A 72,089-nucleotide genomic window follows, 5' to 3' on the forward strand; every position below is an offset into this window, starting at 1 on the left:
ACAGACTGACTTCAGTAAGAGGCTTCTCCAGATCTGTTGCAAGACAGACCTCTATAGAAGATCCCTCCTGCCTACAGCTATTAACACCTATAACACCTCCCTGAAAAACGGCCCATGAAGTATTTTAAATTTCCTTTTTGCAATAATAGCATTATTTTAAAGTATTTTAAGACAGTCTTCATGATTTTCAACCGTTTCTTATCAAGAAATGGTGGTGGGAGAACATTCACTGAGAGCAAAGCAAGCAAACCTCTATTAGGTTTCACCTAAAATGAGAACTTGACAGATTTACCTGTATAATCAAAGACTAAAGGAATACCAAATAGTAATAGTTTTATGTATGCAATCGATAATCTGGTTCTGGATCCTCATAGGACTTGACAGAGCAACAGCCTTTTCAAAGAAATAGGCATGAAAAGGGTTTTATAAGCTATTTGAAGGTAAAATATGTACCCTGTCCTATTCCACTCATGCCCATGATCTCAGCTTCATCCCCAGAGAGGATAATGACTGTGATACCTGTGGAAGGTGGTCTGCTTTTAAACCTGCCAGGGAGGACATGTGGGAGTGGGCAGGAAGACAGAGTACAACAGGCCATTTAAACCAATTCCAAGCCCGTCAATTAGGCAGGTGATTTGTGTTGGACAGAAATCTCATTGGCACTACACCGTCCTCCAGTGTGCACATACACACACTCTATGTCCCACCTCTATCTTGCAATCCTCGGTTGACTTGAAGAGCCATTGATTGTTTGAGCTGTTCACCCTTCAGACAGATCGATAATCGCTGTGTTCCTGGTGCTGGAGGAAAAGGCAGGCTAGTCGCTCATTTACCAGTTCCCATGGGAACTACTCGGCATCTCCGGGGGACGCCGACCACCTTAAAAACATAGATATAAGTTATACTAGATCAATAAGATAGGGAGATTTGACTTTTACTAAATTATGTGATTAAGGTTAAATGTGTAAACCAAAAATCTCTGGACTCTATTTTAGAGTGTCTTGTAATTTTTTCCAGCTTTGGACTCATTTTTTTTTGAAGAGATGAAGTCTGTGTGTATGGAAGAGCAAAGTAATGAATTTCTCTTGATTAAAAAATGATTGCAGTGAGCGAATGCTGAAACTCTATCGATTTCCATTAAAAGTAATCAAACTTTTCGTAGTGTTCGATGGGCATGGACTTTTCTTATGGTGAAGAACTATTTGACTGCTGCTTTTAAAATGACCAATCTACACAGAAATGTTTGAGTCCTTGCATTCATCAAACACCTCTCTGATCTTTAATGTCAGTTGAAGCTGCTCTAATCTGAACTCTAAAAGAATTGGCAGGCTGTTTTCAGGACCCAAAAATGCCTACAAAATTCAGGGTTGTGGCTTCAGATTCATAAGCCTCTAAACCAATAGCTTTGAGTTATCTCGAGCATGAATTTCACAGTTCTACCAGCCTTGAATTGCTTGAAGCATCAATCTCACTTCTATTAGACCTGCACTGTCTGCTTCATGGCCATGTTTTTTTGTTAGAGTTAGGTGAATATTGGACTGTAGATGGATGACGGAGACATGCGAAGCAGGAACGTGAGCAGTGGTTAGATGTGGCTGAAATATGCACAATCTTTAAGCGTTGATACATGATGAAAAATGGTTGCATCTAGCACAACCTTCCTCCTTTATCTACATTGCTCTGTCCATCGGTGCCAATGGCTCATAAAAAGTCATGTGTGGCCCAATGTTCGGACCGTAAAGCAGAATTAAAATATTAAATCTGTCAGGGCCTGTCCTCGTAAATAAAGCCATATATCACCCCTCCATCTATAAAAGTGAAAAAGGGTCTAGTCATTTTATGAGGCAGATCGGAGCAGACCTATTTCAGGGCAGATCGCAATGAGCTACTGCATCACTGCTCCCACCTGTGGATAGAGCTAATTATTCACCATGTAGTGATGGAGAGGAGAACAAGATCGATTGAAAGCAAAAGGCTAAGAAACTAAAAGTCAATGTTACAGTAAAAGGTACCTGCACTTTAACTGGATCATATTCTTTATTATATGGTAAAGGCTTGCAGAATCTGAATGTGTTCCATGTTTAATCCTCTGTTTTATCATGTCGATTTTTTATTTTATTTAATTTTACATCTGACTAAAGGGTATTTCATTGTTGTGATTATCTTTGCGACAAAGGAGGCACCAAGCAATGTCAGACAATAAAGAGACTCTCTGAGCATGTAAAGATGTTTCAACCATGAAGAATAGTAATAGTAGAATAACAATAATATATAATATATGCAGGCAATCTTTTACTCTTACCTCAAATCAACAAAAAAAAAAATTTTAGATTAACTTTGTTTTATACTGACTCGTCATCCTTACCTTAACTGACTTCACCTTACTATGTATAAATGATCTTCGGAGCCATAATTGCTCTAGCTTATATTATTGTAAAACCTTACCTTACCTTACCTTACCTTACCTTACCTTACCTTACCTTACCTTACCTTACCTTACCTTACCTTACCTTACCTTACCTTACCTTACCTTACTGTACTTTTTCTTACTACTGTATGTATAAAGGGTTTTTCATGCAACAACTACTTACTATACTCTCTTCTCTTCTCATCAAAATGTTCAATCTCATGAAGAAGATCTGAAGAGTCTGCGCTTGCTGGCTAACCAGACTACATTCTACCTATGTTTCAGAGAGAACTGAGCGTAATGCTTTCTTCCTGTGGCTCAAACTAAGTTGAAGGCAATGTTTTTCATCGCAAAGCTGCCTTCTGAAGCAACAAAACTATTCAGTTTTTCACCTGGTCGACTCTCGTTTGCGGAAACAGCCCGGGCCTGACTGCTGTTTGCCATAGCCGGACATCCAGTCGTGCGAGAATTTTTTCAATCGGGCCAAGTTCAGCCTGGTCTTGCATCATGTAGTGTATGCAGAGGAAATGAGGGGAGATCAGACTCTCATGGCCGTGTCCCGATCAGGAATCGTAAGGTCGGGAGAAAATCAAACTTTGAAGTCTGAAGTTCAGTCGGCCATTCTGAGGTGTTCGACCAGTGCCATCTCTCGGCGCTGAGTCCAGTGTGAGTTTTTTGGACGTGCAGTGTGAGCAGGTAGATTGCATCAGAGCATCAGATTGCACAGTATGAGAACATGCATTGTGAACTGCAAACTTTTAAATCCTGCAGTTTCGTCATACAGTTTGAGTTGTAGCTGCGTGCAATAATTGAAAATATCGCAGAGTGCATGCCCTGCTTAAGGTGCCAATGCAAAGCACTAAGCCATGACCCAGGGGTTCAGCCGCTGTTTTGAAGCTGTCAGCCGACGCTCTGAGGAGACGTTATTTCAAAGATGCTGTAAGTGATCAAATTAAGCCTTGCAGAATTGCTTCTGTTGTTTTGGATCAGAATAAGTAAAGACTCCCTGAGAGCTGCCTGTTGGAGTGGACTGTGTTCCTGAACCAAACCGATCCAAACATTGTCTCCAACTTTCCTGGACAGGTGGAGTGGGTCTCTGAACTGAACCGAGCCGAGCATCTTCCACTCCTTTCCACCGAGCCAACTCACAGCAACTTTCTCCTTTTCTCTTTTTTATTTAGTTATTTATTTTTATGCTTAGTGGGTGCTCTCCGATGTGGCAAGGTTTGAATAGGTATAGGCTTTGAAAGACATCTCCCATAATTAGTCCAGATAGGGGAATGTCGGTCTAGTGATCAGAGAAGCTCTGAGAAGGTTGCAAGTACCCAGTTAGGTGCCCACAGCCTGCACTCTGGGTTCCTTAGCAAACCCCTTTACCCCACATTGCTAAACAATGGCAGCCCACTGCTCCCCGAGGGGATGGGTTAAATGCAGAGAGTGAATTTCCCCATTGTGGGACAATAAAGGGATTTACATTAATCAGACCCATCAAGGCTTCCACATGTGGAAAAAGACACACATATTTAAATGTGTAGAATGACATGAGATTCTACATGACAGTTTCTGCATTTACACATGAATGTGTAGCACTATGAAAGTAGAGTGTGTATTGAAATTGATTTATGAAGTTGTTTTTGCAAAAGTTGTTTTCATTCTGCTAATGCTTTTTAATCTTTGGTTATAGATGCCAGAAGACTTGATGTCCCACCCTCTCCTTTCTGGCTGAGACACACTTGCTTCTTCCAGGCCACCTGCCAGCCAATTAGCTGTGCAGGCAGAAGCAGCTGTCCAGTAGCAGGTGGATGTCCATCCTAACATCCCTACCACCTGTAAATGCTAATGGCTATGATCTCAGGGACCACTGGACTAGACCGCCAGGGGAGGGAGGTCAACTGTGAAAAGAAATTAAGATGGGCAGACATGGAGCTCAACAGACGTACTGTAGAAGCATAAAAGGAGCATGTCAGGGAAGCAGTAAGAGTTGTAAATATAAATAAACTCTCTTATGAGACAAAAAAATGTCTGTAGGGTTTCCAGATCATTAAATTCGATCTTGTTATTTAACCAGCACAAATTTGCAACATATATGCTATTTCAATGCACTTTAGAGTAACTTATCATCCAGATCAGATCGGTTAAAAAGTTTTCTATCTCGTATAATATATATTTCTATGCCTCATATATATATATACAGATCTGCATTCAAAACCAGAATGTTAAAAGTCTCAAATGGTAAGTCTTCTAACTGGTCCTTAGGCAAGACCCTTTATGCTAATACCTGCTTTGGGGAGTGGCAGTCTAATGGTTAGTGCTTGTGCTTAGAATCCTGAGGTTCGGAGTTCAAGCCCGACACTGCTCCCCGGGATTCCGACAATGGCAGCCCACTTCTCCACTGTGAAGAGTTAAAAGATTTGCTCTTATCGTCAGTGTAATGACAATAAAATGCTGGAAAAATAAAGAAAAAGTCATCCAGGTTTGTTTTATTCCAGAAACAAAATTTTAAACCTAAAAACACATTTTACTGTATGTTGTGACTACAAACTTTCTAATCAATCAATCCATGGATGTTTTACTACTTAGACAAAAGCTCAATTTATGGGTTATCATAAAAATATTAAATATGCAGTAAGAAAGGTGAACTTTTCTAAATTCTTCACAATGCCATTTGCATATCTCAGTTTAAAATCACATTAGGCAAAGTGTAATGCATTTGGCCACTAAAACAATGTTTTATTCATCAGCTCTTTAATTTGGAAACGTTTCCAATCCACCTCCCCAACACACACACATATACAGAATCACGTTTTTCTATACTTGTGGGGACTTTCCATTGACTTACATTCATTTCTAACCCATTTCTCCAGCCTAACTGTGGATCTTACCCTAAACTAAACCCTTAAGGTTTCATACACAACACTCACCTAAATTAAAAGCTAACCCTAAAACAGCATTTGCTCCCATGGGGACCAGGGTTTGGTCCCCTTGAAAGCAGTCAATCCCCCACAATGTTCTATGATTTATGAGAAATGGTCCCAACAACATAAGAAATACTCACCCACACACGCAAATATTTGGTACTTCTATCTTAACAAATATTGCTAATCCTAAGACAGCGTTTTCTTAATGGGGACCAGTGAGTAGGGGGTATATATGTTGCAAAAATGGTTCCTACACTGTAACAAATGTTATACCACAGAAAGACACATTTGTTTATTTACAATAAGGTTAAGTAAATTATACTGTAAAAGAAACATAAACCAAGACAGTAACCAGCATCACGGTGGGCAGAAACAAATCGGTGCTCTCTTTAGGCCACACCTAAAACCTGTAGCAATTTATGCTAATTAGAAGAATATAGTCCATTCAGCAGACAGAAAGTATAACGTCCTGCTATGTGCTGTGGGATTTTGTGTCATAGGCATTTGTTTTTTATTGTGTGACCTTTATGTTCTGAATGTCTCATCGGTGGTGTTCCTTTGCAGGGTTTTTTGTTTCACACCTGGTAGTGGTTTATGATTAACAGTACTGTAACTATAAATCAATTACTTCTATAGGCCCAGTGAAAGCAGAAATTGGGCATAATGATGTTGGGTTGCCTGAAGTGGGTGGTGGGGAGTTAAAGCCTCTAGTGACATGACTGAATGAAACTTCAAAATGTTTTTTTTGCAAAACTTTTATTCATCATGTTCACAGCTTAGATAACAACTGTACTGTAGTCATTATCTGATGGGACAGTTTGCAGCCTGGCTGAGACCATTTTATTTTTTTATGCTTACCTGCACCCTCTTGCTCTTCCTCTCCACTTTCACTCCTTGTCCAACCTCCTCTTTTATGTCAGCTTCTGTACTTGTCTAATGTAATTCAGAAGTATTTGATTTGTTTCAATAGCCAATATCACGTTAATCAGGTACATTTCTTTTGCATGCCAATGGAGGAAGTGTTTTTAAAATTAACTTAGCTTTGTGTACTTATAGTGAATTACTAAATACCTAGAAATATGAGTAAAATAACTAATAACTGTTTTTTCCCAAGACACCAGAGAAAACAGTAGAAACAGTACTATCAAAACAAACTTTCGAATGTCTGTTTTATACTTTCTTGGAAGTGTTTTTATTGTCAAAGCAGCACATTTCACAGCATGACATGCAGTGCTTAACTTTTGGCAAAGCGCCAGTGTGATTCACAACTCATACGTCTGTAACACACATATAATGTTTAAGTATGGAAAATAAAATTTGCCCTAAATTATGATAAAACACAATTTTCTTGGTCTTTAGGTGGGGAAAAGTAGAGAAAAGGCACATTTCAGTGAGCACTCAACTCACATAAATTTAGTAATTTCTTCTGAAAAAATCCGGAAGCACATACGTGCTATGTGCTATTCCTGAAGGCTTTGAATAAAACGTACAGAAAAAACCTCCTGTCCTAACAATGCAGGAGACTGCATTGTCCAGGTCTGAGACAAAGGCGAAAATGTTATGGGGTAAATCTTTCATTAGCACTTGAGGTTCTATCAGAATTCATAGAAGCTGACCTCTGTCCTGATGTTGGTAGGTGAGCATCAGGTTGAAGTGTCTGGTAGTCACATCAGTCTAGAGAAAAAAAGAAAGGCCCAGGATAAACGACACCTATTGGAATTGTCCATTTTTACACTTTATCCAGCAAAAGTAAACAACGGGCCCTAGCAGAAGTTCTTAGTTCGTAAGCAGCACATGGGCAAAGGCAAAGAGAGAAGACTGTAGATTATAGGTAACCAAAAGCAAGCTGTACCGGCTGCTTGAGGAGTAACCCTTAGGTAAGAATTACCATTTGTAAATTAAAGTCATGGAGCAGCTGCATGACTCAGAGATGGGGAGATTCAGGCTGCATATTGCCCTGTGTCTACAAAGCTACAAAGACTAATGTCTTCACCAGTGGCGGTTCCAGGAATTTTTCATCGGTATGGCGAAGCAGGGGCCAATGTGTGCTGGGGGGTGGCAGAAGCGTAAAACATCTTATGGTTAATCTATACTGATCACAATAAAACTAATAGGTAAATGAACAAGCTTAGCGTCTATATTTGTCTTTTTAATGTCATCACTTTCGGCATGTGGTGTAAAAAAGGTTCAAATTGTGTGACTGTCACACTCCCAGCGTGAAGCTTGGCAGCTCAACCCATTGCCCACCAAGCACCTTTTACAGGGTGATTACAAAAGGGTTTTAAATCAATGAAATACAACTGAAACAAACATATCTAAAAACATACATAATAATGCAAGCTTTAGGTTATACCTTCAGCCCCACACACATTTAATGACACTTAGTATACTGCAGAAGTTTAAGCTATCACAGTCAGATGTAAACAATTTCATGGTGCCCCTTACCTGTTCAAAACGGAAAAAGGTAAGTGTGAGAGACCCCTTTTATTTTGGGGGGAGAGCAGGTTTAAGCAGGCTTAAGCAAGCTTGTGCTGTCTTTGTTTTGCTCCCTCAAAATTAAGTCACTAAATGGCATTTGATGCTTGGTGTGACACCTGTTAAAGGAGTTCTGGCAGGAAGAAGTTTCTTACCAATGAAACAACTGTCATGATTTTATCTAAAGATATGACCCACATGCAGAAAACCAAACAGAGAGACCAGGGGAAGGTTTAACAGAGTTATTGTGAGTTGGTAGAGAGGAGTCCAGTGCTGCTCTGAACACTGGCGAACCGGGACTGAAAAGTGAAGGGGAAGATTCTGTGGTTAGTTCGGGCTCAGTGGGAATTTTGTGTCTCTGATTTGAAAAAGGGAATAAGGGCAACAGGACTCAGGTTTCCTGAAAAGGTGTATTTCTTTGAATCCAGTCGGTGTAGGTTGTTCCAGTAATAGGCTTGCTCGTTGGAGGGCGGACAGGGTTTAACCAGGTTAAGGTGTTTCCTTGAGGAACGGAGGAGCTGACTGCCACTTAGATTTCCTGTGCTACTTGAACGGTTTCTTGTGGAGATGAATCCCCTGCTCAGAGAGAAGCCCAAACAATCTTTTGGGGAAAAGTTGATCCAAACCACCAGTTTGAATCCTCAGCTCAGTTTGACGCTCAGAGAATTCTTCCAGGGGGGAGAAGGTCCAAAACATCCAGTTTGCAGGAAGACTTCATGCCGAGAGGCAAAGACAAAAAACAACAAGGTTAAGACTCAGGTGACAAAAACTCAGTTGGACTCAGCCAAACTCAGCTTGGCTAGAGTGCCCAAAACTGGCAAACACTCTGGCAACACTCTGAGGTAGTGGCAGTCAGCAGTTTAAAAGTCCTCTGGTAATGAGGCAACCATCCGCAGCTGCGTGAGAAGGCCAACGAGAACCAGGCGCCACCTGGTGGTGGAGGAAAACAAACAAAAAACACAACCCACACAAACTGGAATCCTAACAACAACAGCTTTTCAGTCTTAGTTGTACTGTAGTTACCTAAAGTACACTGAGTTGCTGCTGATCCCAGACCTGATGCCACTTGGTACATGCCTATAAAACAAGGCGGCTGGGCTAAAGGGCAGATGCTCTATATGCACTGCATAAAAACACTACACTCTGTTTTAGGGGTAAAGAAATGGACTGCAAATTTGATCTTTTTTTTTTTTTTATCTTAGACCCTGTACATGATGATTAAAACTTGCAGATAGGTTTGGTCTTAAAGTGTGTAGTGTGCGGCCACACAAACAGCACAACACCGAACACAAAAACAAATTTCACGCAGGAATGTTTAGATAACAGACAGGAAACATCCCAACCCTCCAAAACTGAAACATGAGTTCACAGTACATAAACATAGCAGAAGAGAAAGAATCAATTATGATAGTTTGTAGAATAACTTGGAAACAAAACACTACTCTACATCTCCTAAACTTATCCTAAACTGCTATTGAATTCAAAAAACTGCTACTGCTTTGACTCATTAGCTAATGGGGAATCTAAATAAATAAACATATCTCCAGTTCAAAGGGATGCACCCTTGCTTTTTCTTGGAAAACATTCAACACCATAGGAAATTCGGACAAGATAATCGGAATTGTTCCATATCCCTTAATTGTAGTCGATATTGTAGTGATCCTGACGATCTTCCTAGCAGATTACATCACTCTTAAGGACTAGTTTCACTCTCGCAGCAGTGTGTCACAGTGAGCTTGTCGCAGGTATGACGCAAATATTTTTGATTTATGCCCAATTTTGAAGCGTGGTCTGCACTATGTTATTCCACGCCACAATGCAAGAGGGACAATCACAAACTAGCTGTCTAGATACGACCAAAGCAGCGAGAGAGTGGAAAAATGCAAGGGGCAAGTTTGTGCAACAACAGAGGGACATGAGGGCAAAAAAGATTGGGGATTCAGATGCAAAAAGGGTCCCAGCATTCTCGCGCACCTCGCTCTTCTACCTGGTCCATCTTCACGAGTCATTGTCCACAATGGTGGTCATACAAACAAAACAAGACGGTAAGGTATCAAACAGGAAATACGCATAGAGTAGAGCAGATGTAGATTTGACCAATCAGAGGCCTCCTGTCTGCTGCACCCACAATTTCAAGAGGTGCATCAGAGTGTCTGCAGAAGGGGCAGGGGTATATCTGTGTTTGCTGCAAAACACGCAGACGGCCTGGTTTCTGAGTAAATCAGCCTTTAACATGCAACAACCACGTCCCCATCTGGAGCTAAATGAGGCTGTATAAACATTTCCTACAAACCGCACTTATCACAACAAAACTGCCATGTTTTTGTAAGAGCCTTTTTAAAACTAGTTGCACTATAGTTTTAACATTCCCTCACGTTGTGAGTGTTTCACCAAATCAGATCTAATAACAAGACACATAAATGCATTCATATTTGAAAAGATCACTGACATTCTACAGGAATAACAAGAATTCAGAATGTGATGAATCTTAAAGCTTTTTCTTATATTATTCATGGCTCATCTTCTCCTGCTCTAAATCTTAAAGCATCCTATTTCTCCCATTTTCAGGCTTTCTTTCTGAAAATCAAAGTCTTCTTAGATATCGGTGATGTAAAAGTCCACCTGCCTCTGTAGTTTCAATAGGAAAATGGCATTTAATATCTTAAAGTGACCTCTCAGGACAGCTATGTTCCAGCTGTTTCAAAAGCCGTTCACATTAGAAGTTTAACTGGGTAGAAATTTAGCTATATTTTGAATATTGCAATGGGAGTAATGTAATTTATATTTTCTAATACGAAATTGAATAGAACCAATAATTTTTATTTATGCTATTCACTAGTTTTTGAACACAACAACCAATTATTATTTTCTCCAAATGTCAACAGATTTTAAAAGTGAAGTCCTTTGAACAAGTAAGACAAAGATTCAGACTCATATTACCAGTATAACAGAAAATAAATAGCAATGCCATTTTCTGGGTTAAGCAGTTTTCTCTATTCAATTAAAGTTTCGGTTGTTCCTCCTTACCAATGCAAACGTTCCCTAATGATGTAAGCTTGGAGTTATTTTGATCATATTTCTCAAGGTTATGTAAACCCAACCGTGTTGTTGAGTTTTTCAGAGTAACCTTGGGACCAGCATGGTTCCAGCTTCACCATTCTGGTGGATAGATAGTTCTGGGTAAAGCTTTTCATTATGCTCACCAGCATTCTGTAAAAACTGGCCTTGAATTACAGATTTCTCCCAATTCTCTTTTTAACATTGGATATGAGCTTCCAGTTTCCTCTTGTGTACTGCTTCTCTCCCTTTTCTCCATTCTTAGTGAGCATTTTTTATCCTTATACAGTAAGTTGTTTTCAAATTGTTTTTTTGCCAATTTATCTGCTCTCCTCCTTTTCTGGCTTAATTAAGATGTGGGGGAGCTGGGTGTCGGTTGGGTAAGCTCCATATCAGATGATTAATTGCTAGAAGGGGGGGGTGCAGTAGCTATGAGACAGCGTAGTTGGGGGGGCAAGGTTACAGAGAGGTACATACCTTTCCCCATATAACATTTTTCTTTTTGTCTGCAACTTTGACTTATCTGTCCTCTCTTCATCTCTGTCTCATTTACCTTAGTGTCCTCACCTTCTCCCTTGTTTATTTGCTGTAAAACAAATTCCTCACATTTCCTCATCTGACCCATTCAGAACCAAAAAGTGCAGGCCAGGGCTGCCTCAAAGTGGGGGCTAGCTGCACATATGTGTGTCGTTAATTAAGATAAAGGGCCGACGGCAGATGAACGGTAGCACAAACCAGCTGTTCATCAGCGCAATGATCATTAACTGCATGTTTTCATTAGAAAGCCTGTTTTTTTTTTCAGATTTCATGTGGTCAACATGGTCAGCCTAAAGCTGTCTCCTGCTGTAGTTTTTAGCAAATCTCCCTCGGTTGGCTGACCTTGGCTGCCAGCAGGTTGAATGTGTCAGACTGTGGCTATGATTAGTTTGCAGATAGTGGACCTTGTCTTTGGGCGGCCAGAGGGCAGAAAATCTATTATGTGATTGGTTTAGTGGCACTGGGCTTTGCAGTGAAAACAACACACCAGAGCTTAGTTTGGCCTCTAAATTTAGATTAATTGAAGTGTAGCTGGCTAACTCTGCATTTATGGCAGCTAGTTGTAGGGGCTATTTGCATTAATAAGCTCTAATTGAGGCTGGGTAACCCTTTGACCCACATTTAAGTATATTTCAAGAAATTGGTTAATTAAAAGGTATTTTATTCAAGTCTGTTTTTTATAATTTCAAATGGATATGTACACAAATTTCAAACAGAGATATATTTCAAGTGTTGAATGATTAAGTTATATCTAGGGTGACCAGATGTCCTGATATATGTGCAACAGTCCCATATTTTTCATTTCTTTCCTGCCGCCCCACAAATCGAAGCAATGACCCACTTTTGGCTTGGTCAACTTAGAAAGGAATATCTAATAATATATTATACTTAAATTCATAGAGAATCGAGGTGCAGTCATTGTCACAGAGCTGCGCCAGTGGCTCACATCATGATTTAGCTGCAGACGATGCTTCAACGATGATAAGAGGGAAGCACAATGTAAAGCAACACTGTAAAACTGAGTCACAAGAAAAAATACAGCTAAAAAAATAGCAAATTGCTTTGACTTTAAAAAAAATCCCCAAACGTATTTATTAGATTTTTTTTTTTATATATAGATCTAGTGACTCTTCTTAGATCTAATAAAAGGTAAATACATTTTTGTAAAGAATTTAAGTATTGTATTGCATTTAAGTAGCGCTGTTTTTTTTTAGAAAAGAAGTAAGCGACAGAATGTCAAAACTTTACATTGGAAAAATTATCTAGAAATATGTAAAAATTTCTTAAATGAAGTGTATTTACCCTTGATTTTAGTAGGTAAATGAGATACTTTGCCAATAGAATGAGTATTTTTACTCTTAAAATAAGATAATTTGATAATATGCCCTGGAAATAAGACAATGCAATAGTGTTTTCTTATTTTAAATCTAAATTGTCTTGTTCCATTGGCAAAATGTCTCTTTCATCTCCTCAATTTAAGAACAAATGCACTTGTTTTAAGAAAAAAATGACTTATCTAGATTTGCGATTTTTTCCAGTGTAGAACTGTATCCAGATTGTTGTAATGTTGAGTTAATGTTGAGATCCAAAAACAGGATGTAGAGAGTGGCACAAAGTACAGCTTAAAGGAGCAGCAAGTAAAAAGATTATCTATAAAATTAACCATTATCATTCTCATTTGTCATCTGCAATGGCAGTGACATTCCCTATAAACAATTGATCCTCTTCGTCAATGTCTTAGTCAAGTTTTTAAAACACTTACAGTAGGTGCCGTTTTTACTTATTACTCCTATAATACACTGGAAAGATGTAGTATAGGATGACTGCAAATGAAGTTGTATTTGTAAAGTACTATGCTTTATAAAGAGTAAAACACATCTTTATTGTATACAGAGCACAATATGTCACAGTGATTTAGATCACATCTATATTTACAAGTACTCTAGTATTTAGTAATTTTATTCCCCTTGCTAAATGGCAAAAACTGTTGGGTAGACAATGTGTGCTTGGGTTAATCCGTAGAGTCACTTTGTTCTTGTATGTATTTGGGGCCGGCAACTATCCTTGAACAAAGCCTTATCTGCAACAAAATGCTACTTCAGCTTTTTACATTGAGCACAACTGTGACCATTTTGTTTCTTCCCCAAAGCCTTTTTTTGCAACCTCCATATTCTGGGTGAGGATGCAGTTTTTACCTGCTCTAGAATTTCCTGACCTCTTTCCCCCCTCATTGTCTTCTTCTTTTACATCTTAATATTTTTGCCTTTCTCCCCTTCAGCCGGCTGATGCTGTTTTCCCTCGCTCCATCATATCGAGCTGTCCGTCAGTGTGGGGCCTCATGTCTCTCTGTCTTTGATGGATGGGGAACACGTAGGAGGAGCAGCCGTCCTTAATAGACACGGCGGATTGAAACGCTGGGGAAGTAAATGTTAAGGGCCTCATAAAACATCCACTTCCCTGCCTGTGTCCTGCTATGCCCTCCCCCATATCACCCACACACCTCCCTCCCTCAATCACGCTCCCTTTTTTATTCTGTGAAGCTTCACCCACACACCAATAGTGTCTTATCAGTGTGCTGCAATTTTGTTACGGACTATCTGTCTGAGGACTCATAAACCTGGATTTTGAGATGTCTCAGCATTTGTAGATCCTATTTTCTTACCAGAATCATTTGTGACCACTGATGGATGATAGAAGACACCTGAAGCTGAACACCTTCCAATTAAATAAGAGGTTTAGATCTGTACATTACTCATTATTCAGTTTCAATTCAATTTAATTTTAGTTTATTTATAACAAACACATCAAAACACATCATCTCGAGCCAATTTACAGAAAGAATTCAGTCAGATTATACACTTATAGTGGTTCAAAGTTTTCTATAAGGACAACATGCTGATTGCATAGTATCAATGACCAACCCAGTCTCATGGGAAAATGTACCTCCCTACGTTGGTCCACACTGCAAAACATAGTGGAGGTACATCAATGGCCATTTTTTTTGTGGTACTGTTACATTTCTTCTGCCTATACGCTTTCTATTGTTTTACAACCCAGTCACGTAGTGGAGGTACATTTTCCCATGAGACTGGGTTGCAATGACTCTACAGCAATACCTCACATATAGCATGCATGCAGCGACAGTGGTGAGGAAAAACCCCCTTCAAAAGGAAGAAACCTCCAGCAAATCACATCAGTGTGGGTGGCCTTTTGCTGAGGCTGACTTACATTAATTACTTCCAAATTTATCAGTTTAGCTCACCTTTAACTAAAAAATATGAATATATTTATTGAACACTGTTCTTTGAACACATTCATGCACAACACTGCTGTTAGGAACATATGGAATGATCAGATCTCTGATATAAGATGGAGGTTGGTTATTTATAGCTTTATACATGAGAAGGAGAAAGGTGGCCCAACAATCAGGCTGCAAATTTATCTCCTAAAATTATTCTTTTTCAAATTGTGTTCACACCCAAAAGAATTGTTCACACCCAAATGTTCAAAGTGTTCACACGCAAAATAATTTACTCTACAGTTACTTTTAAAACAAATAATTGTTTTCCATTCAATACTCATGTTGTTCATACCAACTCAGTTGTAGCCACACATTCCTCCCAACACACATGCACACAAACAATCACATATGTAGTCACTATATCCCCTCTGCTACCACTCAAAATGACCCTCGCCTCATTTTATATAATGGACTAACACTAGCTGACCTTTATGTACACGTTACATTTCTATCTGCACTCTTCTCTTTTAAGGTTTTTTTTTATTGTCTTCAAATGTTTATTTTTTTATTATTTTGTCAGTGTGCCTTCTGAGCCAAGTGTTGCCAAAATGATACTTGAAAAGCATTTGGGTCGGTGTTGTATAGAAAGTTCAAACTCGAACCCTTGGATATTAGACCACTGTTCTCGGTGGCTTTCAAGATCATTTGAATGTGGGTTTTCAGACATTGATCTACCGGCCAAAGGACAACCCTCAAGTGTTTTGAAAGGAAAAAATTCATTAAAAAAAAAGGTCTAATTGTGTGTTTTGGGTCCCTGTTCACTTGTTGTATCCAAGTTTTATCTGTCCAGGTATGGATTTGAATAGGCAATACTTGAGTTGAGGGAGGATGAGCGGGGGTGGCTTCCCCCTTCTTAAGAAAATATTAAAAATCATCCCCCTTCTTAAATGACCATCCCCCCCATACCATCCCCTGTGACATTTTATGACTGATGTGTAAAATGTCTACGATATAGTAACATTAATGGCAATGATATTGCCCTTTCAACATGACTATAAAGCTGATTCCAGTGGGAAATGTGTCCTCTGCATTTTTCCCTAACTATGTAGGGACAGTGATAACAATGCTAGTCCAGAGACTGACTGCAGTTCTACTGTAAGGTGCCTTAGTTAAGGTCAGTGACCGATGTACCTGACATGTAACAACCATACCATGCATATTGCTTTAGGTTAACAGACTATATTAAGTGGACTACGTAAATAAAAATCCACCATCCCCCTTGTCTAGTCTACAACCAGACTACTGTGAATAGGCAATGATTATTTGTTGCAATAAGATGGCAACCTATCCAGGGTGTATCCCCCCATTTGCCCATAGACTGCTGGGGATAGGCACCAGGAAGATGATGGATGGATGGATGGATGGATGGATGGATGGATGGATGGATGGATGGATGGATGGATGGATGGATTATGAATTTGGAGAAAGCCCTCACACCTGATTATTCCACTCAGTCCAATGTATTGTAACAATATCATCACTATGCATGAACGTTGGTATAATGCTGGTCTATTTGGAGGCCTGCCTTGTCACTTTAAATACTTCTCCTCATTGTTGTTAAATAATCTAAAGTTTATTTTATTTGACCGTACAACTTTTCCTACCTAAACATTTCAGTTGTCTAAGCAAGTAGTGGCTCATTTCTTGAACATCAATGTCTATATGAAGATGTTTTTACATTATCTGTGGATATGGTGTGCAGTTCTTGAGCTAATTAGTTTTTTTTTTTCAAATATAGAAAATGGCTCCTCTATGAGATAGATGATATTTAAAGGGTAATCAAACCCCCGGTTATTTTTATTTATCTATTTATTTATCTCATTTATCTATATCGAAAAATTAGAAAAAAAATGAGACTAAACAAATTCAAACTTTTACACGTGTGCACCTCTTGTTAAACATTAGAATATACTTTACATGACACATATTTTAGATAATTTGTAAACACTTTAAATTATTGATACCTTTTGCAAGAACAGGTTTTCTCTGGAATTGTATAATCTTTCTTAAGGTGAGGTGTTAGTGTGTACACAGAACACACATGCAAACCTCTGACCTCAGATAACCGTCAGTGTCAATTGGATTGTAGAAATCTACAAAGACACAAAGGTAAAGTAGATTTATTTCTCAATGCCACAGGCGGGGACAAGAGAACAGTGTTAAATAGCCTCCATCAATAAGCCTGCGCTCTGGCTACCATGTTTGCAAGAGCTGTTAAGGTTGGATTCTGAAGTTATGGCTGTGGGGTGAGAGCTGCTGCACTGAATAACTCAATTCCCCTCAAGGTTTTCAGGTCAAGAGGAGTCAAGGACGGCGCCTGGCCAGGGATAGGTGGAAAGTGAATTAACAGGAGAGAGGACGATGGCTGTTTCATCTGGAGCACTGACCCTGGTCATAATTCCAATTGCCTGACTTGTTTGATGCAGAAAGAAATCCTTCAGACTGAAAGAAATCGCCTTTCTGTAACGTCTAAATCAAAGGTGGGTGTGTGTATATGTGGGAAAAGAAAAGGCTCTCATCATGATAGCAGTCTTTGAAAACTGAATCCCGAATTAGAGACCTCACAGAAGATTGTTCATACAATGTTATATGTATGACAGCCAAAGACAAGAAATGAGAGGGCTCTGCTGAATCTGTCGTTAATCATCATAAATTGGGGGCCATGCAGCAATAAATTAGGCCCATGCTGCCTCAATAATCCAGTTATTTAAAAATCCAGAGCAGAAGTAATAGTTAAGTGTTTTAAATCTGAAGCTCAACAGAAAGTAATGCACCGCTGCAAGGTTTTTAGTTATTCTCTGATTGTGATGTTTAATATTTTTTATGTCAGAAAGGAGTTTTAATGTTCAACTAAAGAAATTCATTTCAGTAAAAAAGGGTTACGGAGCACATTAGTTCAGGATTACATTTTTGCTTTAGGCGAAGGTCTGCTTAGCCTCAAATCTTAGAGCACACATTATTCCACAGGTAATGAGCAGGAAAATATTTGCTGAATAGAGATATCTATCATTGAAATGAGAAGTCAGCACAAATTGTCTGCAGTTCTCTTTGAGACCACAGACAATTGTATCTCTAAGAGATTTTTTTTAAGCAATTAGTGTTACAGTGAAGGCTGCATGCTGAGATTCTCATCGCGGACTGGATTCTAGGAATTTTGCCCTAGTTTGAATTTATTATGGAACTGCTTTATGCTTAGTGTTGCTGTATGTCTTTTTGAAAAACAAGCTTTCGAAGTATATTGTAAAGGGAGCCTTCCTTTTTTTCATGTTTTCTTTTAAATCTTAGTTGTGTTATGACCATTATGAAACAGTTTTCAGAATAAAATTTGGAGTAATCCTTATTTTAACATAAAACAAAATTTTTCTTTGCTTTTGCTCAGTATTTAAACTGCCTTATGCTTTAAAGAAGTATCCAGTATTTATATTTGTAGGGGAATTAGGGAAGCCATACAAAGTAAATTAAGTACAAGCCCCTAAGGTATGAGAATACTCTAAGTTTGAAGTAGACACAAGTAGATATAGCCATGTTGTGGCCGACCACTGTATCCATGGCAAAGCACCTCAGTTTATCTGGTCAATCTGAAATAGTTGAGCAGCTGTGTTATGGTAGCATGATGCAATCTTCTAGAGCAGGGGTCTTCAACGTTTTCCAGGCCAAGGACCCCCAAACTGATGGCGAGATGTAGCGGGGACCACCTAATAATATTGTATGAAACTGTGTTATATCAAACTGGTCCTATAGTCACTCTATGTATGAAATCATGTAAAGAAAGTGATGTTTTCCTGGGATTATTAAAGTATTTCTGAGTCTGATTCCTCATGGATGGGACAGGTGTTGTGAATGAAACGGTGCCCAGCTTGAAAGAGCTCCTATGTGTCGCCTAATGTGTGCATTGATGACTAAAAGACATCTTCTGCCTCCATTTATCTGTTTACTATAGCGTGTTGAATTAATGCTAATGTGTATTTAAAGACATTTCAAGTAGTGGAAAAAACTGTAGGGGGGAATATAAAAAAAAGTCTAATCAACCAAAACACAACCCCCCTGCAGTACCTCTGTGGACCCCCTAGGGGTTGCGGGCCCCCTGTTGAAGACCTCCGTTCTAGAACATTGATTTATCCTGACATTGTCCTAGTGAGTTTATTTATATAATGGCTTGAAAATGTTTCACTAAGACTGAAGAGATATCAGGTGTGACATTATAAGCAGGGTTGTACGATGGGCAAGTGGGTAGCACTATTTCTTGGCTGCAAAATGGTTCTGGATTTGATTCTTGGCCCGGGGTCTTTCTGCATGGAGTTTACATGTTCTCCCAGTTCATGTGTTGGTTCTCTCCAGGTACACCGGTTTCCTCCAGCCCGAAAACATGACTGTTAGGTTAATTGGATTCTCTAAAATTGTTCCTAGGTGTGAGTGTGTGTGTGCATGGTTGAATGTCTTTGTTTTTCTCTGTGTTGCCCTGCGATAGACTGGCAACCTGTCCAGGGTATACCCCGCCTCTCACCCATTGAATGTTGGAGATAGGCACTGGTCCCACCGCAACCCTGAGAAGGACTAAGCAGGAGAAAATGGAGAGGAAATATTTGTTCATCATGACAACTAGTTGTATGAATGACTGAAATTCTACCTTCCTTTGTTGATTTTCCAAATTTCTGGTTTGCCTTAATCATACCATGCCTTTTAAGCTGCATTAGTTGTGGGTTTGTTTAACAGTCCTACTATTTTGAGCAAAATGCAGGATACTGTGCCCAAGGAGAGGGACAAGAAACATTGCCCAAATGTGTTTTGTTTGGTGTAAGCATAAAACACAACTTTTCTCCTGTATTTTCTATCTGGAAACTCCTTGTGTTTGGGTGAGAGTGAGCAGGGCTTGACCCACGATACATGGAATGTGGGATGGACCGGGGTGCCAACTTCTAGCAGTCCACACATAATGGAAGATCCTTAGCATAACTGTCCCATCTGATGCTGAGATGCCGGAATATGGTGGTGATTACTAGCTTTAGAATGCATCTTGAGCATCTGCTTTATCACCTTTTTGGCTTTCCTCCAAGCATGTCGGCATCTCATGGCTGTGGAGTGAGCTAAGTGAACTTCTGCTTCTCTTTCCTGGTTAATGAACACTGGTGGCTGGAATCCATGAACTATATAAAAGGGAGAAAGACCAATCGTGCTAGAGAGAAGGGAGTCAGTGGGATGTTTCACCCATGGCAGGTTGTTAGACCTTTAAGTAGAGTCAGATTTACTGATGGTGTGTAGTTTGGTTTCCACTATTCCATTTAGAACCTTAGGTAGGAAATAATGAGGGCTCCAGCTTGAATTGTACCTGGAAAGTCCGGCTCTGACCGGGATCACCTTTAAACAGGTGGGAGAGGGGGAGATAATCATGGCTACCGGACGGTGACAGATGGTACTACAGGTACAGCAGCTAAAACAGAGGGCTGTTGTTACATAACCTGGAGAAAATTTAATCAATTCCAGAATCAAACCGAGTGATAGATTGTTCCACACCTGGACGCTACTGTTGTGCTTCCAATTGATCAATTGTTTGGCAAGATTAATATGTAACTAGTTTAGAAGACCACACATTCAGCCAGGCACAACAACAGAGAGGTTATTGAGATTTTATTAAAAGTAAAACTGTAGCAAGTTAGCAGTAAACCTCTCTGGTGACTTCGACACTGGGATTTTGCAGATGAGATTGGCAAAGGAATCCAGTAAGGAAATCCAAAAATAAAGGAAAATGCTAAACCTCAATCTCTGATTTTCAATGACTTTATAAATGAGACTGTGGGAAATGCAATGGACTGAATAAACAATTGAATAAAACATACATTATATAAATTAAAACACTTTGTTGATAACCTATCTGCCTGGCATTAAGGGTAATAGGGGATATCAAATTAATTAATAATTATATTTGTTTTAAGAAAAAATCTTTTTGATAATCAGTATTGATACCATGGAGGGAAGTAATCAGGATTGCTCTTTTTCTTAAAACCTTCTGCTGTAGGTCCGTCACCTTACAATAATCCTTTATGGCAGCTTTGGCGTCCCATACTCATGTGGATATAGCTGCTAGCACCACTTTAGCAATAAAGAATTGTCTGAGATTTTTCTTCTCCCTTGATTAAGGTCTGAAAACACCTTAATATCATGTGCAGAGTTATGCTGTATAGTGGCCTACATGCTGTTTGGATAACAGCCTCAACAACTTTTTGAAAAAAACTAATTCCAACTGTGATGAGACTTCCATGATAATGCAGAAATAAATAACAAACTTCTCTACCACCATCATAGTTGTTGCTAATCACATAGGATGCAGAAGAAAAGCAGGGTAGCATAGCATATGTAGAAAAAGGGAATAAATATCAGGAAATGGCAGGGAGCATATAGTTGGCTGACTCGCAAACATTGCACAGCTAAGTGGTAGCATGCTTTTAGAATTTTCAACATATCTAATTTTCAATTCAAAGGGTTCCTCTGCAATTATAGCCATATCATTTTTATGAAAGTTCAAGTCTTTTTTAAGTTTTTTTATGAAATTATGAAGTGGTGTCTTAAAGCTGCATTGGGGTGTTTTGAGAGAACTGTTGACTTACCCTCAACATTGGAACCAGATCTTAATTCTTGTGCATGTTACAGAGAAGGAGTGTTTATCAGTTGGAAAAATGGCTGCGGGAGATGGTTACAGCTCATCCTGTTAAGGATCATGCAAAGCACCTTTGAGATGCACTTTCAATAGAGCAAAACATTACTTGATTAAACTTTTATATACCTTGACTTACACTGACAATGCACAAAAGTTTCTAAAGGAAAATTATTAGATTTTACTTAGATTTATGCTCTTAAGACTTGAGATTCAAATTGCCTCAAGGTGCAGGACTGAAGTCTCCTTAACATCCATTGTTTATTGCTGATCATTTAACTAAGTAATACATTTTATCCCTTCCAAGTTGTAAGTTGTCATTTAACTGATTGGTTTTCATGACACTGTAGCATTACTTATGGTGCACATGGTTTATCTTAGATGTGTCTGCCAGTAAAAGGAGCTAACTGCAGCTTCTAAAAGTGCCTGTTCCTATTTAATTCTACTATCAACCACCATTTATGGTAAATAAACCCTGACTGCACCTCTGGCAGGGAGGAGCATATTTTCCAGTGCAAGAGTGCTTTTTATTCATTAGCAAGGGACGTTCATGGACCTTGGGCAATTAATGGTTTATACCAAGCTGTTCATGCTCAATGTAGCATCCCAATAATGGCCACAGAGATATCTTTTAAATTGAAGCCACTGTAGAATGACTTTGAGTCTTTTCTGAAGAAAAAAAAAAACTGCTTATGAACAAATAACACATTCTACGTTAGTAAGTGCTTGGAATGTTAATTCAGAAATTCAATATTCTTTCTCAATAACTTACTAAAGGGATATTTTACGCTCCTTTTAAATATGGAATTGATACATTGTTTTCATCATCAATAAATCCTGACAGTAAGGAGTATTAAAGCCATTATGCGCTGTTCTATTGTGAATAAATTAACTGTTTGAATCTTTTTGAAATTTAAACTCTTTTCCTCATACAGCAATGCAAATTTTATCATGATTCAACATTTTTGCTTTAAACATGAAAGCATATTTATATTTGATGCATTTGCCTTTCTTTACACATCAAAATACAGGTTCCCAAGCAGACAAATATGCATAATAGTAATCTAAAACTAGGGATTAGAACCACTTCCTTTCACTTCATTTTTTACCGTCTTGTTATAAAGAGGACTTTCGTTTATCAAAAGTATGAATTGGATTTTTCCCACAGAGAAGAAGATGTAAGTTCAAAACCTAATTCAATTCTGAGTTCATAATACCTGTGCATTTTTAGGTAATACGAAGCAACAACAGATCTTTGCTTCTGAAGAGTAAAAACCTGCAGTCTTGATTTATTCCACAACAGGAAGATAGAAATAGGAAAATATTGAAACACCCTCATCTAGTTTCTTTACTGCAATGATGTCTTTGAAGTATTCATAGATGACAATTAACAAAAAGAGGTGGCAACAACTTTATGTTTCTTATTGTTTAATATTTGTCAGTGATACTGACATTCAGATTAAAATACCATCAAATTAAGAAAAGTATTTTCTAAATAATATACTCTTTATTATGAATGTTTTAATGAGCCTCTATAAAGCCAAATAAATACTATTTTTCACTTTTATTTTATGGAGGCAGTCGCAGCAAACCCTTTCAATTTTCCCTTAAATTCAACTCCCACTTCATTTGTTGCTGTGTCTGTGAGGAATTCCTGAGGTCAACTGTTTGCACATTGGTAGCAAGTTAGTGTGATGTAAGCAAACTTTACTTATAGAGCATATTTGCTTGTGCCAGCTTCAGTGAGCATCTGTAGGTGGATATTTTGCTGTCGGTTAGCAATTTTCTCCCACTGCCCGCAGCTCAGGTTTGTCCTAAACTAGATACAGGTCTCAGACATGTTTTGTGACTTTATTTAAAAAAAATAAATAAAAACAGGTACGAAAAGAAGAATGAATTAACATATGAAAAAGACAATTGTTTTCCTACATATGATAAGGGCTAATGAACAGTATTAAAAGGAAAAAAGCCCTAATGAGGACTGAATATAGTGTTCTGTATTGTCTGCAGCTGAGTTGGCACATCCTAACGGTGAGCAACCCAATGCTCTTCCATTAAATAGGCAGGGGTGGGTTGTGTGTGTGTTTGTGTGTTAGCAGATGAGAAAAAAAGCCCAAATGATAACGAAAGCACTGGAGTCCTAGCCGTGCGTCTGACTTCTCAAGCTCAAGGCCTGCAGTACTAAAGACTGGTCTGTCAGCAGAAACAAACCTGCAGAAATGTGTGAGGTAAGGCTAGAAAGAGGTGGAGAGAGGTGCAGTACAGGAGCAAATTAAAGCAAAACTAGCACCAAAAAAGGAAGAAAAAAAAATCAAACCAGCTGTGTTTTTGAAAGACAGTTTTTCATCATCCAATCAGTCCTCTGGTTGAGCCTCAGGAGGGAGCTTCTCTTTGAAAGAAATCCCAGCCTCTGATTGAAGGTTATAAACAGTAAAAATTAAACTGATGTGAGGAGACAAGCTGAGACAGTGATGGAGCGGTGGAAGCCTAACCTTTCCCATCTTTTATTTTCTATCAGTTTGGTCGTCAGCAGAACATCCTTGCTCTTCTCTCTAGACTTTTCATATACACTCCTCTCAGTAACAGAGGAAAAAAAAACTGTAGCATTTCGCACCTCCCTCATTGCCTCCTGGTTCATTTTCACACACACACACATGAGCAGATGCTGATGCAGTCCTGGCTAACGAGCTGGTGCATGACCACACGTCTGCACCTGATTGTCTTCTGATGCAGTGAATAATTACTTTGCCAAAGGGCACAACTGTGATCCCTAGCTGGTATTTAAAGCCTTGTCAAAGAGTTTAAATCACCCCTCCTTTCCATCACTTCACATTGATAAGGCCAATACAGAGATTGCAGCCCTAATGTCTTCATAATCTTCATCATACCCTTCAGCTAAAACCACTGCATTGCTTGAAATTCCACGTTGACCTTATTAGTAATATCTGACCCTTTTCCCTGTCGCCTCTCCAGTCTTACCTCGCTTCTTTCTACTGTGGGTGGTGAGGCATAAAACCCTTAACCTTAGCGCTACTATTAGCATCTTAAAGCACTGCATTCTCTACAAAATGATGGTTTATATGTTTCAGAGGATATGTTGGTTTGATGGCACTGAAATGTTTCCTGTTTTATTAGTTTATTCAGCTATTCTTTCACTCCCCAACATGTTGTAGCCTAAGGCCATCTGTGCTTTTTCCCTGCAAGAACTCCTCCCAGATTGTTCCCTGATCCTCTCCAGTGCACAGCAATTTTCCAGCATCTTTCTTGGTGTCTGTCAGTGATGTGTGTCTGCTTTGCATTGTGAATCCCAGTTGCAGGTTGTAGTGCTCCATCATAAAAGAATCAGGGGGGTGTTGAAAGGCTGATCCTGTATTTGTCCTTGTCTGATGTACCACATCTCATATAATGCGCAGACCTGGTCCACCTGCTTGTCCACTCAACTTGAGGGGCTGCTCAGTTATAAACGTGGCACAGAACAGAGACTATTAAGATGCTGGAGCATGAAAGCGCTTCAGGTGAAAGTGTGTTTCTTTTCATGTGTAGGCAGCAGGAGCATCTGTGCATTTGCATTTATATTTGTGAAACCATGACCATGACCACCCAACTCACAACACCCAATAACTAAGAACACCGCTTGAATGCACTGGCATAAAAAAATAGAATAAACTGCAACAGGGTGAAAGTAGCATAAAAGTAACAAAAGCCCTAATCAGTGTCTATAACAGCTGCATTGTCCAAAATGGTGTGAGACACTAATGGTGTTTGTCACACAAAACACTGAAAGAGGCCCTTTATAAAACTGAAAATACATTTTGTTCAACCAGTGTAGACAGTCACTTCTCTTTCAATGCAATAAGCAGTGAGAAAAGCCAAAACGGAGAAGCTGTATGTTAAAAAACAAAGATGCCATGGAATTTCAAAGGGACAGTCGTGTCCAGGTAATGCTAATTAAATGCAATAATTGATTATAGACCACCTCTCTTATAATTTCTAGTAGCTTGAAGCTCTGGGATATAGATATGCACTGAAATAAAGCAATATTAACTTAAAATAAATTAGCAGCGAATACTGCTTAACTGTCTGGGAAGAACTAGAAATTTCTAAACTTTTAAGGGTATGTAAAAATTAAAAATTAATTGATAGAAAGTTGCCTTTCTAGCATAATTATCACATGACAGTTAACTGCTATAACACAATGTCAAACACCCAAATCTTCATCTTAAACTCTCCATGCCTTAATTTGTGCTTTGAATGCATTGGTGCATGACAACACAATTATAAAAGTAACAAAAAACTAATTTTCAAAGTAATGGGAAATCTAAATTTCAAACCAGTTTTTGCAAAGGGATTTGCAGGGAAATTTTGCATTGTTCACTTTATAAAATTATAATTTAGGGCATGTTATTCTATAAAAAACATGATACTAGGAAGATTAACCTAGTTCTGCTGCTTTAGGTTAAGCTTTGAGAAGGAGAGACCTATTTCTTATCAGGTAATGAAATCAGACTTTTAATGGAACCTCAGTTGTGTACTAACAAACTAATCCACCAGTCTTATCCCCACTGATGAGTTCAAAGTGTGAAGAAATGAGAGCATCCTGGTTTTTGCTTTGTCTTTGTCAACAGCCAGTGTGAGAGGTTGCTGAAGAGTGCAAGCATCATCTACTGGCAAAGAAAACATTCCGCTTTATGGCGTAGCATGTCATAAAGGAAAACAACTGATCATTCCCTGCAGGATACAACCTGATAATCCTGATATCCAAAACAAAGCAGTGACAAGGGTTTGATTTTTTTTTTTACACCCCTGTGTTTCTCATCATAGATACATGACACCAGATATTTACCTACACAGTATAGAAAAACACATTATATTCGTTTCTCACTATGTGATATTGAATCAGGCTAGATGTTTCCTGTTATTGGACATTTTACCCAACGTATTTTCATGTGGTAAATGTCAGAGTAATAAGGGAGAAAACATTTTAAGAAACATTTAATTTCTTTAAACTCAGAGGTTTGCAGACAGCAATATTACTGGGGGGGACTCTTACAGAAAAGATAAAGCAGCTTTCAAACTAAAACATGAAAAAATTTAAATGTTTAGCCCATTTGTTTAAAACCAATTTGCAAAAAATTCAGTGCAGCTACAAGAACTGCTCTAAACCCTCGTTCCCAAACGTAATATATATACAATGTAGTAAAAAGTAACCAGAAGGCACTCACTATGGGACATTTGAGTTTGAACTAAAAAAACTCAAGAAATTATATATAAAAACAGAATCAGATCTTAACTCTAAATCTCTATGTTTTTCTCACCTGTAAAGACTGTTTTCTGAGGAGCATCCATCTAAAGCGACACCTCAATGAGAATAAAACATCACATCAGAAGATTCATTCCTAACAATACCAGCCTGAATTCTGCTGAACAAATGGTCAACCATTTGGTTAAAGAGTCCATTCAAATGCTTAAGCAAACATTCAAAACAAACACAATCTGAATATGGACGTACTGAAAGGCAACATTTTAGTTTCCAAATCTTGATTGTTTTTACAAACATATATTTCTAAACAGCTGAATTTCTCCTTCTTATAAGCAAGGGAGAAATACAGCATGTTTCATTTATACTGTAAAGAATGCTGAATTGTTATACAAATCAACGGTTAGCAGACAGGCTGTACTGCATCACGCTATGTTTCATGCAGCTAAAAGAGCAGCAGAAATTGTGCACTTTATTTGGAATTTCACAAAAAAAAAGATTTTTAACCGTAAAACAGTACATATTAAAATTCTATTCCTTAAATGTGTATACAGCCTTTTAAACTTTGCAAAGCTTCAGTCGCTATAAGTTGCAGTTTTCTCTGTTTAGTATCATGGTTTTCTATAACCGATGTTATCACTCTTTAAATATGAAAGACGTTTGACTGTTTTTCTTTTTTTTTTACTTTCTATCTTTCTGTGTGACCCAGCATGCTGCTCCTATGTTTTGTTTTAACCTCAATTCTCCTTTATCCCAAATAAAGTTGCTCTTCTTTCTCCATTTTGACTCATTTGCTTCCCTTTCATCATCCCATGCAAGGTTATCCTGAGGCAGGCACTGCTTTTATGGGAACAAAGGAATGGTGGAGGTGATGGGGTAGAGGCCCTGGCTTTGCCGCTAGCCATGCCTTAATCGATCGTGTTTAAAGGCAATGTTTCGAACTGAATGTTTGAACTCATCGCCCCAACTAAACAGTTGTCGGGAATTTAATTAAAACATAAAATTAATTTATTGCCAGTTGCACTTTAAAAAGAAAAGACACTGAGAAGCAACAAAACAAAGGCACAACAAAGAGTGAGGGGAGGGAAGAAAAAGGAGGCTAATTGGCATCACTCTACTTAAAACATTTCCTTTTTCTTTTTTAACCCCATTTTCTCCTCCCCCCTGTTTCCTCTTTCTTTCCCAGCACGTATATCTGCAACGGCCCAGAGCTAAATTTCCATCACATCTTTTCTTTGCCACCGGCGCCTGGCACACACAGTAAAGGTATGCAAATACAAGAAAACAGAGACTGCAGTGTTGTTGACACACTTCACCTTGACACGGATTAGAGCCAGATAGAAGACTGGAGCTTGTTTCTCTGTTGTTTAGGTGGCATAAGTACCGCTGTGTACTTTATTGGTTCTTAGGATGTTGGAAATCACAGTAAAAGCAATCATGTCATCCATACAGTTTACCATTCACAGGACACTGAGAAACAAAACCATAGGGAACAAAAGGGTAAAACAGACAACCTTCACAGCATGAACCACATTTAAATACAACTTTATTCAGATCTCAGGACTTTTAGCTTTAATATATATATTTATATATATTATTTATATATGTATATTTATTTTCAAACAGTCTTTTTTGTAATCATTCTGTTCTGAGTGGATCATTGCTGTCTTCCAGCCTTTAAGGCCAAATGTTTATGTGTCTTTTGGCACCAGATGGGTAAATAGTGAGGATGCTGCTGTAACAGCACCTTGTGTTCCAAAGCAACATGTCTGGTAATCACAGTTCAGCAGCCTTTTTTTTTATTTCGCCCAGAGGGGCACGGAGGGTGGTGTCTCACTGAGAGTATTGCTGTTTACTTGAGAGGATCAGTAAAGAGAAGAGGATGGAGCGTCTTATCAGTCTGTAGCCCAACATGTGTCCTTTCTCCTTTATTTTCTCCATTGTCAAAGTTGCCCAGGGCTTATGTTTCTGAGCTTTGATTTCATACTGTTTGAGTTTCCAGAGGCCCTGCGGGATGAGAATCGGTTGGATGGGTGGGGGTACTGAGGTTAGCAGGGCGTATTAATGTTCAGCACTCTGTTAGCATGCTCTTCAGGACGCTGCACCTCCTGCCAATCCAGGAGCTTATGTAAGATGCTTTGAACAGGAATGGGGAAGTACATAAACCCATATGTATTAAAACTGTGTGCACACATATTTTTACGAGATACAGATGTAAAAGGGAATTGTGGCAAGTTCTCACTGCTGATGTTGAGTTATCTTGATGTTAAGCTCATAGAGATTAGCCGGCTCAAATCGTGTGCTGAGAAGGGAGCAAGGCAGCAGCGAGGAACTACCCACAGCAGGGCTCAGTTCCAGGAAAAAGGAGGTAGAAAGGGTCAAATTCAATCAGACAAAGATGTGAAGACAGCATTCGAACATGCAAACATTTGATGCTGAAAGAGGCAGAGTAAGCTGGACGGTGAGGATACTGAAATAAAGAGGAAAGCTGTGGCTTTTTCATGCTGGTTGATGCATTTGAGACACATGGAACTTTGTATTCAGGCCAGCAGTTCAGAAAAAGGACCTTCAAGCAGACGTCAGGCATTCGGTTTGAGCTGCTGCCTAACCTATAACGTATGCGGCACAGATGCTCTGCATTTATTTATTCTTTCTGAGAATTGAAACCAGCCACTCTTGCATTTCCTGATACATGCCACTGATATTAGCTTGATGAAAGTATGAAGACAGATACACTTATAAACAAATGGATGGGACATTGGTTTGTAAAATCAATGCTAATACAAAGCAAACATAAACAATAGAAGACAGAAGAACAGAAGGCATGAGACAGAATAACAACATTCATGATGGCCACAGGTGAATTTGCTGCCTGTTCCCTGTTGATATTTTTGTCGACGACTAGAGTTTGCACTGCAAACACAAATTTAACAGAGATGAGCTATCTCCTGCTGAAAAGTGTAAAAAAAACTAAGAACTTTGCAGATATGAAGAACTTTGTTTTTGAAAATATTTACACCTTTTGAAAATGTACACGGTTTGTAATGTTAGAACCTCATTTTAATTTAAAGAAATGCATAAATATGTGAAGAAGAAGAAAAACTATAGAATTTAAAAAAAAATTTTCTTCCAAATACAAATCTGTGTCAGGCAATTGGATTTGGTTCCCTGAGTCAATACATAATGGAGCCACCTTGTGCTGCAACCAGCAGCAAGTCATTTCTTGTGTATCTCTACCAGCTTTGCGAATTTAAAATCTCTAATTTATGCCCATTCTAATCAGCAAAATAGCCCAAACTGAGTCTGGTTGTGAAGAGGACATATCAACAGCATTTCTCAGATCTTTCATCAGATTCTAAACAGATTTTATTTCAAGACGATTTAAATGGTTCTATGATTATGCTCCAATCTAATTCATTCCAAATTAGCCGTGAATGTGTGATGATTAACCAGTGTTTCAGTTTAAAACTTATTGAATCTCCAACAGGATTTTCTCAGTAGTTTTTTCCTGAGCGCTCCACAGCAAGATACTGCCATCACCATGTTTCATTTATTACTATGTCTTTCTTTCCGGTTATGCCGTATTCCTTTCCTTTTCAGATAATGGACCTCATTATGCTCTGAGTGATTGTCTATCATTTTATGACATCATCCTGCTTTTTAAATTTCTCCACATCTTTATCTTTGACCGGTCTGCTGTGTTCCTTGCTATTGATACTTTCTATCACAAATATGGTCTCCAATAAACCTCTTAGGTTATAACATATATATTGTATACATATTTATATTAAATTGAACACAAGGTGCTTTAAAAGCTGACTTCTAAAGGCAAATATCTGCACCAGACTGTATTTGGAGGGATCCAATTAAAGTAGGTTCATAAACATTTGAAAAATAAAGTAAAAAATCATTCCACATTATAATTATGCAATACTTAATACTACTCTATTAGGAGTTCTAAAAATATATGAAACCATAAATGTCATTACAATTTGTGAGATATTGCAAACCCTAAGGACTGTTTGACGCTTAGGTTAAACTATTTCAAGAATGATGCATTTACGCTCTGCAGCCTAATAACTGCCACCTGTAGGGACTCCCTGCTACTGTATGTCAATTCTGTTTGACAGGCTGGAAAAAAGAGACGCATGAGGAGGATGTACCTCTGTTGCATCAGTATCATCATTGCAATATTCAACAATATAGAATATTAAATCTTACATTTCATTTACGTCTCATAAAATTATAAGATAGAATGAGGTTTGTAATTTCAATGTGGCAAAATGTGTAAAGGTTTTAAGGGTGACAAATGTTTTTCAAGGTAATTGTCGTAATGCTAGTTTTTGTGCTAACGCTAAGTAAGCAAAGTGACACGCTGGTACAGGCCTTATGTGACTGCCCCCACAGACAGGCTTTACATTGGCCATTCACTGCCATTTGGGTCCACATGGGACAGCAGCATGCTGTTTCAGCTCCTTCCTGTGGACCTATCTGTTCTTTATCACCAATGTCACAGTACATTGGCACCAAAATGGATATCTGATACCTCAGTTTAATGGTTCCTCACACCTGTCTTGTGAATGTTAATTCTAATTAACCAAAAAGACATTGTGTCCTCATAAATAGCACACTAATAACCTTTCAGCATGAAAACATGTTAAGCGGCTGATTTATTTTGTTGCTGTCCGCTGGTGTCCCTGATATTGTTTGTGTGAGTAACATGAGACGGGTCAGCCAGTGGTCATTTATCTCAATGAGAGCAGTTAACTCAGGAGCTAAACTGGCCACTCGCCCGATGGGAAATTATCAAAACAATCCTCCTGAAAGACTTCTTATCCTTCTTCCCAGCGACTTGTTTTTAGGAACAAATTTGGTGCTCTTGTTGAAACCTTAATCACATCTAAAAGAGATTAAATTATATGTAATTATTATGATAAAATTTTCATTCATTCAAGATAAGTGGGTTTACTTTGGTGAATGCAGTATTTGCCAAGGGAGAGAGCAGTCTCCCTCACACAGTCAAAGTTATCAAGGCGTGAAATCAGGAATCCTGACGGCAACAAAATGTCATCTTTTTTATACAGAAGGGACAATTGATGGAGCCGCATACATCATGTCTCGTTCTCCATTGTAATTAACAGAACTCTCTAAATCTCTGTATCTCTCACCCCTCTACCTTGTACTTTCTCTCATCAGTGTGGAGGTTTCAAGTCTGTCTCAGCATACCATCTCATTATTTCCTTCACACCAAGCTTGTCTTAAGCCCTGGCCTTGAAATGCTGCCGAGCAATCTCTTTTTATTTGAAAATTTTGTTTGGAGGGAATTTAACTCAGGGATATATTGGGATTGGATTTTGCCAGCTGAAAACAGTTTATTAGTAATATGGAGATGGGATGTTTGAATCAGAAGACACATAATAAAGTTTTGGCACATAGAACGTCTGCCCTTGGCGTTACTCTAAAATGATGCTGTGGCTGGTTACACACCACATTCATCTGCACTTTGTGAGCAAATGAATACTTTATGTTCCCCGTGGTCTGTTTAAATCATCTTTAGAGAGCACAATGTTAAACACGACATGATAATTATCATAAACGCTGAATCTGTCTGCAGCTCTCTGATGTATTACTGGACCATTTAAAAGCCTGCTTTTAATTCACGCACTGCTGTTTGACTTTGCAAAAGAGCAAAATTGTAAAGGGTGATTAAAAAGGACATTCAGATAAGGATTGGAAATTACTATACGGTTGGTGGAATGCGGCCTAGATGATAAGAGTTTAGAAGCAGGACTGAGGTATGAATGTATTGGTTGATGGTTCCAGAGTTTTATTGTTAGTTCAGGATGTTTCTTAACTGCATACTGTTGTTTGCATATATGTTCTTACATCTTACAATGGTCAGGCTACATGTTTTGTTTTGTTTTAGGGTGTCTTGCTGCCTCTGCAACATTTATCACTTGGGTTTCCTCTTCACTTGTTCAGTCACACCCCCCTCTGTTCCTCTCTCCTACCCATCATGTCTCCTCTATCCTGAGGGCAGGTAGGGCATCTCATTATGGTAATTGTAGTCCGGGCAAACCTTCTGCACTAGGCGATAGTCTGTACTGTAGAAGGAAATATAGATACAGATGACTTTAAAAGGCTTGGAGCAAATCCAAGACACATGGCTCTGGATCTGCTCCTGAAAACAGGTCTTGGATGGATCATAGTTGCACAATGAGGTGCGCTTGCTTCGATCCACTTTCTCATAGTCCACACGGCAGTTGAAGATCTTGGAGTCCTTTGGGTAGACAACACTCTGGCGCTCCAAGTCAAACTCCACAGCCTTAACAGGTGGAACCAGGCTGACCGAGATGTTGCCCTGGCCCGTTGAGTTGTGACGAAAGTATACACTGAAAGTGCCGTTGCCATGATCCACTATCTTGCCAGTGATGAGCAAGTTGAGCCTCACCGTTTTGATGTTGGAATAGAAGTCTCCCCAGCCAAACATCTTCTTAAACTTGCCAGTCTTGACAATGGGCCGACGTTTGACCCTGGAGCTGGAGGTGTCAGGTTTAAGCAGATCACTGCCTAACATCTCCCAGAACTCTTGTTTGGAGAACTCCTGCTTGGAGAAAGGGACAGGGGAGCGGTAAGGCAGCTCCAAGGAGGTGGAATTAGCCGCTCTGCTTTTACTGTGCTGCATCCATCGACTCAGGGGTGAGTTAGAGGCATGCCCACTCAGAAGGCCCACCGTCTTAGAGGAGGCCTCTGAAGAGCTCTTGGGGTTTGAGGAGCCATCTTCTTGACCCATCGCCACCTTGGAGTAGTTGGTTGAGATGAAGATAACAGTAAAAGAAAGAGAAAGCATTCGTTAAAAGAATGAAAAAAATACGTAATCGATAGTCAATTTACTGATTGTCTTAGAGAAATGGTAACTTATATGTATGATTAATTTTATCAATGACATTTAAAAGGAGCTTAAAAGTGGCATATTTTAACATTTTTACAATCTTTAATTTACCTTAACATCAGGAGAAAATAGCTACAATACAGTTCCTTGAACATATTGGTCTACTGTCAGGGTTACAGGAATCAAAGTACAGCCTCTCAAAGAAAATGTACACCTAAACTAAATTCAGATGGAGTATATTGCTCTGGTGGTCCTTCTCAGCTGAATCAATAGTTGTTAGAGTAGGTAATTTTCTTCAGAAGTGCTGTGAAACAATAAAGAACCTTAATTACAAAATGTTTCTTTGACAGCAGAGGTTTACAGGTTGATTTATGCAGTCAGAGTAAACAAGTTCATTTACAGCTTTAACCTTTACTAAATCTCAATTTAATTAATAGTGCATTCTCGGACACACACCAGATCTGAAGAATGTACACTACTGTTAAGGTACCTGATATAATTTCAATATTTAGTCTTATTTTATAGGCTTTTATCAGCAGGTGACATCAGGACTTTGTAACATTTTCTGGCTTCAGTTTGTCAGATATCTAATAACAATTTACGGTCAGATCTATACTTTGACTCTTGCTAGGCTGTCTTAAAAGGTTTTTATTGCTGTTGATGATGTTATCCCCTGTAAGAAAAATATTTCTTAGATCATGACGATACTGCCAATTTGTCAATTAAAGTTTATGCTTAATTGGTAATGCAATCTGCAATTTCTTGGCAAAGGAAACTCTCACCGTAAAGTTAGACTTTGATTCATCAGCCCCTTTCTCATTAATCAACAAGGCTTTAGAGATTTTTTTATCATAAAAGGTGTGTGATGGTGTGCAGTCAACCAAACAGAATTTTTTTACCTTTTTCCTGTTTTTTAACATATTTCCCCGAAAATATATATAAATCTACAATTTCTTTTTTCTTACTATTCAACCTTTTTTATCTCACACAAGTTTTCCTTTTAGCAGGGGTGTGTATGCATAAAACCTTGAATGACAAAGACTCCAAAAGGGCCATATACTCTGGAGAGTTTCTTGTGTGTGAAAGTGAGCTTTCTGCTTCTTAAGCACTGCGATCAGCGTTCAGAGGAAGCTGCTACTGCCTTGGAAAATTTTGTCAGAGGATCAAAGAGTTAGGGGAAGGGGAGGTGGGCTTGCAGGAGGGCCCAAGAATAAAGTGTAATGTCCAATTAAGACATCCAGTGTTCTAATTAAAGAAAAAAAAATCTACCGGCACATAAACAAAGCTGTCAGATGTTAACATCACCTGGGGGGAGGGGAGGAGGACAGAAGGAGAAGAGATAGTGCCGCTGTGCTCAGCAGTAGCTTTGTGAAGAGTGTGTAAATGTGTGGCTAAGTAATAGATAATTATTCAGCGGTATTGATCTATTAGCAGGTATCTTTTGTCTAATGTTTCAAGGAAGGATTCAGTATTGTTGAATACTCTGGGTTTGGAGATACACATACAGGAAGACACAATGAATTCTGAGCTGTATAAATGCAAACAATAAGTGATGCAAATGTAATATGTGTGTGCGCTTCACTTGAATAGATTTTACAGTGATGCATAATGCATGCATCGCTGTCTGTGCTCTGATCCAGTGACTGTCTTGACTGCCAGAGGTTCCTTATATAGGCTTAGTCAGGATTATTATGTCTGACTCATTTTTATTCCATTTTCTGCAGGTTTTTCAGGCTCAGTCACATTAGTTAACTTGCAACACAGTCAGTCCGTGGTATTGATTTTCTGTCTCCGTAAAAACATGTATTTCCTTTCATTAAGATAGGCATTGCATTTCAATTGCCATGAAAAGATTACCAGTGATGTGGTTGTGGTCTTATGTTTGAACTTAGTTGAGAACACTCTTGTTTTTTTCCCTTATTCTGGATTTATTCCCTCAGGGGCTCCGTAGGCCAAACGTCCTAGTTACCTGTCTGTCACTGTGCTAAGTTCTGGTCCTTTAGGTCCCCACAGGCACCAATAACACCCCTGACAAGGACTTCTTTCTCTTCCGCCAGCAAGATTTCATTGTTAATTTGAGAAAAACAGACTTGATTCAAATTGAAATAGTTTGAAATAGGGCGTAAAGATTAGGGCATTGCCCATGGCTTCTACTGGCTAATTTGTGTTTGATTGGTTTTCTTGTTTACGTAGTACCTACTGGGAAGCACTTATCCACTGCTGTTTGTAATAAAAACACCTTCTGTAATGGTAAAATTACTTGATATTTTTATAATGACCCTTAGATCTACAATCACTTTGTGATTAATTGGGCGGGTGTCTCTGTGCCAACGGTTTATACTTCTGGTTTCACTTTAAGCATGTCTTCAGCCTGGATCCCAAAACGCTGAGCACAAGAAATAATAGAGCTAGTGTTGTTCTATTGTTGAACAGAAGACTTAAGTGTCTGGCACCGCTGGAGGTGTCAGATTCAGTACCCAGCATCGTTGTGAAAGACAAATGTTACACTGAGCATAATATAGCTAAGGAAAAGCCTGAGTTGTTGCAGTAATAGCTAATGCTGCAAAAAAAAAAAAAAAAAAAAACATGTTTAAAGTAAAATTGGTTGTAATGTTTTATATATTTTAATATGCATGTTCCTATGAAAGAAGTATCCTGTATTTTTTGCCATTTCTGTGCAAAAGCAATTTTCTTTAGTGAATATTTTAACAAGCTCTGCTGCCCTTACTCCACTCTGGAAAAACTGCATACTGCTACAACTATTTTGCCTCTCTGCGTTTAACTAGTAAAGTATATGAGCTGTAGTATCCAACTATCAGCAGTCTTACAACTTCTGCTCTGTAAGCAAATTGAGATGGTAAAGAATAGGGTTAAAGATTAATGCACTTTTTTTTTTTTTTTTACATTAACAGAATGTTTTGACGTGATTTCACAGACATTATTTTATTTACCAAAATGTCTGTGCTTTGGATATATTTTGGATATAAGTCTTTTTTTTTTCCACATCTCAAACAGGGTGGGATAAAGTCATCCTTCAATGACAAATTAACTGGACACATGGTGCAGCGGCCCTTTGGAAATGCCAGAACAATTTTATGTTGCAGTAAGTTTGTTGCATTTCATAGTACTTGGTCAGACTTATTGGCACTCTAAGTACTGCAGGCAAAGTGTGGGCGATGGGCAGTCGGGCTTCAGAGAGGTGGCGGAGGTTCAGGGCGATTCTGTCATTTGTCATGTGCGCAAAGTGAGTCAGGGGAACGGCTGGAGAGGAAGGGAGGTGACTGTGGGCTCTGTCGTTTTGGTAATTGTGAGTCATTCAGGCTCAGTGAGCACGGGCCTGAGGCCTTTCTCCCAGCAGGAAGTTCAGGGAAGAGAACGCTTGTCATAAGCCTTCCTGCTTCACTGGCAATAATCCGCCTGTTGAAGTGACAGGTATCCGATTTTTACACTTTTCCCTGGGGTGACAGATGTGCGCTGTTGTGATACAGAACAGAGATCACAGGTTGAATTAACCAAAATCTGTGTTATTAGTCTTAGAGAGCATTGAGACCTGTCACAGACTTGTAGATTAAAGACTTCTGAGCCTGCATGTTGCGTGAGTACTGTGCAGTCTTCTTAGTTCATCCCATCAAACCTTCTTGTGATCATCTTAAATAGTATTTCTTGATGTTTTACCAGACTTTCTAAATGTCTTTAAATTCATTTTTCAGTCTGTAAACTTTTTACAACACATGAGTTCAAGAACGATGCCCTTTTAATGCCAACCTAAAGATGTCATTATTACACACCCATCAAAGCCAGTGCAGTTGCTCAAGGCCCATTTCTTCAGGCGGTTTTACCTGCTACCCAGTCTAATCTCCAACGATTTTGCACTCAGCCTCACAACCCTGACTGCAGTCATGTGACTTTAATGTTTGGTTAAATGTGAGGTAGCTCCCAGCCAATTGGGTTGCTATAAGATTTTGCTTAAGATATTTCATCTTCTTGTTTAACACCGCTAGGGCAGCACCTTATCTTTTAAGCCTTTTAATAACCAAGTCTGTTTATTATATATATATATATATATATATATATATATATATATATATATATATATATATATTTGTTTATTCTCTGTGGCTCCCTGTGAGTCCCTGGAATACAAGAAAGATTTCCAAGATGTCCCACAAGTTTAACTAGGTTGGCAGTATCAGCTCATGCCCATCTATTAGTGCATGCAGAGTATTTTTAAACTAAATGCACACATTTGTCCAGGGGCTTTTGGCAAGTGGTGTGTGGAAGCAGAGCTTGATTACAATCATTTTTGTGCATATTGTAGAAATTTTGAAAACTAAATTCTGGAAAGATGTTTGTCATTCCTGTCAAACTTTTAGGGAAACTCAGCTACAGATAGTAATGCTGTGTTGCAAGTAACAGCACACATGAACACATGAAGATTCTTTAGAATTCAAGTTTGTGGTTCCCCTGTGAGGGCAAACACCTGGAGGTACCCTCGCTGTTATACCTGTAAAGGGACTTGTGCATAGATATTTTCTCATTAATTGATTAACAGGCTCAGGGGTCTTCAACCCTGGTTCTCAGGACCCTGCATGTGTTGGAACTCTCTTTCTTCCAGCATGCCTAAATCAAATGATTGCATCACTTCCTTAGCAGTCACCAAGAGCTGAGGAAGCCTGTTAAAAAGCCTTTTAGTTAAATCAGAGGTTTGGAGGCAGGGAAAAAACTTAAAATCTAGTTTGTTCTGAGGACTGTGGTTAAAGACGTTAGGGCTAGCAAACTTTTTAGAAACTTCTCATTTATTTTTACTCTTATACAGAAGCAACATTTAGTTCCTATGCTCCGATTATCTGGAATAAAACTCCCAGTAGACTGTAAAAGTACCGAAAGCCTGAGTCAAAAAAAACTATTTGTTAAGAACAGCTCTGAGGTTAAATTGTTAACTGAGGTGTCATTGGTTTAACTTAGCAGTCAAACTGTTTTGTTTGTTTTACCTGCTTTTATCAGTTTTTGTCTTTACTGGCTTTTATTTTCCTTACAATTACCTATTAATCTCATGTAAAGCACTTTGAATTGTTTCTGTCCTGAATTGTTCTATACAAATAAACTTCCCTTGCCTTCTCATACCAGACAATTTCTGAGAGTTTTTGTTCTGATATTTAAAAATAAAAAATTGACATACAAAAGTTTGATTTACTATTGTTGTTCAAAATCTGTTGACAGGCAGACAAAATGCTTTTGAGAAGAACTTTTTACACCATTCGTATTTCACACCCAGCAAATGGGATTTCCTAAGAGATCTTAATTAAAAAACAAAATGTACTTACAGATAATGATTTTGATTTATGTGTAGATATATTTAATTGGAGGTTCATTACGCACAAACGTAATTCCTGCTGTTATTGCCTTAACTACTTATATGTTTGAACCAGGACTATAGTCATACAAATTACATACAAATCCCCGCTAATATTCACTTACCTACCAGTTCATTAAGTTCACCGTATCAATCTATTGTATAGATAAATAATGAATCGGCAATTCACATTACAACTAGTCAGTGCATATTTGTATCTAGATGTGGGGCTGATGAGTTACTAACATGTAAACAGAATAAGACAAGATCAAAGGGGGAGAATTTAACCTTGAATGTGGCGCTGTTGTTGCTCGCAAAAGGACTTTTTTAAAGAATATCTCAGAAAGTGATGATTTAACTGCTAGTTTCAGCCCAAATCATCTAACTGGTTTGCAGAGATAAATGGGAAACAGAGAAAATCTGTTGTTGGGTGAAAAGGTGTTGGGTATGTCAGAGGTCAAAGAATACACAGACTTGATAGAAAATAGTAGAAATCCAACATTAGACTCAAATCACCACTCCTAAAATCACGGAATGAGAAACAACAAGGCGAGACCGCAAATTATGTTAGGATTATTTTCTGTCATCCTTATATGTTTTTGCTTAACTCTAATATTACTTACCTGTTGAGTTTTAAGGCTAAAACTTTCTAAATCCGATTATCTAATTATGACATTTCTTCTGTCAGGATAAAAAGTAATCATCCTTATTATGAACATAATAAAGGTTGGGAAATTAAATAATTGTCCTTGGTCCTGAACACTGTCTATTAACTGGATTTGGCTGGAGCCTGTGATGTCTCCTCATTTACAAACAGCATGATGTCTTTTTTCTATCTGAGTAATATTAAATTCTGCTAAACCTACCATTATGTTTTATAATCATTGAATAGATATAAATTGGAAAGTGTTATGTAAAGTATTTGTTCCTAGTGATCTCAGGAAAATAATTGAGAAAAAGCATGTGAAATATCTTTTTTTTCTCACACTAAGTATCAGCTGAGCATTGTTGGATTGCCCAAGCTTTACTGAATAACGTTCCTGAACATGTCCATCTATTTGGGACAGTTAAAAGCTCCCAAGAGAGCTTCTTCTGGCTAATGCATCATTTCAAAAAGTAGAAATCATCCTAAACTGATTTATGTCGCAAGTAGTTTCTAGGGTTGAAAGGCCTCCACAGTCACCAGATCCACATCCAAATGGGCAACTCCAAAGAATGGTTCAAGAAGATATAACCTCTTAGATGTAAAGCATTTCCACCTTAACACGATCGAGGCATATATATGAAATTAAGTGTGAATATTCAGCATTCTGAAAGGTTTATAAACAAGGAGGATTTCTAATGGTGCATTTGGTCTGAGGTGAGTGCAGTGGATTCATATTGAATTCCTATACGAACAGCGCAGTGAATAGGCAGGGAAGCAGCCGGTGGTGAATCTGACATGGTGAGGGCGGTCAGTGCTCCGCTCTCACCTCGTGTTACTAGATAGAACTGAGGTATTGTCAGCTGCACCATATGGAGAGAGTGGAGCGGTTATCGCTGAAGTTGAAATGAGCTGAGCTTTTCTATGAAATCACGACATGACAACCAATCAGGAACTCGTTGTAGGTGAAGCTTTTTTCACTTCAAAAGAAGGAGAAAATTATGTTAACAAAGGTAAAAATAAGGAATGCTCTCAATATGGGTTTAGCTGGCTCCCTTACCTCCAGCACAGATACCAGTCTGTCACTGCCGACTGCCCAGCATTGGTGCTTTCTGCGAGGGCACATTTACAAGGAAGTATCGAATCTGACAGTCATTCAGATGCAGCTCTGGATGAACCAAAGTTAACTCTTTTTCAGTGCTTTTGCAGATTTTTTAAAAATTGATGCTCTCCCCCGGTGATTTATTAGTTGTGCATAGAGAACAATATAGCAGCAGTTTGTGATTTTAAGTTTCACCTGTGATTTTATTGTAAAAAGCGAGACCTCAACAGGGAATGATATAGGGTTGCCATAGGTAACAGCAGGTCCAAAGCAATAGTTCTGGGAGGCTGGTAGTTTACTGATTATTAAACCATCATTCCATGTTATATTCAATACCAGCACAGAAATGAGATGTGATGTAACGCAGTAACTTTATATCAGAAAACGAGCATAGCACTAATGTCTGCTGGGAGGTTGAGCCATAATTAAAAGTGATTCTTAAAGGTATAGTGGATTTTCTTTTTCCGGGTGGATCATCAAAATAAGAGGTCCTCCTAATTGTCAATTATCCTGGTGATATGTTTACGTAAGGCCGTTCTACACTTCCGTCCACATTTTCCCTTACCGGTGTTGTGCTGAGAAACACCTGCCTACCGAGAATTACCTCCCGTCTCGCACACTGATGAAAAAATGGATTGAAATATAAACGAAAAGGGAATTTTAAAAGAATATTCTTAAAAATATCTTTAATATCTCTGCAACAACAGCAGCACATATGATCTTTTTTTAATGTTTTTTTTTTTTTTTCATCAGTTGGGTACCAGACGTCATGCAGCTAAAGCTCCTCCTATTTGATGACGTGGTCCAGGTTGTAAATGTTGTGGATCTTAAATACAGAGCGGTGAATTCCACACGCTGCTGGCAGAAATAACAGCGGACTCTGTGTTTTGTCTAAATACACAATAAGATTTGTAATGTGTCTATAAAGTAACTAGAAATGTTTTCTAAATCACTTTTTCATTGTTACTGGATATACGTGGGACAATGTTCAGTTAAGTACAGTCCAGAGTTAGGAGTGTACTTCCTTTCTTACCACTGATGTTGACTAAAAGGATTTTAAATGTGTTGGTTGTACAGCAGGTGGAATCCTGGTGGATTGGCTGTCTGCTTAATATATATATATTTTTTATTTTGGTAATGGTTAATTTGATCAGCTTTTATTTGAAAGTAAAATTGGCATCACATAAGGTATTTTGATTTTAAAGCAAAGAGCTAAGGCATACTGAAATTATTTATAATAAAGTAGCTGATTTTATAATCTGAATGAACATGAGTACAGACAATTCACAAATGTTATCTGTCAAAAGAAAACTGCAGAAAAGTTAAGCACAGTTTTTCTGTTCTCCTTAGTGTAGTTTTAGCTGTTTGGGTTTAACTCTACAGACGTTATGTGTTTGATCACAGCATGTTGCTGTTTCTCACCCTGTCTGCTGAGCACCAAGTGACAGACAGACAAAGCTGGTGACTAGCTGGTGATCAAAGTGGAGCGTTTACATGTAGCAGCTCAAGAGCACGATGCATCCCTGCATCCCCAGTGAAGAAAGTCAGAGCAAAAAGAAGATGGGATATTTGGCATCAGGATAATGTTACCCTTATTTATAAAATGCATTATAATAAAAGTAAATATGTGAGAATAAAGGTTTAATGCTGACAGCTTTCTTTTGCAATCTAAATATACATAGTAAAGACTTTATTCCCATCCCTCATGATAGCATCTTTTGTTTCAGTGCTTCTACTTGTTTTATCTTTTTTTCTCTCATTGAAAAACAACACTAGTAGTAAGGTTATGACTTATAAATGCACAACAAAAGCTTAAACTTGTTGAGGGGAGCTGATATGTTTAGGCACCACTTTGCTTTTCTATGACTGCAGAGCAGTCATCTTTTAAATTACATTAATTTATCATTAAGGTCTAAATTGGTATGATTTTTGTTTCTATTGATGTTATATTTTTCCTCCACTCCTTTTTCACCACTCACCCCTCTCCAGATGTAATATGCTCCCTGCAGGTGATTTCTCTGTTAGATGATTAAAGTCGGAAAATTGAAGTGGCCTAATTATTCTTCTGGCTTAGAACTGAAAAGAGAAGTGGGAGAAAAAGGTAATTTCACTAGAAACAAGCCATTTGACTCTCAATGAATAATTTACTCCAGCTTCTTAGGGGTCATGGGAGCTTAAGGTCTGCCTTGGGTGACTAACTCACCACACTGAATCTTTTTATTTGAAACCCCTTCCCCCGATCCATCCAGCCTTTATGCATCCTCAAACCTTTCACCTGGCTCCTTCTGCACAGGCTGAGTTGGTGAGTTTTTCCTCTGGGAACCAAGTTCATTTTTTTTGCTCGGAGTGAAGCTGGGCTTGGAATTGCCTATCAAATTTTTAAATTATATAATATCGACAGGTTGGCAGTGTAAGGAGGATGGAGAGTGGCAGCAGGGAATGCTTTTGCACCAACTCTTTACTGCAGAGTGCGGGCCATATTCCGAAATGAAAATAACCATTAATTACAATCCTATAAAGAGGTGTAATAATATATTAAATTCAGGAAGTAATATTCCTTAATGGGTTCACAATAATAACAAAGATAGAAAAGGAAACAAAACATCCACTCTCTTACAAACAAGTTACAGCTTCACAAATCACAAACTGTGATTAAATAATCTGTTGGTGTAGAATATTTGGCTAGTGCAAATGAATAATAAGGAGTATTACTTTAAGGGGTTCTTACCACACAGTGTTGAAAATCTGAATTTTAATGGACTATAGGATTAATTAATCTAAATTTTTCATAATCATTTCAGATTCTTAAAAACATAAAATAGTCCTTTAGGATAGCTCAGATGAGCGACCTAGAAGCCTTTGTTAACTTTAGCACCAGTATCTGGTACTAATTAGCCATTCATGGAAATCTTACAGGACTTAAAAATTGTCCATATCTTTTCTGTATCTACAAATATTTATTTTTATTACTTCCTAAATGCCTCAAAACTATTTAAAATTAGTCGGATCTTCAGTGTTAGTATTGTCAGCTAGGTTGATTAGAGCAGTGATTCTCAACCTTTTTGAGATTTAACATGCAATGCTGTCCAATGCCTGATCAATATTATTATCAGAGAAGCACTTACCGTACAAACTCATTTCACCTCTTATTCTCTTTATTATCTTACTTTGAAACACAATTGGATTTTTTGAAAAACATCAAGCAGCATAAAGAGGCTAACTTTTCGAACAGACCGACAATGGTTGCTACATCCCATCATTTTGCATTTAAATTGTAAAAAAACGCAAACTTTATTTACTTTTAATGAAATAAAATGATAAAAGCTTTTGCTGTTATCATTTGAACAAATAACAGCAGAAAACAGCCCATGTCTAATTTTAATCATCTGTTTCTGAGTTAAAATGAAAAATAACTTTTTGGTCAAAAGCGGAGATGTTTTTCTGCAACTATTGAGCGTGACGGCTGTGTCACATTGAACAGACCAGCTTTTTGGCTTCAGGTAAGAATCGCCCACACAGAAATCACTCTCAACACTTAGGAGTTATGCTCTGTAGTTGTTTCTTATGTATTTCAGTGCAGAAAAGGTCTTTTCGCTCAGATATGTGGATGCAAATGGAAACAACACATCAGTTGCAGCTTTTAAAGGTCCTGTGTACTCGGTTGTTATTCGTCAAATTTCTGCACAGAAACTAGCAATTAGTAATTTGTGATGAGAAGAGAGATCGAATAGGGCGTTCTGCAGCTCTGATGACTGATAACGTGGTGAAGCTGGTGATAGGCTGGCATATCCAGTTGTACTTCTCTGGCCTGTCATAATTTGGTGAATAGTTATAGAAACTTTCAAGCAGGTGAGGTAAGTTGAGAGGCAATAATTTCATAGTTTGAATAGTTGCCATGACTCTCCATAAAGTTCTAAAGCTGGAAACATTTCAACATTTCCATTCGCACGACCCACCACCCCAGCTTTCTCTTAAATGCTGTGACCTTCATGGGAAAGGTTGGTTGCAGTCAGTTTGGTAAAGCCAAGTTATGGCCGCCAGTAACTGGTTTTAATAGAATGCCTATTTGAGACCAACAGAACGCCGCCCTTCTAATTAGGGGTGTGGGAAATAATCGTTTTGGCGATATATCGTGATATTCAGCTGCCCAATATAATATCGATCTTTCACTTCTTAGTATCGATTTAAAAAAAAAAAAAATGGTTACATAAAACATTGATGGGAAAATGGGCTACCTCTGCACCACCACTCTGGCAGAAAGCGCTGTGGAGCCCTTTAACTGTGCGTGCAGCACCAAATCTGTATTTGAGGCAGTCACAGTGGAAGAAAACCCCAAACAACATGGATAATAATACCTAATCAATATTTTCTGATGAAAATATACAGCACTTGCTGTTTTATCTCATCATTTGATTTTGATAGCTGGGGAAAATATGGTAATATATACTGATACTGCAATATCGTGATAATATCGTATCGTGACCCAAGTATCGCAACATGTATCGAATCGCAACACTCATGCCAATACTCACCTCTACTTCTAATGTACAATCAGAACCTACAGTATATTAACTTTGTACATTTATATTCTCCCAAAATGATTTGGCTGCCCCAAGAAATCATCTGGGGTTGGAAACCCAAGGTTGAGAATGGCTAGAATGGCTAGATTAGAATTCCTTTCCTTCTTTAAAATAAAAGCATCACACATGTCAACTTAAAGCATTAACTATGATATATTTGGGTAATAATAATAACTAGCACAGATGTCATGAGAAAAGGTACTTAGGTTTTAAAATTGTGAGATCTTATGCTCTGTTCTTGAGTATTCTCATCTAAAATACGGTAATAAGATAAGTTAAAGTTTTATAGTTTTTGTAACTTTTGCAAGATACAACAAAAATCAAATGTGCTGCTGAATCAGTACTTGGCACAAACAAAAAGAAAAATAAATGTCATACAAATCAGAAAGTAGTTTTAATGTGAGTTTAAGGCCATAAATACTTCTGTGCATAAGCAGTTTTTAAGATTGTTTGTCTTGGTTTTCATTTGTCTGTATCTCCAGAAGCAAAAACCTGCGTCTGATGAGCCCTGTGAAAGGTCACTCACTTTTTCAGAGAGCAGAATGCTTTCTTTGTAAGATACGTATATGGTTTATTGTTTAAAACAAAAACAAATATATATATCGTACAATAGAAAAAAGTAAAAAATATTTTGACTGCATTTATTTATAAATTTTTTAAGGTAATGTGGCAAAACATCGTCTGAATTCAAAACCTTACAATATTTCTTTTTAAAATAGGTCCATCTCAAAGGGCCCACCAGATCCTGTGTGTGTATATGACACACTATGTGTTGTAAAGTAGTGAAAGCTATTACAGTGAGCAATACGTATATAAGGAAATGCTTTAGGCTTAACATAGTCCCTTTTGAGTTTTTTCTTAGGTTTAGAGACAGGACTGACTGATGGAGACTTTTTTTTGAGCAGGTAAAAAACTAGCCTTAAGTAAAAGTCGATAAGCAATAATTGATTGTTTTCTGCATGCAGTACATCCTGTTTTGGTATACAGTCAGTGCTCAACAGCCCTGGCTAGTTAACATTTTGCTTATATCGCCTTTAAATAATTTAAGAAGTGACATTGTAACAGACAAAACTTGTAAGCACCGATTTTTAGTTACAAAAGTGCCAAAGTAAGCATCTATGGGCTTCATATCTACACAGATTTTTCTATACAGTTTTAATTACCCAACAAAGTCTTAAGGTATGACTGGCACTAAGGGTGAGTATAGGAAGGGGTGTTGCAATAATACAATGGCTGTGTCCGAATGTCTGCCCTAACCCTTAAATCCCTCAATCACTAGAGTGGGGACTATATAATGGACTTTATAGAGAACTCAGTTAAATGACTGTTTGCACAGATGCCCACTACTTTTCACTCCCTGTTGGTCATGTAACTTCGTCTCCCCGCATGGCGCCATCTTTTTTTTGTTTTGTTGCCGCCACAACAGAACAGAGATGGGAAGTAACGAAGTACAAATACTTCGTTACTGTACTCAAGTAGATTTTTCTGACATTTTTACTTTACTTTACTACTTATTTTTATGGCGACTTTTTACTTCTACTCCTTACATTTTTACACAAATATCTGTACTTTCTACTCCTTACATTTTAAAAAATTGGCTCGTTACTTTAGTTTTGAATCATTTTAATGGAGTTACCGTTATTATTTTTCACGTCATCAATACCAAATTCAATCTAATTGGATGGGAATCTGCGTTGCATTTGACGCACCACTACAAGATGAATCGACAGATTCGGCGGTATTCATTCGCGGCAAATCATTGCAGCTTGGTGGCGGTGGCGTTAGCATAGTAGTATGGACGACGAGATGATTGAAAATGAACACAACGGAGATCTAGTCCTATTGGCAGACATCCATTTAAAATGTAGGCAACGGCATGAAAAAAGTGGTTTCTACTTTTACTTTTATACTTTAAGTAAATTTACAAGCCTGTACTTTGTTACTTTTACTTGAGTAAAGAAGTTTAATCAGTACTTCCACTTTTACCAGAGTATTTTTTAACACAAGTATCTGTACTTTTACTCAAGTACGGAAAGTGAGTACTTTTGCCATCTCTGCAACAGAATCAGAATTAGAATTACTTAATCTCTTGGGAAATTATTTTCTTTCAGTGCAACCGTTTACAAAAGAAGAACAGAGCAAAATAACATGTAATATATATTAAGAAAGAATAAAATAAGTAAGTAAAATAAGTAAAATTACACCGTTACCACATAAACAGTGAAAACTGAAGGTCAAATTGTTATTGAGTCATTGCTGCAAAATAGGACTTCAGGCATAATGGTTCATGACCCCAAAGTAACCCGCATACAGAGACAAAGAATGTAGATGTGACAAAGCTGTGCACTCTCTACAGAACCAATATTTGATGGCATTTTATCTGTATTGTTTTTGAAGTTGTCAAGCAAAGGGAGCAGATATCATGACCTTATCCAAACATCATAAAGAAATGTAAGAAAAATAAGAGAAAAACTGTTTAGAATTTCCGTTAGCTGATTAATAACTACTGCTGTAGAGATACATGTCTGTGTGAATGAGAGATTTAGGACAATAATGTTAAAGTTGAGTAAAATTCTTCATGATGATGATATGCACACAAAAAAACTGACTGATATGTAAACTACTTTGGTATATAACACAGACAAGGCTCAAATCTAATTTTTATTGGAGGGGAAACAGAAGTTATCTGATCAGAATGCCATAAGAAGGTCACATATGGTTCTCATACAGCAAATAAAAATCTAAGTTGAGTCACATTTGCCTGAGGTGTGAATCTAGCCTTAGTAGTGGTGTAACAGAATTTTTCGAATAAACAACCCTTCTAGTGTGCTATATAGTACACTTATATTAAATAAGAAACAGATGTAGATTAGTTAAGGCAAATACTAAGACGCTTATTACCTATATTCTTCTTCAGATAAAACTATACTCCAAACTAAGGCTGCATTCTTTTTTATTTTGCAAATCAATTAATCTGTTGATTATTTTTTCCATAAATCGAATAATAATTCGATAGGGAAAGGTTCTTTAAAGAAGATTTTTTTTTTACAAAATTAAACCAGGTGAAATTAAAACTTCCCCTTGTGGAGTTCTGGATGGAGCATATACATGAAAACTTTTTATTTTAAATACAAAATGTTTACATATATTTTTTTTATAATTTTGATATAATTACTGCTCTAAGTGAATTTCTCTGTCAGCTAAAGGCAAGTTTTAGAGTCTCTATACTCCAGTTAACAATTAATCGATTACTAAATTTGTCGACAATTACCTCAACAATAGATTAATCATGATTAATGTGATTAATTGCTTCAGGCCTACACCAAACTATTGTCTTTATTCTGTTTGTTTTATCCTTGTTTGGTTTGAGTGTAAGTCAAAATAGAAAAATTAAAACTGGATAACCCAGCAGAGAGCGATCTTTGTATGCCACTATACGGAGCCACTGGCATAGAAATTACAGTAAACAAATAGGCCCCATTTAATGGTTTTATGGACTTTGAGAGTTAAACTAAACCTGGTCTAAAAACAAAATAGAAAGTCCGATCTATTGGGAATTTGCAAGCTCTTCATAATCAGCGTAAATAAACTGATCCACTTTTTAAATAGTATATATCAAAGATTTTTAGTCTTCCTACAAAGATTCAGAGTGATTTTATGAATTAAATTAGGAATATCATGTAATTTCTTTAATATCTGAAGCACATTTACTTTGCTTCATGGTCAAACTGGTTTGCTGTACTGAAATATCATATACAGCCCTGCACATTTTCTATGCTGTAGATCTTGCAGACAGAGACCAACAGAAACAACCGTTTTCCAACAATGAAAGTTTATGTACTTCTTATGAACTTTTTTTTACTGATTCCCATGTTAAGGTAAAGGTGTCACGGTTTTTCAGTTTTTGGTTCTTTATGAGTTTTCGTTGGTTTCATTTCCATTTTGTGGTGTTTTCCTGGTGGTATTCAAGTTCTTATATATTTCTTGTTTTCCTCTTTTGCCAGTATCCTAGCTCCCTTCTAGATTCTTCTGTCTACACCTGCTCCCAATCAGTTGATTACTCCAGTCTTTGTTCTGTTTGGCATATATACTCCTCCTCTGAAGTTACTGTTGCTGGTTTTTCCTTGTTTCTTTACTTGTTATGTTTTCCCTGATGCTTCTAGTTTTTGGTCATGCATTTGCTTTTGGACTTTGCTACTGCTACCTTGTGTAATGCATGAAATCCACAACAATTAATCTCTTTCTCCTTCTGTCTCTGCATTTGGGTCCTTCAAACCTAAACTCAATCTAACAGTAAAATAAAACTTAAACAGAACCAAAAAATACTAAAATATGAAGCAGTTAATTTTTTCTGCTGTTCAAATAAACAAAACATACACAAACAAAACAATTAAATAAATATAAAATAAAGCATTAGCATAATTTTCAATGTCAAGATGAAAAAAACAAAAACAACAACAACCAATCTTTACAATCCTGAATATATCTGATTGGTGTCTTCTATTTTTGAGGCAACCATTCTTTCTTTTCCCGTGGAATCCAAACTCTCACTTAAGTGCTTCAACCTCACTAACACTAAAGTGATGCTTTTACTGTAGATGGAAATGTTTTGGTTCTTTAAATGTTGTCTAAATCAGTGCCCATACACTGCAAAAGTTCATTCTCAGTTCACTTTAAAAATCAATGCAAAATTTCTGCACACAGCCAAAATCTTCTCCTCCCTGTGGCTAATTGAAAACCCCTGTACGTCCCCTCAGCATGTCTGCTCTGGACATGTGCACCACTCTGACCCTGAAATTCAGTGTACCGTCACTGGCCGTCGTACTGGTGAACAGCAAACTCCACGTTCAACCATGCAGAACAGACTGTTTACAGATTGTCAAAGAATTGAGAATATAAATGGGCTCACGCTTGCTGGTCTTACTGTAGCGTGATATGAAACAGCTCTAGTCACGCCGAGATGAGGTCAGCATGTGCCTGGGAGCATGCTGCATCAAGAAAGCCTTAGTTTCCCTCCTCACACCTCCACTGACAGCCTGGTGTTCCCCCTTCAATAAACTCAAATCCCCTGATCTCAAATCGCCCTTTCAAATATTGTTGAGTTGCCAAAAGATCTTGAAACAATGAAAAGTTCAGTTAATATTGACTGTCTTCATAACGGTTCATAACATTTTCACAAAACTTTACAGAATTTCTGCTATTATCAGCTTCAGCAGAACTTCTCTGAAATTAAAATGAGGATTCTCCGGCTCCCTCTTATTCATCCCAGTGTGAAAGTCAAACGCATGTTTATCCGGATCCCCTGGGAGTCCCACCTACTCATTCCACCCAAGCCTGCAAGCCGGTTGTCTTTAAGCTGCTCGTTGTATCCGCTCTCTCTGAGCCAACCTACGGATATACTTCCACTGCTTTGACTCCCAGGGAGCAATGCCACAATAAATTGTAAACATTTTCTGTCTGAGGAAAGCTCACTGCTTCCCTATGAAAGGCTGTCAGTTTGTTTTCTCTGTGTTTCTGCAGCTGGACGGCTGGAAGCCTGAGGGAGGGTCTAACTGGGTGGTGAGGGAGGGATGAAGTGACCCTCTGGGGTCACACATGCTGCGCTTGTGAATAAGTCAAGCTGTTTTACCCTCCCAGGCAAGTGTTTCAACCCCTCTCATTCACTATTTCCTCTTGTTTATATATTGTTTCTGGGAATTCTTGGTGTTTGTTTTAATGAAAATGTATGAACAATACATTTTTATTGGATCTCACAAACCATCTCTGTTTGAAGAAGAAAAGTGGCAGTTACCTGATTATCTTATAACTTACATATATTAAGGCCTTCCTACCATTAAACTATTAACAATGGTAATCAGAGGTAGGTATCTAAGTTTACTGTGGAAGACAATAAAAACTCTAAGTTGGTACAAACTTATTATTATTGATTCATTTTATTTTATAAATATTTTGTGAAGAGATTTTTTGAGTTAGAGTCATAACTGTTTCTAGTTTATTTCATAACAAGTGAGTTGGATTTAGATTCATGCTAATTGACCTTCTAAGAACTTTTGAACATACCAAAAGTTTGGGATGTTGTTCTCTGGAGAGAGTAGCTAAGCTAAAAGGTATAGTGGAGGATTTTCATTAATTTTTTAAAAGATACGCCCTCTCCACTTTAAAAAAAATGCACATTCACAACCCCTTTACTCGCTCCCAAGAGGGAACGCCTATTAAACGTGTGCGAGAGCATGCACAATCCCATTTCCCCTCTTGCATGCTCTGTTTAAAAGTTAGTGTTTGCGTCGCTCCTACAAGCTTAATTGACAAAAAATAAGTTTTGCAATTTTATACACTATGTTAGCATCACGATCTGTAAGTGTAAATGAGGAAAAGCACGTATGCTGATGAAGGTTCTCAGTCATCCAGGTCATAGTCATCCCGTAAAAATTCAAAAAAAATCCACTGGACTTGGTTTTCAAGATTTGAAGACGTTTCGCCACCTCTCCAGGAAGCTTTCTCAATTCAAAATTGAAAAGCACGTAGGACGGCTTTATGTAAACATATCACCACAATTATTGACAATTAGGAGGACCACTTATTTTTTATGATGAACACCCACTATACCTTTTATTAACACTTAACACTTTTTCTACAATGTTGAGAGTTATTAAGGAGGGGAAAACTGTGTCCTATTTCAGCGAAAACATATTAAATATGAAAACTTGTACTAAGGAAAGTTTTTCAGTGTTTTGTAAAATTACATGTGAAGCTCCCCCTTTCAACAGAAAGGGGTAACTGAACAGAAGACCTGGTCTTTTATTACCCGTGACAAAGTTAATACAGAAGGAGAAGGTTGGTGTTGAGAGAAAAGGGGAGTGGGTTAGAGTGGGGGGGAGTAAGCAGGTTTTGTAAGTTCCAGAAGCATTGACATAAAACTGATGAATTTCTTAATTGAAGCAATGTGTTCCACTCTGACAATTTTCCTAAGGATTTTTGCACCCCAGATCTTGATGTGTAGCATCTTCTGGATATTCTTCGCATGAATTCCTAATGTTTGAATTCAGATTTTCAAGGTGGAGGAAAAGAGTTTTAAATTGGTGACTGATGTGATTTTCAAATGGAAGATGAGGTCCGAGTCTCATGTGTTGTATGTCTAGACATGATAAAAGGGAGCAACTACTATGCCTTGGTTTAACTAAAGAAAGTTATTATGAGTCTTTAGTTTTTAGAAGCAGACTGCAAGGGTGGTAGATGAAGCTAAATAAGCTGGGAGATTCGGGTCTGTTCTTAAATGAAGGTGGAAATCATCAACTTTGCAATGCAAGGAGGTCCCATGGTAGCCAATGACAGCCCAGAGGAAGCAATGATTAGATGAAAAGAAGAGGCGATTCTAAAGGGACTCTAAATGGGACTATTCCATGGCTGACACAATAATTTCTGATAGAATAAAAAACTGTTCCAGGGAACTATAACCAAGTTTGATATTGAATATATATGTGGACGGCAGATTCTAAGAAGAGAAGAGTTTTTTATTTATCTACTTACAGTTTGCAATAAATATGATTACAGTTTAGATGAATGTGGAGGATAATTACTCATAAAAACTTAACATGAATTTCAAGTTAGAAAGGGTGTCTTTTATTCAAAGCTTGCATAAGTAAATCCCAATGCAGTAGAAAAGCAGGAGGACCAAACCAGTAGCAAACACAAGACGAGGTGCAAAAAGAACATTCTGTTAGTTGATGTATCAACAGGAATAAAAAGTTGAACATTTTAATTGTATGTTTTACTGTATCTTATTCTGCTTAATAACTAATGAGAGCTAATTATAGAGGAATTGCCTGATTGATAATTACATTACTTCCTTAATGGAGAAGCAGCATTTAGTTCCTATGCTCCACTTATCTGGAACAAACTTCCAGAAAACTGTAAAAGTGCGGAAAGCCTGAGTTAAAAACACATTTGTTTAGGATTGCCTTCGACTGTTCTAATTAAACAGTTAAACTAAAACATATTTTCTTTAGTCCAACTGCTTTTAATATTCTTTTTTGTTTCTGCATTTTTTATTTTATTTTATTTTATTTTTTCCTACTTGCTTTGATTCTGTTTTATCTTCCTGTATTTTAATCATGTAAAGAACTTTGCATTGTCTTTGTACTGAATTGTGCTATACAAATAAATTTGCCTTGCCTTGCCTTGCCTTAATCATTACTTTTTGTGATCCAGCATTAAAAAAACAGAATTATAACAGCTCTACTCCAAATTTTTGAGTGTACTTTTATATTCTACATCTTCCTTCCATCAAAAGAGCTCATATAAAGTTCCCTTCTTGACCTCCCCATATCTAATATAAACGTTGACCTGTTTAAATGGGGCAAACTCCATCAATGTGTAGTTTACAATAAACTAAACGTGACCTTAATTTTCAGCACTCCTTTAACTTAAACCTTACAAATTGATCATTTATAATTACTTTCCAAATGATTTGTTTGCCAGAAGGTTGTTCTAACAAAAAGCAAACAATACATTTGCCTTGAACAGCATATTATTTTTCATATCTCTGTATTCTGTAGTCCTGTAAAAATAGACATAACTCCAATCTAAGCATTTTAAGGGCATATTTTATTTAGAATACAGTTTAATTATTATATAATCAAATCACGGTCATATCTGATTGTCAGATGGTTGTAGGATTTGTAGTTTAAAGCAAAAATCAACAGTGTAATTATAATTATCTCTGTTTTGCCAGCTATATGCTTTAACTGATTTTTAGTTTTTATTTTCTGTGACATTTATTTAAAACAATGGAAGATCCCACATCAGCACTCCATGATATTTATTACAAAGTTAACTTTGTGATGATTTTCCTCCCAATAAATGTTTCATTGTGCTTCCAAAGAGATGGCATGTTCAGAATCTCTGAGAGGAAATGCCACTTTCACAAATGTTTTTTTTTTTTTTCCTTTGAGCATCAGTGTGGGACATACAATGCAGAGTGGAGGTTCATGAGCTCTGACATGCATACTGCAAGAGTGAAGGCATAGCGGACCTGAGCAGTGACCCTGTGCAAGATTAGTGTTATCAGTGACAGTTTGGTTATCTTAGGATTCAGATGATTTTTCTGCTTAGTGTATTAAAAGGACAAGGTGGCTGACCTTATGAGGAGGTGAGGTTTCTGAGAAACATAAATCTAAGAGTTTGTGACATTTCAGAACAGGGAGGTGAATCTAATGCAGTTGGAATCATCCCAACTGTACTGTACAAATCTTTAGGTGCAGCTTGAAGATGATTCATTTTAAATGGAACATTGTGATAGATAAATGTGTAAGGTCTTTTGTTCTGTGTTTACTGGATATTGAATTACTTAAAATAGAATATATTTCCATATCTATCTATCTATCTATCTATCTATCTATCTATCTATCTATCTATCTATCTATCTATCTATCTATCTATCTATCTATCTATCTATCTATCTATCTATCTATCTATCTATCTATCTATCTATCTATCTATCTATCTATCTATCTATGAATTCTGATATTCTGCCAACAAATAGTAACAATCTGCATTCAGTTATAGGGATGCAATTTAGCAAACAGGCATGATGGCCTTTGCAGATCTGAACAGAAAGCAATCAGACTGTGAATAAAGCATCTCTGACTCTCACGGCCACAGAGAGGCAGCCTTAAACTACTTTCCAGAACATTTCTTTGTTAAGGAGCATCTCCGTGAACATGGACAAGGAGCTGGCTACGAAGGTTATGTTCGGCCTCTGTATGTTTAAATGTTTGATTAAAACCATTTGAAACGGGGACGCTGAATAGGAGGCAGAATGCATCTCAAGGCAAAAAGGGCCGATCTTGAAATGATTGCGGGTTAAAATGGTCCGTTGTCCCTAGCAGCAGAAGAGTTCAATGTCCTGTTTGAGTGGGACTTAATTTTTCTATTGGTAGATGCTCATTTTGTTGAAAACGAGAGGAGCACAACTAATTAACCTTCTCCATTCCAGAATCCATGAGTGCTCTACATTTTGTTGTGCATCCATCACATGTAGACAAGCTGTATTGGGGAGGCTATCTGTATAAAATATTGTATTCATCTCTGGCCAGGTTTATAAATCTTTCTACTTTAAACTGTACATTTTCTTTTTGCTGATCTTTATATAATTTCCAGCCTCTGCAATGTGTAAAGTTTTGCTTCAGTATCTCCGTCTTTGCAATGTCATTTGAATTAATGTTACTTCCAAGGAAGCAGTGCAAATGTTTGATTTTGACACAACTGGATAAACAATAAATAACTCCAGACCATAGAGTAAGTATTCAGAAATTTATGTTTTTAGAAATGCATCAACCAACCAGACAGATTTCAGCTTCAAATATTTTTGTTTAATGATCAACTTTAATCATTAATCTGCAGACAAAATACTGACTGTTTTTCTTCCTGTACATTAGTGCATCAAGATAATAACTGCAAGCATTTTTATTCTCCCTATGCTTTGACTAATGCACTCTTTAAAGACAGCTGGAAAAATAGGCCTGGTTAAGCTTGAATATTGCATCACCTCCTTTTTTGAAAACTTAAATCCTGTATTCTTTAAATTAAATAGAAAGTATTACTTATTTCCAAAGCTTAAGAGAAAACAACTTAGATTTTAACTGATAAAATAAACCCAAATATGTTTTATAGTAAAGTAAAAAAAAAATCAACCCTCCTCTAATACATGCTTAGTGTATAAGGGAACAATCCTGTTAATTATCCCACCTTCTTCCCATTTTATGACAGATTATCATCTTTCTATACACACATTGGTTGTTTAGTTCAGTGATCCAAATCCAGAGAGCTTACTGAGCTTCACTGATGAAAAGTAACAAAAAATGCTGCCAAAAATAAACAATTTCTCAAGCAGTCAATTATACATCTCAGATGGCTTGGATTATTCATAAACCTCCATTCAAATATGAAGAATTAGCATTTGAAACACATCATTAATCATATAAACAGCAAGCAGAGTGGCACCTTGTATTAATAGACGTCGTTTTTGAAAAATCCCTGGAGACTGAGCCCTGTCTGGGAATTATTACAGAAAATAATTCAAATCGGAATATTTAATGCAGAGTGGTCTTGTATGATTATTAAGTGCTTCTCTGCCGCATAATAAAATAATTACTTACTATATTAATTCTTTCCTAATCTATCAATGTTGCATATAATGACTTAGTCCAGATATCCTGCTAAGAGATGTCATATTATTCAGATACATGGTCTGGCAAGGAGGAGAGGAAAAACACAGAAATCAATTTCCCTATGATTAGCCACAGACTTTTGGATAAAGCAGGCTGAAGCAGCTCTGAAGAATGAAAGAAACTCTCAGAATCAAGACAACAAGTGTACACAGCCTGTTATCTTCACTGTGGAAGAAGGGCAGCAGGATAAGGAGGTCATTTTCCAAACACAGAGGCGGCTACAAAAACTTTCTTTTCAAGTGTTATATTCTCTAAATATTATTGCCTGATGTTACTCAAAGAAAAAAAAAAAGAAAAAGAAAAGGAGCAGTTGAATTTAATCTCTGCTACAAAATTTTACCTCATTATGTTAATCATAAGGTCATCAGAAATGAACAGCTGCTTTATCACTTGAACATCTTTGCTTCTGTTGAGTCTGTTCCCAGGGCACCATGATGACTGGGCTGCAGTCAGCCCAGGGGTTTGTGAACAGAAGGATGTTTTTTTTTTCTAAGTTTTCTCATGTGAATCATGAGCTGAGTCTTCTCATTAAAAAGCTGCGTTTGAATCTGTCTACTTGAAAGAGGAGTGGGTGATTTAAATTTGATTGCAGGTTATGTAAGGATGGAAGTTTTTAGTCAAAGTCCATCACAGTAGTTTCAGTCTACTGCTGTCTTCTGAAATCATATTAAGGCAGTTTGGGTTATTATTCTAAAATTGCACCCCATAAAAATAATAATACCACTAATGATGCTGATAAAAAAAAAGAAAAAAAAAGATGTGATTATGATGAAATAATGAAAAAAAGCAGGTAAATTGTTTTCGAAGTCCTTAGGGTCATGAAATATATTGTGCGTTCTTGAAATATTAAATCTTTAATAAATGTTTTGTCTTTTTTTCCGCGCTCTCTTTGATATTTGAAAGAATAGATATTCAGATGATAATTATCATTTTATAATGAGCCACATTTTTTAAAGTTTTAAAAATGATAGAATAGCTGACAGGTGGAAAAACGGAAGCGCTTAAAAGGCGCTTGGCATCAGTTTCCTCCTGGGACTATCAGCGCACCTGGCTGTCCGGGGCCAAACTCAAGCCCTTTGTTAATTAATAACATGGATAATAGCATGTCAGTCTCAAAGAAAGCAGATAAGAAAAATATTCGCATTTTTGCATAAAATTAAAGAAAAATATATATCTTTATATATAAGATGATTACGCAAAGCTGCAGTGAACTGGAAAGTTTTCCGCTATTTAATTAATAGTGCATCTGTGCACCATGCATGGGCAGGACGGAGCAAGGTGCGTGGAAAGCAAAGTGTGACTTTCTGCCCACTCCCACTCTTCTCTTACCAAACAAGCTGTTCCGTTGAGGAGGAGCAGGATGAAGCCGCGGTTGGGACGCATCATTCCGGCGCGTAAAACTCACAGCCTCACCTCCTCTAAAGAAATTAAGCAGAATCAAATAAAAAAAATTTAAAAAAATCAGGAGAAGGCTTTTCCCTCTGCACCGGACCCGGATCCCGCTGGACTGACGCACGGTCCCATATCCAAGGCACAATGGGGTAGTACTGCTCCTACAAACAAGAAACACAAAGGGACCTGACTTGGAGCGACCCTGTTCTGTCTGATCTCTCTCCCTCCTCTCTCAAGATCCTTTTCTTGAACTCAAATTAGTTCTGTTGCGAGAAATCCATTTATTTACGTTTGTCTTTTGTCATCCATTAAAAAAATGAAGAGATCCCGGCTGAGAGTGAGGAGACTTCAGTGGGAAGTGTGCAGATCATATCTGCTCAGTGATGCTGGTAGAGATCCTGAAGGGATGGAGCTGCAGCCTCCTGCAGAAACTGAGCGATGCTGAGAGTGGAAGGAGCGAACAGACGTTTTAACAGTTTCTGTTCTCCCTCTCTCCCTGCCTGTGAGTGTGTTTGTGAATATCCCCTTTTATCAGATGCCTTTCCTCTCTCCCTCCCTTGTCTCAATCACTCCCCTCCTATCCAGCATCTCAATCTTTATCTCTTTCAGTTACTTTTTCCTTCACCTATTTTACTATAGTGAACAGTAGTGCACTTCTTTCTGAAGCATTCCACTGTTCAGTCCTCCTCAGTCCTTTTCTGCACTCATATCTTTCATTAAATATATTTTCATTTAATAAAAAATATAGTTTTTCACATGAACATTGAACTGAACCATTAGATTTCTATTTAGTTTTAGTCATCACCCCAACAACTCAGCTTCTCCTGTCCCTGCAAAAGGAAAGCGCCCCCACTGTATGACTCTAACACCACCAAGTCTCACAGTGAGGTCAAACTATTGTTACCATCTTACACATCTTTCTGCTTGTATACGTATTTTATTTACATTGGAGCAAAAATGCATCATCTTCATTGTGTCTCCTATAGGCTACAGGGCTCCTCTCTATCTTGTCTGTTTAACTGGACAAACCTATTTTCATACTTTGTTTTACACTTTTTCATGATGGATTGAGCAGGGTCCTGCTGATTGGGATTGTTGACTTTATAACCCATTACTTTAAGTTATTTACCTCTTTAGTAGTATTTATTTTGTGCTCAATAAGACAAGGAGACAGGAATCCTCACCAAGGTGGTAAGAATTTAGCGTTTAATAATGGTTATCTCATATAACTTTGTCTTTTGATACCTGGATGTATTTTCTGCTTGATTCACTTCCTAACTTTGATTGTCACATATTGCCAAAATACACATATAATATTACTGCTGTTTGTTGTCCTTTTTTGCCAGCCATTTATCCAGAGTTCCGTTAAAGAGGATACAGACAGATGAGGTGGGTGCCCCCATCTAGACGAGGTGTTATTAATAAAAGAAATTCTCAGTATTTCTCTGTTTTTTTGGGGAATGGAATGAGGAACTGAAATGTGAGATATCACTATGCAGGTTAACCAAGCCGCTCTACTCCTGAGTAATTAGCTCTACAGACGAATGTTTTGTTGTTGTATTTTTTACACTCTCTTTTCAGGCTGACAGAATAAAAAAAGGTCCCAGTCTCTGTCTTAATGTTTCAACTTGTTTAAGTCATTTGTTTGTGCCCTTTCTTGATGTTATCTGGTTGAAGTGCAGACCGAGGGTTAATGGACCTCAGATCAGGGGTTAATTGGCTCCACAGGCTTTATATCAGGGGACCTGACGTCTGTGGGTGCATGGTCAGCACTGCAGACGGAGGCTGTGCCAATCCAGTCTGACACAGACATCAAAGGTTTAGAAAAAGTGGAGGTTTTCCAAGACTCCTCTTATTTTAGTGCAGCCTGCATGCAAACGTCCACACCCACAGCTCATTCGAATGCAAGAGATGCTGATGAAATATGGGACTAAGATGTTTTTTAATCTCCGCCTCTCGTTTTGTTTATTTTTTTATTTGTTTTTCAAATGCTAAACGTGCCTTTGTATAATGCGAGCCAGCCTCCTCAGCCAGCTTGTGTGTGAAGGAGTTGTCTGGGAGAGGAAACATCAACCTATAAAGGGAAATCCACTCCCTGATCCACAATCTAAGGAAACAGCACCCGTAGTGAAACTTCTTTTAAAACAGATCACGTTCATTTATACACACACACTTTCACCCCTGAACATAATTATAGGGCAATAAGTCAGTCTGTAGGCTCCCTGGGGATGAACCAGACAATGGACTGCTATTCTTTACTCAGTTTAAGAAAAGAAAAGCAGAACGAATTGTGGGTGCTAAGATATCCATCATTTAACACCTTGGATTGACTTATCTTAATGTGGTTTCACAGATGACTCACTTCAGCATGAGGAACAGGAAATTCATGTTTGTGTACTTCCTTTTTATCCCATGATTCTGCCAAACCACAACAATTGTACTCAATCATCGCATTGCTTGACACGTAATCCTATTTCACAGTGTAATTCTGTTTGAATGAGGAGCTGCAGGCAACAGACAGCTTGGTAAAATGATGGAGACTGTGGTTACACGCTTTATAGATGAGGCTTTACTGCACTCTAGCGTCTAAACTCCAGCAGTTGAGGATCACATGTCTGTTTGGACACAGTGCCCTCCACAGATTTTGTCACCCAATACAAAGACATGAAACAAAAAACAATACATTTATTTTAATTTTTTATCTTTGCTTAAATTTTTAAATTTTAATTTTTGAAAAAAATCCAGCATTTGCTTTCCCTACATATATATTTCTTAAAAAGTTATTTGTAATCATATCTACGAAGGAGCGTTCAATAAGTAATGCCCCTAACCCAGTTCCAGATGTTTGATCGAGCTGAAATTTTGCATGTGAGGTTATTTAAATCTCTATAGATTAAGTAGCAAATTACAGCTCTGAACTATCTGTGGTTTTTGACTTACAGGTGTTTGAACTGAGTAAAGTCTGTTGAGTGTGGAGCAGTGATCTGGTTTTTCTATTGGAAAGGACTCACACCACAGGAGACTTTTGAGGACATTAAAGTAACTTATGGCGATGATACCCATTATATGACCCTGCAAAATGTTTTACAAGGTTATATTATTGGACATTATCTCCATAAGTTACTTTAATTTGATCAAAAGTCTCCCATTGTTTGCATCCTTTCAAATGCAAAAACTCAGACGTGACTCAGTTTTAACACCAGTAAATCAGAAACCATAATTAGTTCAGATGTGTAATTTTCTATTTAATCTATAGAGATTTAAAATACTTCACATGCAAAATTTCAGCTCAATCAAACATCTGGAAGTGGGCAAGGGGCAATACTTTTTGAACGCCCCTCGTAATCACAACTTTTTCCAATATAATTATGTCTCTCTTTCATTTTTGAAATAAATTATTCCTTGGATTTCTTTGCACATTGCTGTTACATTGCCGCCCTGCTTTGTGGATGTATCATTTCAGAGCACATGACAGAGCTGATGCAGCAGACCTATAATTAATCACAGTTTTGTTCAAATGTAAATGTGATCATAATAAAATCTGTAAAGCTAGAGGATATCAACCCATATATGTTCTCAATGTTCTGCCTAAGTAGTAATAGTCATTATTAGCAAGGAACTGAACCTAAACACCGAGAACATTTTATTTAAATAAAAATTAGGCTAGGTAAATAATTGTACAGTTATGTAGATGGTAGAATTTTAGGACATCACATTATCAAATGGTGTTTAAATATCAAATATCATCTTTTTAAGTTAATTCCACAAATATATTTTTTAATCACTGGCACTGAGTCCAGAGCTAAATGGGTATTAATGACTGACACAAGTCATTTGACAGGGTGATTATTATTTGATTAAAAAAACACCTTTTCTTATTATATGAGGCGATGTTTGAGCTATCGTAGTTCAACCCCCTTTCAGTTTCCTTTAAATTGTTCAAAAGTCATTAAAATCCTTAGTGTTATTTTATACCTTTTTCCTTAACACCTTAATCAAAAGCTTTTGGTTATACTCATATCTTGATTCCATTTTTTCCCCTCTCTAATCATTTTGTTATGTTTGATTTGAACTGTTTTAATTCTACCATTTAGATTCTTGGTCTAAGCAAGAAGTCCAATAGTAAAAAAAGCAAAAAAAATACATACAAAAAAATGATATCACCAATGTTAACATAAAAGTAAATGAATTTAAGATGTATGGAATGGGGGGTGAATTTAAGGTAAATCTATGGTAAAAAAAAGTATATTATGTTTCCCTTTTAAACAACAACGGTAAAACAGCACTTCTTTAATGTGATAAAACAGATTGGCTCCTTTATTTTTTAGTGAAATGAACAAAGAATCATTGACATGAGTTTTCTCCATCATGGACTGAGTGCTTGGTCTCTAATGAAGGTATTTATTTACAGAATTCAAAAAGAGAATTTCTTTGTGTTAGATAGAATTCGATCTAGAAAACAAAATCAAGTAAAAATTTAAACTGACTGCATTTTAAAATATGGTGTCGAATTCTTCACTCTGATATATCAAGTAAGCAGATAATTATCCACAGCTGGGTTGTCTTATCTGTTATCTGTTTAGCTAAAGCCTCCCTTTGTGAGATGTTTGTGTCCCTAACTAGTGTGGAAAACAAATCCGTATTACGGTAATCACAAATTTAAAAAAAAAATGTACTTGCAAAAAGCCTGAAAGATTACAGACCTCTAGCTTTAACTTTAGGCAAAGCGTGGGATGGAAGATGCAAGGCTTATGCTTTTAGCCATAATTACACTGAACATTTGGACTCAGTACAGCCTTTAACATTGTAAATACCACTATTTATTGTAGTACATTTTAGACCTCCAGACTCACCCAAAGCTAGTCTTATGGATTTACAAGCTTTTACAGAACAAACCACATAAGGGCCTCTTAAAGGTTTTATATCTACTGTAGGGTTGAATTTATTGTCAGAGTGTTTTTCAGTTTAAATCTCGTATAACACGGGAAGAATGCTTTTAAGTATGCCGTTGAAATGGCCCTGGTAGTTTACATGTCTGGAGCTGATGTTGTGCTCCATTATCAGAATATAATCAACACCTTTAAAAAAAAAAAAAAATCTCTCAGAAATGCAAAACTTCTGGGGCAAAGGCAGAATCAAAGATGACACATCTTTGCTTCTCCAGCCAATGTCATCCTCGACCAGTAGGTGGAGTCCTTTCAGTACCAGAGAACTGAAGTGGGCACACTTAGTTTTTAATGTAGATACAGACTTCATCTATAAAAAGACAGAAATATACCCCAAATGCGGAGAAAACAAAGATTTTTTATAATTGTTATGAAGGACTCTGGTTTATATATCATTCCATCTTTACCTTCAATGTTTTATCATAATATAACTTCCTCACAGTCAAATATTAGACCAAGCTGTCCCATATCATTGAACAGGTCAGCAAATTTCCCAGATTACAGCGAACACCTCTTAATAATTGTTCAAGAGTTCAGTGATCAATAAGGCCACAACTGATGACAGAGGATCCCTGGCTCCTCCATCGTCATTCATTCCAGCCGCTTCCAGCAAATTACATCTAGAAAAAACCGTCAAACTTTGTAGAATCCACTTTAAACTCATTGAAATAAGTAGTTTAGAGGGGCATCTTTAGTAGGGATGAACACACTTTCTTAATGTGGTTGTATGTGCTTTTCATATTTGTGTTTGTTAACACATTTGTTTAATTATGCAAGAATGATATTGATTTAGCCTTTATCAAAGAATGTCTGTCACCAGCTGGGACAAATAATAAACATTTTATTTTATTTTATTCTATTCTATTGTATTCTATCACAAGTTGAATCACTATTTAAGGTAAAATTGCTTTATCCAATTGCTTTACTGTGTTCCTAAAAGTTGTTTCTGGAAATTCTAAAAATACCATATTGGTTACATCCAAGTTTGTTTTGTTCATTATTTCTTTAAATCAATACTTTAAGAGACTTCTAGGTAAGAGCGATTCCATGTATAGCCACAGTGCACAGTGATTTTGTAGCTGGTATGCGATAAAATAACACACATGAACATCCACATGAACAGCAAAAGAAAAGCAAAGGTCACAAACATGGCCATTTATTTTTGAAAAGCATACATTTTTAAACAAGACAATTTTTTCCCCCATTGCTCTGTTGTGTTTTATTGCTCACATTCAAATATTTGGGTCTTTTGACTGAGCAGCTCTAAAGACAAAACCTGTACAGTATACTGTGCATTATCCCACCTTTATATGAGAACCAACAATGATTTTTTAAGACAAGACAGGCCAGCCTTCTCTCTCCTGCATCAATCTGCCTTGGCTGTAGGACTGAAACAGTTAATCTGATTAATCGTGATTAATTGATTATTGAAATAATCGTCAACTAATTTAGTGCAGAAGTGCTACCCACCGCCAGCAAGAAGGTTCTCCCTGAGCATGCGTGGGTTCTCTCCGGGTACTCTGGCTTCTTCCCACAATCCAAAAACACGACTGTTAGGTTAATTGACTTCTCTAAACCCTTCTTAGGTGTCAATGGCTGTTTGTGTCTGTGTTGCTCGGCGATGGTCTGACGACCTGTCCAGGGTGTACCCTGCCTCTCGCCCACTGACAGCTCGCAACCCCACTTTGGATAAGCGTGAAGGAAAAATTGGATTAAACGCTATCCTAAAACGCTTTTACCTGAGTGACAAACTTAGAACAGTAATTATAATAAGATTGTAAAAAAATATAAAAATATTGTATTTAAGATATAAAAAAAAAAATCATCTGTCAAATATGCTAATTTTAGCACTCAAGTTGAAGTTACACCTGGTTTAATTTAATAAAAAATCTTCTTTAAGAAACATTTGGCTATTTGGCTATTAATTTGGCGATTAATCGAAAAAAATATTGGCAAATTAATCAATTTGCAGCGTAATCGTATCGCCCTGCTTCCAACTTATCTGTCTACCAACTTACCATACAAGGACAAATAAAGAGCTTTACATGAATTAGACAATAAAAAAGAAGAAAAGTAAAAGCAGAATGAAAGCAAATAAAGGGAAAAACCTGATAACAGTATGAGGTTAAACAAATATAACAATTGGACCACAACCATAAACTAATAACACCTCAGTTAACAGTTTAACTTTAACAATCAAAGGCAGCTCTAAACAAATGGGTTTATACCTTTGACTTAAAAGAAGTCAGGCTTTCAGCACTTTTACAGTCTTCTGGGAGTTTGTTCCAGATATGTGGAGCATATGAATTAAATGCTGCTTCTGCCAGGTAAACTTTATCCCTTTATCATGAAACTTCAACTGAGGGTTGGATATGGTTGTAAGCGTAAATACTCTTTTCCACTATGGGAGTGTTGAAAGCAGAAATAAATAGGCAAATATAAGATGGGTTTGTAAAATTTCATCATAGTTCACAGAGTAATGGCTGTAATTCTTAAACTGCATCCTCTGACTATGAACCCCATGGTCTGCATGTATCCCTGACGGCTACAGCATCTTTAAGCAGGCCAGTGCTCTATGGTACAACTGGTTAAAGAACACTTTGAGGAGCATAGAAGCAATATTTTGATTTTATATTAAAATATTGCATTTTTTTTTTATCAAATTGAGCATCTGTGTGATGTGCTGGCCAGAAGTCCAATAGCAAAGACCCCACCTTGTAATTTACAGGATTTAAATGATTTGTTGATAACCTATATACCACAGATTAGGGCTGTTTTTGAAGCAAATTAAAGACTTGTAATGTAAAATGTAATTGAATATCAGTAAAATATAGAATTAAGATACACAGTAATAACCATCTAAAAGACAGATTAGATTCACTTTGTTTTATCAGTTATCTTATTTCAGATTTTAAGAATATTAACTAACAGCCACTGAGAGGCGCTGTATCCAAACTTAACTCCTTAGAGCCATTAGATGAATATGGCTCTAAAGCTCCATAGATTTTAGATGCAGTCAGACTTCATGTCTCACAGTTATCATTTACACAGATTTATGTCCCTATTTGCTGCAGACAAAAATCTTTATTTGTGTGCAGATTTAGCAGGAAGATAATGAATATTTGAGTCAACGATTTTTGGTCTACGGAGTATAGATATTCAAGTTTAGAGCAATTTGATCTGACTTTTTTAGTTTAACCATATAACAGTCTGAAGAACAGTAAGAAAAATGCTTTGTTAAAGGCGAGAATTATTTATGATTTTACCCCCTCTTTCTCAGCATGTTTGTCTTTGTTGAAGTTAAAGTCTGAGAGAAATTAATTTATGAGAAATTTCTGGTTTGAATGATCTCCAGGAGCTGCTGTGTGACGAGACTTGAGAACCACCAGGTCCCCCTGCTCATCCATGACTGTCTGGAAAAGATCAAATATGAAGGCAGTAAAGTTTGGAGATTATGATACAGGAAACACAAATATGTGTTCTTTAATTATAAAGAGGGGCCTAAAGGCTGAAATGTGGATCAAAATCCTTTGAAATTCTTTATATTCAGGATCTAGGAATCCCACTCAGATCCTTCTTTTCTTTTTTTTTTCATTTCCTTTCTATTTCTCTTCAAAAGTATTTGTTATTTTTGAACAGTTCATGAAATCAAAACCTTTTTTTTCCTCTCAAATCCATCAGTGCTGTATTTCAAGGCTTGCATATGTTTTTGATTCCCTCACATCTCAGAAATGAGGGGAGAAAGACTACAAGATAAATATCCCTCCATCTTCATTTTTAGATGTAAACTTGAAATGTTCTATAGAAGGCTAATTGGATTTCAGAGAGGAAGCTCTATACATTTTAGATTTGGCTCTTTTTTTTCTTGGCTCATTGAAGAAAAGTGGATCACTTCCAGACTTGACAGGGAGACTAAGACACATACATTTTCTTAATCCACTTGTATCTCCAAATTGTTTTAGCCAGATTTGTATTATAGCTGCAGGAAATGTTTGCTGTCCCACATGGTGCTGATCTAAGGTAAACTTATTGGTTACGTTTCTTCTCATTTCACCCCCTTCACAGTTGCACCTGTGCTGCTGTGCTTCAAACCATTTGAAGTCATTTATCACTGTATTTAAACCACACTTCGCGTCAGATTTACAGTCTTGCAAAGGTATTCATACCCTTTGAACATTACCATAAATTGTCATGTTACAACTACCAACTTCAGTAAATTTTGGGAGATTCTACAAAACAAATTTATCTAAAGAAGTGCATACTTGTACAAAAATCGCTCGGTTTTCAAAAATGTATGACAAGAAGATAAGAAATAAATCATGCATATTATTATTTTTTTAATTTAGGAAAACCAACAACTACTGTAACAGTTAAACCTGTAGAGACTCACACAGAATAAAACAATTAGAAAGTTTTATTGAAATTACAAAACTAATTAAAGCCACAAGTGGCATTGGGCGGCCCTCGCAGCTCGCACCGCCTGGTATGTTGCGATCGCGGGAACCAAGCGACCTCCACCTCCACGCTCCTTCCCAGCCTATGCTCCTGCTCTTCAGCCTATGCCTGCTGCTGCTTCTCTTCATCCTCCCCCTCCTTCTTGTTCTGCTGCTGCCACTGTTTCTTATCCTCCTCCTGCAGCTTCTCCTCATCTTCCTCATCTTCCTGCTAATGCAGCTTCTCCTCATCATCATCCTGCTTCTGCTTATCTTCCTGTGTCTCCTTCTGCTCCTCCTGCTGTCGCTCTTGCTGTATCTCCTTCTCTTCATCCTGCTGTCGCTCTTGCTGCATCTCCTCCTCATCCTGCTGATGCTCTTTCTCTTCATCCCCTGCCTACTGCTGCTTCTCCTGATCCTCTTCATCCTCCTTATCCTGCTTCATTTAATCCTCCTCCATTCTCCTTCTGCTGATTATCTTCCTAATCATCCTCCTCCCCCTGTGCTCCTTCTCTTCATATTCTTCTTCCTGCTGCTGCTCTCACTGCATCTCCTACTGCTGTTTGTTTCTCATCCTCATCATCCTTCTCCTCCTCCTAAAAGCATGGCTTTGGATGACTGGAGTTAACAGTTTGATGCTTAGCCACGCCCACATGCTCCCATGTAGAATAATAATTTTGATAACTTTTAATTTGCTATGACTATAGCCCATGTAAAGTTAATTTGAAGTCTCAAACTCAAAAAAACCCAAGAGCCCTTCCCTCAGATATGTAATGACCTAAAAAAAGAAAATGGTATCTTTGATCCAAAATGGCCCATTTCTTGTTGGGTGTGGACCATGACTCCAATATATTTTTTTGAGCATCGTGTTCGGCTATACAAATTTAATAATCCTTAATAAAAGCAGGGCCTGAGGCAGTTTAGTCATACTCTAATGGCGCAAAGTCTGATTTTGATGCTTGGCCACGCCCACATGGTTTGTCACAGCAAAAACTCTTTTGATTGCTTTTGACCCCTTATGTCTTAAATCGAGGCTCAGCAAGTTAGAAGTTTGCCGCCCCCTTGCTCCTTCTCAGCCAGCGGAAAAGGCGCCACGCTTCACCTCTGGACCAGCCGGAGAAAACCACAGCTTTGGTGAGGAAGGGTTAAACTAGGGATAAAATATAATATCTGGGATGAATCTCATCTGTGAGATAGATGCTGCGGCCATCTCAGGTGGTGGGTCAAAAGTATATGTTCAAAAGATGGAGAAACAGCACTGCCAAACTCCACGGTTAGCGGTAATACACCCTACTCAAAACAAAAAAAAATAATTAAAAATCCATAGTTTGCAATAAAATCCCGAAAAAAATCACAAATGTCAAGGAACACATCTTGCATGTCCTAGATTTTTTTTAGATGATTTATTAAATAATTTAAAGAAAGAAAAATCTTTAAACTTGAATGCCATATACTGCGGCAGTTGAAAACCCCATAAGATGCTCAAACATGCATAGATTCACGCCAATCTTGGCAGTCTTTTGTATAATCAAAGGATAAATAACTGTTCCACATTTGGCTAGGATTGCTATAAAACTTTTTGAGATACAACAATTTTCTGTTAACACAAACTTTTGAAAAATCAGACGGACAGACTTTAAAAAAGCGCTTTGCTATTGTAACCAGCTTACAGCAGGCTTTGTAAAGAACGTATTTTGAAAGTTTTAGCTCATTTGGATAAAAGGCTGATTTTATACAATTTTTTGAAAAGAGGTCAGTGATTTCACGACACGGTAAAATGTAATTCAAAATGGCCGACTCTACTCAAAACAAAAAAATTCATTAAAAATCTATAGTTTGCAATAAAATCCCGAAATAAATCACAAATGTCAAGGAACACATCTTGCATGTCCTAGATTTTTTTTAGATGATTTATTAAATAATTTAAAGAAAGAAAAATCTTTAAACTTGAATGCCATATACTGCGGCAGTTGAAAACCCCATAAGATGCTCAAACATGCATAGATTCACGCCAATCTTGGCAGTCTTTTGTATAATCAAAGGATAAATAACTGTTCCACATTTGGCTAGGATTGCTATAAAACTTTTTGAGATACAACAATTTTCTGTTAACACAAACTTTTGAAAAATCAGACTGACAGACTTTAAAAAAGCGCTTTGCTATTGTAACCAGCTTACAGCAGGCTTTGTAAAGAACGTATTTTGAAAGTTTTAGCTCATTTGGATAAAAGGCTGATTTTATACAATTTTTTGAAAAGAGGTCCGTGATTTCACGACACGGTAAAATGTAATTCAAAATGGCCGACTCTACTCAAAACAAAAAAATTCATTAAAAATCTATAGTTTGCAATAAAATCCCGAAAAAAATCACAAATGTCAAGGAACACATCTTGCATGTCCTAGATTTTTTTTAGATGATTTATTAAATAATTTAAAGAAAGAAAAATCTTTAAACTTGAATGCCATATACTGCGGCAGTTGTAAACCCCATAAGATGCTCAAACATGCCTGGATTCACGCCAAACTCGGCAGTCTTTTCTATAATCAAAGGATAAATAACTGTTCCAAAGTTGGCTAGGATTGCTATAAAACTTTTTGAGATACAACAATTTCCTGTTAACACAAACTGTTGAAAAATCAGACTGACAGACTTTAAAAAAGCGCTTTGCTATTGTAACCAGCTTACAGCAGGCTTTGTAAAGAACGTATTTTGAAAGTTTTAGCTCATTTGGATAAAAGGCTGATTTTATAAAATTTTTTGAAAAGAGGTCCGTGATTTCACGACACGGTAAAATGTAATTCAAAATGGCCGACTCTACTCAAAACAAAACAATTCATTAAAAATCTATAGTTTGCAATAAAATCCCGAAAAAAATTACAAATGTCAAGGAACACATCTTGCATGTCCTAGATTTTTTTTAGATGATTTATTAAATAATTTAAAGAAATAAAAATCTTTAAACTTGAATGCCATATACTGCGGCAGTTGTAAACCCCATAAGATGCTCAAACATGCCTGGATTCACGCCAAACTCGGCAGTCTTTTCTATAATCAAAGGATAAATAACTGTTCCAAAGTTGGCTAGGATTGCTATAAAACTTTTTGAGATACAACAATTTCCTGTTAACACAAACTGTTGAAAAATCAGAGTGACGGACTTTTAAGAAGAGCTATGCTGTGTACACCATCAAAAAAGTACCGATTAGAGGAATATATTCCAAAAGTCCTAGCGCTTTTGGGAAAACGACTGATTTTTTAGAAATATTTTAACATAGTGATTCTATTTTCATAAGGGTGCCGTTTGATTCAAAATGGCCGACTTCATGAGAGGTTTAGACCATGGCTCCAATGAAACTTTTTGTAGGTGGGGGGCTCATACAGATGTGTGCCAAGTTTCATTATCCTAGGAACGAGCATGGCTAGGGGCTGAATTATTTCCTGGCATTATCTGTCCACTTGACCAACTATTAGGCGAGAACGCAAACTTTTGAAAAATCAGAGTGACGGACTTTAAAGAAGCGCTTTGCTATTGTAACCAGCTTACAGCAGGCTTTGTAAAGAACGTATTTTGAAAGTTTTAGCTCATTTGGATAAAAGGCTGATTTTATACAATTTTTTGAAAAAAGGTCAGTGCTTTCACAAGAGAGTAAATTGTAATTCAAAATGGCCGACTTCCGGTGGGGTTTAGACCATGGCTTCAAGAGGCTTTTAGTTAGGGCCTGATGAGATGCAAATGTGTTCAACGTTTCAATATTCTAGCACTAAAAACGGCTTGGGGCTGGTGGTTTGAAGTTTGTTATTTCTAGGGGGCGCTGTAGTGAAATTAAGCCCCGCCCACAAAATATTGCTCTGGATTCCTGTTTGGAGTTGGACTAGGATCATCTCTTGCGATTTTGGTGCAGATCTGATTAATAATGAGGAAATGAGAGCCAATCGTATTTTCATGGCGAAACGCCTCACTTCGCCAGGGTGCCACGGCAACACCATTTAACTCAAAATCTCTGTGCTTTAAACGAAGTTAGACCAACATGTTTTCTATCATCTGACAAATTTTCAAGGTGCTGGTGTTTAAAATGACTCAAAGGGACCCTCCCAAGTGAAAAAAGTGACTTTCTTCCCTTAGGGGGCGGGGCTTAGATGATGTCATCATTTGACCATCCAGTATGGTCAAGCACCCAAAGGGGCTCCTTACTGCCAAACGTGGTTTGATTTGAACCTTTTTTGTAAAAGTTATTCCACTTTGAAATTCTTCAAAAGTACCCTAACTTCGGGGCCCCTGGGGACCCCTTAAACATGCTCAAAAACGAAAACCTTTGATAACTTTTAATCTCCAATGCCTTAACTGCATAATGACCGAGTTTGAAGCCGATAGCTCATAATCCCTAGGAGGAGTTCGTTAAAGTTCGACATGAGCGAAAATGAAAAATGGCCAAAAATCGCACTTTGAGCCAAAATGGCCGACTTCCTGTGGGTTTTAGGGCATACCTCCAAGAGACTTTTTTTCATGATTTGAGGAGATCTACCTGTGTGCCAACTTTCAAATCTCTGGGACTTACAGTTTCCCCCAACTCACGTTAGGGGGCGCTGTGGCGTAATTTGGGGGCGGCCATTTTGGATTCCATTACAGACCGGCTATTTCACGCGGGGGACAATTTACTGCCACGTTTTCCTGAGTTTTTGAATATGCGAAGTCCCCGTAAAATGCGTTCAAAGTGCTACAAGAATCGTAATAATAATAATAACTAGAAAATTTCTAAAGAAATTTTGAGGGGGGCCACCTACTGCCCGTCTGGGTAACTGGGCCAATATGGCCCTGGCAAGTGACGTCGGGGCTCCCCAGACCAACTGCTTATGCCTTTGAGGGCTGCTGAGGGAAGGAAAGAGGGCCAAAAGCTGCTAAACAGATGTACGCAAAGAA

The 72,089-nt window shown here is 37.5% G+C and overlaps 1 protein-coding gene across 2 annotated transcripts; it reads right to left on the bottom strand.

Moving 5' to 3' along the window:
• Positions 1-28,363: 28,363 nt before the first annotated feature.
• Positions 28,364-58,303, bottom strand: LOC119783496 (neurexophilin-1-like). 2 transcript variants are annotated; one of them, XM_038285055.1, is made up of 3 exons: positions 58,081-58,303; positions 57,729-57,952; positions 28,364-33,400 (listed from the first exon to the last, which is right to left on the bottom strand). In XM_038285055.1, the coding sequence occupies exons 2-3, from the start codon at positions 57,783-57,785 to the stop codon at positions 32,627-32,629; spliced, it is 831 nt and encodes a 276-aa protein (XP_038140983.1). In that variant the 5' UTR covers positions 57,786-57,952; positions 58,081-58,303; the 3' UTR covers positions 28,364-32,626. The 2 variants fall into 2 exon arrangements, with proteins under 2 accessions (XP_038140983.1, XP_038140992.1); XM_038285064.1 differs by having other exon boundaries at positions 57,729-57,817; positions 58,165-58,296.
• Positions 58,304-72,089: the final 13,786 nt, after the last annotated feature.

Source organism: Cyprinodon tularosa, unplaced genomic scaffold, assembly GCF_016077235.1.
Source record: "Cyprinodon tularosa strain WSP-4 unplaced genomic scaffold, ASM1607723v1 ctg105, whole genome shotgun sequence".
In the NCBI taxonomy this organism is placed as follows: Eukaryota; Metazoa; Chordata; class Actinopteri; order Cyprinodontiformes; family Cyprinodontidae; genus Cyprinodon; species Cyprinodon tularosa.

Excerpts from the sequence above, each read along its gene's own strand:
- LOC119783496 (XM_038285055.1), bottom strand. The coding sequence starts at position 57,785 with ATGATGCGTCCCAACCGCGGCTTCATCCTGCTCCTCCTCAACGGAACA. Across the intron at positions 33,401-57,728 it reads TCAACGGAACAGCTTGTTTG|GTGGCGATGGGTCAAGAAGA; the intron begins GTAAGAGAAGAG and ends AACTACTCCAAG.